At 49.2% G+C, this 58,752-nt stretch overlaps 2 protein-coding genes and 1 pseudogene across 2 annotated transcripts; 1 reads left to right on the top strand and 2 right to left on the bottom strand.

Annotated features, from left to right (window-relative positions):
* The first annotated feature begins 1,578 nt into the window (after positions 1-1,578).
* On the top strand, positions 1,579-56,588 carry LOC119959437 (annotated as a pseudogene).
* On the bottom strand, positions 17,965-41,784 carry LOC119959436 (gastrula zinc finger protein XlCGF26.1-like). The gene is made up of 6 exons (XM_038787709.1): positions 41,758-41,784; positions 41,029-41,100; positions 40,593-40,645; positions 38,670-39,568; positions 19,038-19,481; positions 17,965-18,869 (listed from the first exon to the last, which is right to left on the bottom strand). The coding sequence occupies exons 4-6, from the start codon at positions 39,422-39,424 to the stop codon at positions 18,548-18,550; spliced, it is 1,521 nt and encodes a 506-aa protein (XP_038643637.1). The 5' UTR covers positions 39,425-39,568; positions 40,593-40,645; positions 41,029-41,100; positions 41,758-41,784; the 3' UTR covers positions 17,965-18,547.
* LOC119959438 (zinc finger protein 135-like) lies at positions 48,061-50,072 on the bottom strand. Its single transcript, XM_038787711.1, has 2 exons — positions 50,056-50,072; positions 48,061-49,934 (listed from the first exon to the last, which is right to left on the bottom strand). The coding sequence occupies exon 2, from the start codon at positions 49,806-49,808 to the stop codon at positions 48,882-48,884; it is 927 nt and encodes a 308-aa protein (XP_038643639.1). The 5' UTR covers positions 49,809-49,934; positions 50,056-50,072; the 3' UTR covers positions 48,061-48,881.
* Positions 56,589-58,752: the final 2,164 nt, after the last annotated feature.

Below are 58,752 nucleotides of genomic sequence, written 5' to 3'. Positions count from 1 at the left end.
TTGAAACACCCAGGCTTCACATCCAGCTTGAGAAAACGTGGCTTCCGGTCCTCGAAGAACTAACGGGAGCCTTACCATCCACACCTTCTGACAGGCCGCCAACTCGGATGTTCTTTCTCTGACACTCGGTTCTCCAAATCCTCTAGGACCTCCGCCAGCCACTCGGCTGGTTCTCAAAGGATTGAATTCTTGCCTCCGTTGAGGAGGCATCTTGCTGAATGTTCAGGATTCTCTCCTCCGGATCATCGAGCCTCTTCCTGGTGTTTTGCAGCTGGGCCTCATGAGCTCACAGATATTGAGTCAGCACACTCCGCCTCTGGTCAGTAACACGGATAATGTCGGCAGTCAACATTTTCGCCACCTCTTGAGAGAGCCCCAGAGAGCGCGGGATTGTGAGACCTCCTGAGGGTCAGGCCGCATTGTTGAAAAGGCGGCTTCATTCCCGCTGAATCCACCTGCCCTGTTTTATCAGCGCATTTCTTCACTTTTTACAGCATAATCCTTCCAGACCGAACCCTGAAGTCTTCCAGGGACATGATAACAAATATTAATTCAAGGATTAGGTAGATGAGTGCCAGGCAATCAGGATAAGTGACAGATCATAGGTCAGTGGCACCAGAACCTGCGGAAAACAAGCTAATCCCATTCCGGTGGGAGGGATTTCTTCACTCGAGGATGTGGTGAAGCTTTGGAATTCTCTACCTCCGAGGATTCTGCAGCTTCAGTCGTCAAGTATGTTCAAGACACAGATTGACAGTTTCTGGACATTGAAGATGTCGAGGGATATGGGGATAGTGTGGGAAAATGGTGCTGAGGTAGATCAGCTAAGGATCCCATTGAATGGTTCAGCTTCAATGGGCTGAATGGCCGACTGCAACTCATTTTTGTTATGATCTCCTGGACAGGAAGCTGTGAGCTTCGATCTGTCAATCAACATGAATCAGCACCTTCAGGAGAATTGGGAGGGTGAATATTAGATACAGCAGAGTGAGAATGGAGGGAGATTGTGTGGGATGGAGATTTACAGCTCTCAGGGAATAAGAGAGAGGAAACAATGTGACATAGAAACTAGCATTGTCTGTTCTAAGTTTCAATCCTGTACTGACAGTGATGAATTTTGTAAATTGTTTCTTCCAGGATATCAGACAAGGAGGAATTACAGCTAGAAATCTCAAATGTTACGTCCCGATCTGACAGCCACTCCCTTCCTTGAAACCTGAATACCATCGGGCTTTCAATCTAGAAGGAGAAATGTTTACCCGAACTGTTAGCTAAACATTTCAACCATCAGTGTGACTGGAAAAGCACCGAGACCCACACAACACACACCCGAGTGAGAGAATTCCAGTGAACTCACTGTGGAAAGAGCTTTAACCAGTTACACAGCCTGAAAAACATAACATTCAGAGTGAGGAGAGACCGTACCCATGTTGTGGATGAGGCTTCAACTGATTGTCCAACCTGAAGAGACGTGAGGAGACCCAAAACATGGAGAAACCGTGGAAATGGGATTGTGGGAAGGGATTCAGAGTCCCATCTCAGCTGGAAATTCATCAACGCAGTCACACCGGGGAGAGGCCGTTCTCCTGCTCCCAGTGTGGGAAGGGATTTACTCAGTTCTCCAGTCTGCAGACACACCAGCGAGTTCACACTGGGGAGAGGCCATTCACCTGCTCTCAGTGTGGGAAGGGATTTATTCGGTTATCCACCCTGCAGACACATCAGCGAATTCACACTGGGGAGAAGCCATTCACCTGCTCCCAGTGTGGGAAGGGATTTACTCAATTATATCACCTGCAGAGACACCTGCGAGTTCACACTGGGGAGAGGCCATTCACCTGTCCCCAGTGTGGGAAAGGATTTACTCGAGTATTCAACCTGCAGTCACACCAGCGAGTTCACACTGGGGAGAGGCCGTTCACCTGCTCTCAATGTGGGAAAGGATTTGCTGAAGTATCCAACCTGCGGAGACACCAGCGAGTTCACACTGGGGAGAGGCCATTCACCTGCTCTCAGTGTGGGCAAGGATTTACTCAATTATCTCACCTGCGGACACACCAGCGAGTTCAGACTGGGGAGAGGCCATTCACCTGCTCTCGGTGTGGGAAGGGATTCACTCGGTTATCTCACCTGCAGTCACACCAGCGAGTTCACACTGGGGAGAGGCCATTGATCTGCTCTCAGTGTGGGAAAGGATTTACTCGTTTATTCACCCTGCGGAGACACCAGCGAGTTCATACTGGGGAGACGCCATCCACCTCTCCATGTGAGACAGGATTACATGTTTCATCGTACCTCCTGTGACACCAACAATTTCACAATCGATTACAGGGGTTGGATTCTGCTGTTATTGTTTCTGCTCTACACCCAGGACTGCATTTTGTTCATTCTGACAGGTGGTCAGTGGGGATGGTTGGAAGGTCTCTTTCTGCTGTACTGGCTGGTCTCACCACTTTGCCTCCAGTGGGCTGATGCTCTTTGAGCCTTGTTGCTAATACCTGGCTTCAAATTGCACAAGGATCACAGAGTGAAAGGGTGTTTGGAAGTTTGAAGATAGTTTGTTTCCATTTCTGTTTGGAACCCCCCAAAGCATGCCATGTTGCCATGGAGATGGGCCCTGGTGGTTACATGGTTCTTTTGTATAATTTATCTGGGTGTTCCTCACAGAAGAAAACTATCAGGGTATGAGGGGCAAGTTGTCTGAGGTGGACTGGGAAACTGATTGGTACGGGGAATACCTAATATTTAAGGAATTATTACATATTTATCAGGGGGTCGGTTAGCTCAGTTGGCCGGACGGCTGGTTCGTGATGCAGAGCAAAGCCAACAGTGAGTATTCAACTCCCGTACTGGCTGACTTTATTCATGAATAAACTTCTCAACCAGGCCCCTCGCCTGTGATGTGCTGACCATCGGGTTAAATCACCTCCAGTCAGCTCTCTCTCTGTCAATGGCGAGAGCAGCCTATGGTCCTCTGGGAATTTTGTGACTTTTATTTCACATATATACAACAAATATAGATTCCTTTAAAGAATAAAAATCCAACAGGAAAAGTGATGTAACCGTGGCTAACAAGAAAAGTTAAAGATTCCATGAGATCCATTAGAATTCAGCAAAGGAGGACCAAGAAACTTGAGAGCAAACTGGTGAGAAACATAAAAACCGACTGGAAAAGCTTCGACAGGAATGTGAAAAGGAAAAGATTAGCAAAGACCAATGTGGGTCCATTCCAGGCAGAGACAGGAGAGTTTATAATGGGGAGTAAGGAAATGGCAGAGAAACTGAACAATGTGTGTCTGTCTTTACGGAGGAAGATGCAAAAATTTCCCCCAAACCCTAGAGACCCAAGGGGCTCATGAGCACAAGGAACAGTAAGAGATGAGAATTAGTGAAAAAGTAGTACTGGAGAAATTAATGGGGTTGGAAGTGAATAAATACCCAAAAGCTGATGAATAACATCCCAGAGTGTTGAACAAGGTGGCTGTAGAGATCTCTATTCCTCATTCTAAATTCTCCTGACTCTATCTGTAACGGACAAACGTTTCCTTTTTACGTACCTATAGAAACCTTTACCACCATCCATTTTTATGTAGTTTGCTGGTTCACATTCATATTCTATTCTCCCTCGCTTTCTCGGTGTCTTGGTCCTTTGCTCTGTTATAAAATCGTCCCAATCCTCAGGTTTATTCCTATTTCTGATAATATTATCGGCCTTTTCTTTCAATCTTTTACAAAACCTCACTCCTAGGGCCTGGTTTAGCTCACTGAGCTAATTCGCTGGCTTTTAAAGGAGGCCAGCAGCACGGTTCGATTCCCGTACCAGCCTCCCCGGACAGGCGCCGGAATGTGGCGACTAGGGGCTTTTCACAGTAACTTCATTGCAGCCTACTCGTGACAATAAGCGATTTTCATTTCATTTCCCTCTGGTAGTCACGGTTCTCTGACCTTTTGGGGTTCTTGTGCCTTGAAGGAATGTAAACTGTGTAATAATTATTGAAAGTCTATCCATTGCCTGTGGACTGTCACACATTTTAATTTACTTACCCCAATCCACCTCAGCTAATTTATCCCTTCTACGTTCATAATTTCCTTCAAACTTAATACCCTGGCTTCGGATTGGAATACCTCAGATTCAATATTCTGGTCACTCATCCCTAAAGATTGTTTTCAGCGCAATTATCAATTAGCCCTTGATCATTGCATAATATTAGATCTGCAAAGCCTGTTCTCTAGTCGGTTCCTCAACTTACTGCTGTAGAAATAGAACATAGAACAGTACAGCACAGAACAGGCCCTTCGGCCCTCAATGTTGTGCCGAGCCATGATCACCCCACTCAAGCCCACGTATCCACCCTATACCCGTAACCCAACAACCTCCCCCCCCTTAACCTTACTTTTATTAGGACACTACGGGCAATTTAGCATGGCCAATCCACCTAACCCGCACATCTTTGGACTGTCCCTAATCTGTCCCTAACACACTCCAGAAACTTGTCCTTCACAGCATCAGTGGCCATTAGGTTAACCCAGTCTATATGCAGATTGAAGTCACCCATTACTGTTTTACCCATGCTACATGCTTCTCTAATTTCCGATTAATACCATGTCCCACACTACCCCTACTGTTTGGTGGCCTATAACAGCTCTTACCAATGTTTCCTGCCCCATGCTGTTTCTTGGCTCCATCCAAACATATTCCACGTTTGTATTCCTGATCTGAGATCCACCCTTACTAATGTTCTGATGCCGTCCCTTATTATCCGAGCAACACCACCTCCTTTTCCTTTTTGCCTGCATCATCAGCAAACTAAGTGACCACACCTTTGGTCCCATCATCAAAGTCATTGATATAAATTGTAAAATGTTGAGGCTCCAGCACTGATCCCTGTGACACACCACTCATTACACCTTGCCAACCAGAAAATTGCCTATTTATGCCTACTCTCGGTTTTCTGGCAGCTGGCTAATCTTTCACCGTGAAAGACAGTTCTGGGATTAAAGGCTGCCTGACTGTGAAAAGAACGGAAGTAAATCCTCGGGAATGACTCATTAATTAGGACTGGTTCTGAGATAATTCAGTTTCGACTTGCAGGGCAGAGTAACCATAACTGTACAGTTCGAATTTAGATTGCGTAACTTTAGTACAGTAACACAGTGGTAAGCACTGTTGCTTCACAACGCCAGGGTCCCAGGTTAGATTCCCACTTGGGTCACTGTTGTACAGAGTCTGCATGTTCTCCCCGTGTCTGGGTAGGTTTCCTCCGGATGCTCCGGTTTCCTCCCAAAACATGTGCTTGTTAGATGAATTTGGCGTCCTGAATTCTCCCTCTGAGTACCCGAACAGGCGCTGGACTGTGGCGACTTAGGGATTTTCACAGTAACATTGCAGTGTTAATGTCAGCCTACTTGTGAAAATAATTAAGATTATTATTATTAAAAATGAGCAAAGTTCTGTGTGTAGGTTAAAATATCTTCTAGTTTGTTTGAAACATAGACTTTACAGTGCAGAAGGAGGCCATTCGGCCCATCGAGTCTGCCCCGGTACTGGCTCTTTGAAAGAGCACGCTACCCAATCCCACCTTCCACCCATAACCCAGTAACCCAACCAAACACTAAGGGCAATTTTGGACACTAAGGCACATGACCAGTCCACCTAACCGACAGATCTTTGGACTGTGGGAGGAAACAGGAGCACCCAGAGGAAACCCATGCACACACGGGAGAACGTGCAGACTCCGCACAGACAGTGACCCAGCCGGGAACCGAACCTGGGACCCTGGAGCTGTGAAGCAATTGTGCTAACCACTGTGCTACCGTCCTGCCCATAAAAGTTTGAACACTGAGCCAGCCAGGAATCGAACCTCGAATCTCCTGATTCGTAGTCAGACGCATTATCCATTGCGCCACTGGCCCACATGTAACAGTTTGATGCATTAAAAGTCATAAAACATAAAGGCCCGTTGTGTGATTCTTTCATTTGTTGACTGGGAATTCAATTTCTTTTAAAGAAGGTGCTGACATTTATGGAAGTCCTAATCCACAAAATCTTACTTGGGATTTGAGCATCGGGTACCGTTCTGTTTCTATTGCTCGTGTCAAAGGCAGCCAGGTGATGGAGCTGAGGGCTGAATTTAGCTGAGAATAAAGGGGCCTGTTCACTAATAGACAGGAAGGTATTGGAGGCCTGACTTGTGAAATTGACCTCCAACTAATCAGGGGTGGGGTAAGCCTACTTTTTTTTTAGAATTAGAACAGTACAGCACAGAACAGGCCCTTCGGCCCTCGATGTTGTGCCGAGCAATGATCACCCTACTCAAGCCCACGTATCCACCCTATACCAGTAACCCAACAACCCCCATTAACCTTATTTTTTTTAGGACACTAAGGGCAATTTAGCCTGGCCAATCCACCTAACCCGCACATCTTTGGACTGTGGGAGGAAACCGAAGCACCCGGAGAAAACCCACGCACAAACGGGGAGGACGGGCAGACTCCACACAGACAGCGACCCAGCCGGGAATCGAACCTGGGACCCTGGAGCTGTGAAGCATTGATGCTAACCACCATGCTACCGTGCTGCCCCGTGCTACTTGTGGCAATAAAGATTATTATTATAAGTGCTTTGCTACAAAATCTTTGGCAATGGATTCTAGACTTTCCCCCACTGCCGATGTCAGGCTTACTGGTCGATAATTCCCTGTTTTCTCTCTATCCCTTTTTTCAATAGTGGAATTACATAAGGCACACTCCAATCTGCAGGAATTGTTCCAGGGTCTGTAGAATCCTGGAAGGTGACCACCATCTATTTCTACAGCCACTTCTTTTAAGTACTTTGGGATGCAGATTATCAGACCCTGGGGATTTATCAGCCTTCAATCCCATCAATTTCCCAACACCATTTCTCTCCTAATATTGATCTCCTTCAGTTCCCCCCCTCACTAAATCCTGCTTTCCCCAACATTTCTGGTATCTGATTTGAGCCCTTATTTGTGAAGACAGAACCAAAGTATGTATTTATTTGCTCAGCCATTTCTTTGTCCCCAATTATACATTCCCCTGTTTCTGACTGTAAGGAACCTACATTTGTCTTCCCCAATCTTTTTCTCTTCACATACCTATAGAAACTTTTCCAATCAGCCTAATTTCCTGTTTTATGCCATTCCCAACATCACCACTGCAGTTTGGGGGTCTATATACGATGCTCACTAATGTTTTTGCCCCTTGGTGTTTCTCAGCTCCACCCATACAGATTCCACATTGTTGGAGCTAATATCCTTCCTCACTATTGCATTAATTTCCTCTTTAACCAGCACTGCCACTCCACTGCCTTTCCCTTTTTGTCTGTCCTCCCTAAATACTGAATATATTCAGTTCCCATCCCTGGTCATTCTGCAGCCACGTATCCATAATCCCGATTATAGTACTGAGTATAGGAGGAACTTCTTCACCCAAAGGGTTGTGAATCTATGGAATTCCTTGCCCAGTGAAGCAGTTGAGGCTCCTTCATTAAATGTTTTTAAGATAACGATAGATCGTTTTTTGAAGAATAAAGCGATTAAGGGTTATGGTGCTCGGGCCGGAAAGTGGAACTGAGTCCACAAAAGATCAGCCATGATCTCATTGAATGGCGGAGCAGGCTCGAGAGGCCAGATGACCTACTCCTGCTCCTAGTTCTTATGTTCTTATATCACACCTGTTCATGTATATTTGTGCAATTCACTTGGTTATGCCGTCTGCAGTCACACCAGGGAGTTCACACTGGGGAGAGGCCATTCACCTGCCCTCAATGTGTGAAGGGATTTAGTCATTCATCGCACTTCCTAAGACACCAACAAGTTCACAACTGATTACAGGGATTGGATTCTGCTGTTCTTGTTTCTGTTCTCAGTTACATCCAGGACTGCATTTTGTTCATTCTGTTGGTCAATGGGGATGGTCAGAGGGTTTCTTTCTACTGGACTGGCCGGTCTCACGGCTTCGTCTCCAGTGGGCTGATTCTCTCTGAGCCTTCTTGCGAATACCTCGTTTCACATTTCACAAGGATCAAAGATTGAAAGGGGGTTTGGAGGTTAGAAGATGTTTCATTACCATTTATGTTTGGAAACCCCCAAAATCATGCCACATTGCCATGAAGATGGGCTATGGTGGTTACATGGTTCTTTTAAATTTATCTTGATGCTTCTCACAGAATAAAACTATCGGAGTATGAGGGGCAAGTTGCCTGAGGTGCACTGGGAAACTACATTGAATAGTATGGTGGGAGACAGGCAATAACTGATATTTGAGGAATCATTACAGATTTACACGGGGATCGGTTAGGTCAATTTTTTTTTAATGTTATAATTGTAGAGTACCCAATTCATTTTTTCCAATTTACCTACCCTGCACATCTTTGGGTTGTGGGGACAAAACTCACGCAAACACGGGGAGAATGTGCCAACTCCACACGGACAGTGACGCAGAGCTGGGATCTCGGGACCTCGGCGCCGTGAGGCAGCAGTGCTACCCACTGTGCCACCGTGCTGCCCTTCAGTTAGCTCAGTTGACTGGATGTCTGGTTTGTGTTGAGTGACACCAACAGCACAGGTTAAATTCCCATACTGGCTGAGGTTAGCCATGGTCTGTGTCAGTATGTATGCTCCACATGATCCTCCACCCACCCCTCTACTTCTCCCCCCCCCCCCCCCCCCCCCCCCCCAATCAGCGTCTCCTTCTATTCCTTTCTCCCTCACGTATGTATCTAGCTTTACGTTCAATGGATTCATGCTGTTCACCTCAACCATTCACTGTGGTAACGAGTTCCACATTCCCACCACTCTCTGGGTAAAGAGGTTCTACTGACCTTCCTATTGGATTATTGAATTCCTTCATAATCTGAAAGACGTCCATCAGGTCACCCATCAGTCTTCTCTTTTCCAAAAAAAAGCAGCCCCAGCCTTTCCCGAGTGTTAAATGCTCTCAGTTCTGCATATCATGAATGTTTGTTGCACCTTCTCCAGTGCCTCAATTTCCTTTTTCTGAATGGAGATCATCAATGTTGAAAGTGCTCCCAGTGTAGTCTAACCCTGAGCTTATCAATTCTATCCTTTAGAGTGGAAACCTATATATGGGCCCCACACTTTGGGAAAGATGTGAAGTTCTTTGAGAGGCAGCAGGGTAGCATGGTGGTTAGCATAGATGCTTCACAGCTCCAGGGTCCCAGGTTCGATTCCCGGCTGGGTCACTGTCTGTGTGGAGTCTGCACGTCCTCCCCCTGTGTGCGTGGGTTTCCTCCGGGTGCTCCGGTTTCCTCCCACAGTCCAAAGATGTGCGGGTTAGGTGGATTGGCCATGCTAAATTGCCCGTAGTGTCCTAATAAAAGTAAGGTTAAGGGGGGGGGGGGGTTGTTGGGTTACGGGTATAGGGTGGATACGTGGGTTTGAGTAGGGTGATCATGGCTCGGCACAACATTGAGGGCCGAAGGGCCCGTTCTATGTTCTAGAGGGGTAGAGGACATTTACGAGAAAGGCACCAGAGATGAGGGACTCAGTTGAAGTGACTGGAGCAGCTGAATTTCTCTCCTGAGATCACAGCATGTGGAGGGTGGGGAATGGGGCCATTCAGCCCTTTGGGACCATGTCAGCTCTCTGTTTAGGAAGCCAGTCTGTCCATTGCCTCATTCTGTCCCCTAATCCCTGTGGGTTTATTTCTCTGCGTGCCTGTCCAACCCCTGTGGGTTTATTTCTCTGCGTGCCTGTCCAATCGCTGTGGGTTTATTTCTCTGCGTGCCTGTCCAACCCCTGTGGGTTTATTTCTCTGCGTGCCTGTCCAATCGCTGTGGGTTTATTTCTCTGCGTGCCTGTCCAATCGCTGTGGGTTTATTTCTCTGCGTGCCTGTCCAATCGCTGTGGGTTTATTTCTCTGTGTGCCTGTCCAATCGCTGTGGGTTTATTTCTCTGTGTGCCCGTCCAATCCCCGTGGGTTTATTTCTCTGCGTGCCTGTCCAATCCCTGTGGGTTTATTTCTCTGCGTGCCTGTCCAATCCCTGTGGGTTTATTTCTCTGCGTGCCTGTCCAATCCCTGTGGGTTTATTTCTCTGTATGCCTGTCCAATCCCTGTGGGTTTATTTCTCTGCGTGCCTGTCCAATCGCTGTGGGTTTATTTCTCTGTATGCCCGTCCAATCCCTGTGGGTTTATTTCTCTCCGTGCCCGTCCAATTTCGTATTGAATTCCTTCCGTCATTTCTGCATCACCTACGCTCATAGGCAGTAGGTTCCAGGTCGTTACCACTCGCTTTACATGTACACAAGGCTCCTCGAGCACAGAGGAGTCTAATTGGCCTATTTTCCCCGTGCCAGCTCTTTGTACAGCGACCCATTTAATCCCAGAGTTCGACTATTTTGGTTTTTTTTTCAGAATGCACAACTTCCCTTTTGGAAGTTACAGTGCAATGAGATTCCAGCACCATTTATAGACAGTGCATTCTAAATCACAACAACTCGCTGTGTTTTACAACAAATAATTGTGCATATGGTGTGTCTGGAGTATCTCACAGTATTCAAAATGGTGTCAACGCCTTGGTTATTACACAATTTTTAAAAAAATTATTTTTATTCTCCTTTTTCACACTCTCTCCTGAATTTACACCCACCAACAATAAACAATAATCAGCAACAGATGTGTCAATCCCATAACAATAACAACGATCCCATCCTCCCACCAACCCCCAAACATCAGCCCGCATGTTAACATAAACTAAGGACAAAAAGAATTGGGGATTATACATAGTCATCCTTAATATCCACAGCCCCCCTCCCTCCCCACCCATCCCCCCCAACTAATGTTCGATGTTATCCAGTTCTTGAAAGTGCATAATAAATAGTGCCCATGACTTGTCGAACCCCTCCGAGCTTCCCCTCAGTTCAAACTTAACCTTCTCAAGGGTCAAGTATTCCAACAGGTCTCCCCGCCACACCAGGGCACAGGATGGAGAGGCTGCTCTGCATCCCAGCAGGATCCGCCTTTGGACGATCAACGAGGCGAAGGCTATGATATCTGCCTCCGCACCCGTTTCCAACCCTGGCTGGTCCGACACCCCGAACATGGCATCCCGAGGACCCGGGTCCAGCTTCACATGCACCACCTTGGAAATTACCCTAAAAACCTCCTTCCAGTACTCCTCCAGCTTTGGACAGAACGAAAACATCTGAATGTGATTAGCCCCCCCCCCCACCTCCCCCCTAACACTCACACACATATTTTACTTCAAAGAATCGGCTCATCTTCGCCCTCGTGAGGTGCGCTCTGTATACCACCTTCAGCTGTATCAGCCCCAACTTCGCACACGAGGTGGAGGCATTCACTCTCCGGAGCACCTCACACCAGACCCCCTCCTCTATAACCTCTCCCAACTCTTCCTCCCATTTTGCTTTGATCCCTTCCAGTGGTGCCTTATCGTCTTCCAAAATAGCTCCGTACACCACTGACACTACCCCCTTCTCCAGTCCCCTTGTCGTCAGCACCTCCTCCAGCAATGTGGAGGCCGATTCCTCCGGGAAGCTCTGTATCTCCTTCCTGGCAAAATCTCGAACCTGCATGTATCTGAACGTTTCTCCCTGCTCCAGCCCATACTTCGCTTCCAGCTCCCTTCTGCAAACCGACCCCTAAGAAACAAACCTTTTAGCATCTTAATCCCCTTCTCCTCCCATTTCCGAAAACTTGCATCCCACTTCCCTGGCTCAAATCTGTGGTTCTCCCGAATCGGCATTTCCCTTGACCCTGCCCCCAACCCGAAGTGTTGGCGAAACTGCCTCCAGATTTTCAATTAAGCTATTATTACCGGACTCCCTGAGTATTTCCCCGGAGCAATCGGGAGCGGCGCTGTTGCTAGTGCTTTTAGTCCCGACCCTTGCACAAACTCTCCTCCACTCTGACCCAGCTCCGCACTTTCTTCACATTCGCCACCCAGTAGTAGTACATCAGATTCGGGAAACCCAAACCCCCTGCCTGCCTTCCCCTCTGCAGCGGCACCTTTCTAACTCTGGCCACCTTCCCTCCCCATATGAACGAGGTAATCCTTCCCTCAATCTCCCTGAAAAAAGCCTTTGGGAGGCAAATCGGTAAGCATTGAAAAATAAACAGAAATCGCAGCAACACATTCATTTTAACCACCTGTACCCGACCCGCCAGTGACAGAGGGAGACCATCCCACCTCGCCAGATCAGCTTTCACTCTCCCCACCAAACTAGTGATGTTGTACCTGCAAAGTCTCCCCCACTCCCGGGCAACCTGCATCCCCAAATACCTAAAGTGAGTCCCTTCCCTACGGAATTGCAGCCCCCCCCCCCCCCCACCCCCGGCCGAGACACCACAAAATACTCACTCTTGTCCAGGTTCAGCTTGTACCCCGAGAAAGACCCAAATACCCGCCAGTACCTTCGCCAATACTTTTGCGTCCACATTCAGAAGTGATATGGGCCTATACGACCCACACTCCGTCCGATCCTTATTTTCTTTAGCAACAGTGAAGTCAATACCTGCCCTATCGCCTCTCTGTGCCATACAACCTGAAGGCTTCTCTATTCACCGGGCGGACCGCACGGCATCTTCAGGCAAAGCGAAGGGTGGAGGGGTTTGCCTCCTCATCAACTCCTCCTGGTGCTTGGATGTGGTGACCCTGGCAACCTACTGCTCCCCAGACCTGGAATACCTGACCGTAAAGTGCCGCCCATACTATCTTCCACGTGAGTTCACTTCAGCCGTTATCACAGCGGTCTACATCCCACCCCAGGCAGAAGTGAGGAAGGCGCTGGATGAACTGTACACAGTCATAAACAACCATGAAACAGAACACCCGGAGGCCCTGTTCATTGTGGCCGGAGACTTCAACAAAGCCAACCTCAAGAGTGTACTGCCAAAATTCCACCAGCACATCTCCTGTACCACCCGGGGCGACAACACTCTTGACCACTGCTACTCAAAAATCAAGGGCGCCTACCGTTCCATCCCCCGACCGCACTTTGGGAAATCAGACCATAAGACGGTGCTCCTTCTCCCGGCTTACAAGCAGAAACTCAAGCGGGAGAATCCAGCTAAGAAGGTTGTGCAGTGCTGGTCTGAGGAGACAGAAGAGCTCTTACGTGACTGCTTGGAGACAGTGGACTGGTCCATATTTAAGAACTCAGCGACTAACTTAAATGAGTATGTCACCACCGTCACAGACTTCATCAGCAAATGTGTGGACGACTGCGTGCCAAAGAAAGCAGTACGTACGTTCCCCAACCGGAAACCATGGCTCAACCGCGAGATTAACTCCCTACTGAAGGACAGAGCTGAAGCGTTCAAGGCAGACGACCCTGTCCTATACAAGAAATCCAGGTACGACCTCCGCAAAGCCATCCGAGATGCCAAGAGAGAATATCAAACTAAGCTAGAGTCACAGACAGACTCTCGGCGGTTGTGGCAAGGACTAAGCAACATAACGGGCTACAAAGCGAAGCCGAGCAGTATCTCTGGCAGCAGTGCACCCCTCCCCGATGAACTTAACGCATTCTATGCTCGGTTTGAGCAGGTAACCAACAACCCGCTATCGAGTGCCCCAGCAACCCATAATTCACCCATACCCACCATCACAGTTTCCGAAGTCAGATCGGCCTTCCTGAAAGTGAACCCACGGAAGGCGATGGGCCCGGACGGGATCCCTGGTCGTGCACTCAGAACCTGCGCGGACCAGCTGGCAGAGGTTTTCACAGACATCTTTAACCTATCCCTACTCCACTCCGAGGTCCCCACCTGCTTCAAGAAGACCACCATCATACCGGTACCAAAGAAGAACCAGGCAACGTGCCTCAATGACTACCGCCCGGTGGCCCTGACGTCAGTTGTAATGAAGTGCTTTGAGAGGCTGATCATGAAGCGCATCACCTCCATACTCCCGGAATGCCTTGACCCACTTCAATTCGCATACCGTCGCAACCGGTCCACATCAGATGCCATTTCCCTGGCCTTACACTCATCCCTAGAGCATCTCGAAAACAAGGACTCCTACATCAGACTGCTATTTATTGACTACAGCTCCGCCTTCAACACCATAATCCCAGCCAAGCTCATATCAAAGCTCCAAAACTTAGGACTTGGCTCTCCACTCTGCAACTGGATCCTTGACTTTCTGACCAACAGACCACAGTCAGTAAGAATGAACACCAACACCTCCTCCACAATAGTCCTCAACACCGGTGCCCCGCAAGGCTGTGTACTTAGCCCCCTACTCTACTCCCTGTACACACACGACTGCATGGCAAAACTTGGTTCCAACTCCATCTACAAGTTTGCTGACGATACGACCATAGTGGGCCGGATCTCGAACAACGACGAGTCTGAATACAGGAGGGAGATAGAGAACCTAGTGGAGTGGTGCAATGACAACAATCTCTCCCTTAATGCCAGCAAAACTAAAGAGCTGGTCATCGACTTCAGGAAGCATAGTACTGTACACACCCCTGTCAGCATCAACGGAGCTGAGGTAGAGATGGTGAGCAGCTTCAAATTCCTAGGGGTACACATCACCAAAAATCTATCCTGGTCCACTCATGTCGACGCTATCACCAAGAAAGCACAACAGCGCCTTTACTTCCTCAGGAAACTAAGGAAATTTGGCATGTCCACATTAACCCTTACCAACTTTTACAGATGCACTATAGAGAGCATCCTCTCGGGCTGCATCACAGCCTGGTATGGCAACTGCTCGGCCCAGGACCGCAAGGAACTTCAGAGAGTCGTGAATACCGCCCAGTCCATCACACGAACCTGCCTCCCATCCATCGATTCCATCTACACCTCCCGCTGCCGGGGGAAAGCAGGCAGCATAATCAAGGATCCCTCCCACCCGGCTTACTCACTTTTCCAACTTCTTCCATCGGGCAGGAGATTCAGAAGTCTGAGAACACGGACGAACAGACTCAAAAACAGCTTCTTCCCCACTGTCACCAGACTCCTAAACGACCCTTTTATGGACTGTCCTCATTAATACTACACCCTGTCTGCTTCATCCGATGCCAATGCTTATGTAGTTACATTGTATATATTGTGTAGCCCTATTATGTATTCTCATGTACTTTCTTGAATTCTGTTCAATTCCCTTTCTTCCAATGTACTGAATGATCTGTTGAGCTGCTTGCAGAAAAATACTTTTCACTGTACCTCGGTACACGTGACAATAAACAAATCCAATCCAATCCAATCCAATCCAATCTTCAAACATCCATACCATCAGGGGTGCCAACTTATCCTTGAATTTTTTATAATATTCCACCGGAAACCCATCCGGCCCTGCCACCTTCCTGCATCTCACGGTCTCCCTCGGGTGGCTTTGACCTGTACAACCTCTCATAAAACTCAGAAACCTTGTTAATCAGCTCCGGGGCCACTACCAACTTCCCTGCCCTACCCCTCACCTGAAGAATTTCCCTTGCTGCTGCTTCCCTCCAGAGCTGACCTGCTAACAGCCTTATCTCCATGTTCATAAGCTGCACCCCTTGCTCATCTAAATTTGCACACCGCCTTCCTGGTGGACAGTCGGTCGAAGTTCGCCTGTAATTTCTTCCTCTTTTCCAGCTTTGCTGGGTCCCCATCTTCTGCATAACTCCTATCTGCCTCCAACATCTCATCTATTACCCTCTGCTGCTCCAACCTCTCCTCTTTGTCCACCCTAGCCTTAAACAAAATTACCTCACCCCTCCCCACCGCCTTTAGAGCCTCCCAGACAACTGCCTTCGGCACCTCACCCGTACAGTTGAAACCAATATATTCCTTAATTACCTTTTCAATTTTCTCACAGAACACTTGGTTCCCCAAAAGCCCCACATCCAGTTTCCACCCCGGCCTCTGCGCTACCCCCTTTCTCTAGTATCATATCCACCCAATACTGAGCATGATCTGACACTGCAATTGCCGAGTGTTCCGACCCCTTAACCCCAGCCAACAAAGCCTTCCCCACCACGAAAAACTCGATCCGCGAATGTACCTTATGGACTGCTGAGAAAAACGAGTTTTCCCGTTCCCTCGGGTGCAGAAACGTCCAAGGGTCCACCCCTCCCATTTCCTCCATTAGCCCAGCCAACGCCTTCGCCCCCCCTCCTGATGGGACCAGCGAGTGCGGCCGTGATCTGTCCAACCTTGGCTCCTGCACCAAGTTCCAGTCCCCCCCACCGACCCACCCCCCCCCCCCCCCCCCCCCCCGACAATCAGCTCCGTGTGTGTCCAAGTCGGGAATGGCCCCAAACACCTTAATCGCAAATCCCGCATTGTCCCAGTTGGGACCGTATACACTGACCAGCGCCACTAACCCCCCCTCCAGCGCCCCGGCCACAATCACATATCTACCCCCTGATCTGCCACCACCTTCTTCATCTGGAAGAATACCCTTTTGCTGACCAACACCGCTACCCCTCGAGCCCTTCCATCAAATCCAGAGTGAAACACCTGACTAATCCAGCCCTTTTTAAGTCTCACCTGAGCCTTCAGACTCAAGTGAGTCTCCTGCAGCATTGCCACATCGGCTTGCAAACTTTTAAGATGCACAAGCACCCTTAACCGGATCTCCTAATCCCCTCATGTTCCACGTGTCTATCCTTACTGGGGGTCTCTCAACGCGCCCCCCCCCCCCCCCCCCCCCCCCACTTCTTAACCACCATCATCATACCACCGGGCCCTGCCCCATGAGCATGACCCGCCCCTATCCATTATTAACATCGAATGCCTTCCCCCCCCCCCCCCCCAAACCGCCCCCCCCCCCTACATTTCCTCTCAAAAAAACATCTCCCAGCATCAATCCCTCCCCCGCTCGCCTCGTCGGCCCATCGAAACCTGCCAACCAGGCTCCAATGTCCGCAGCCCTCCTCTCACCTCCGATCACCAGCCGACTTTCGTTAGCTAGCGCGGGGATAGATCGTCCCCTCCCACCCAGTCCCAGAGCAAGAAAAAACAAACCCAACAATCCAACCCATACAATTCACTAAAATAAGATACAGTATAACCGTCGCAACACAGAATGCCAAACAACTCAACCAATAACTTGAACTCTGCAACAATGTGAAGAGAAGTAAATTACAATATACTTCAGTGAAATGAAAGTTATAGCATTTATACATTTTCCAGCTCACCAATCACAGTCCACAGTCTCTCTTCCAGCTCTCCTCTTCACGTCTGTCCCAAGCCTTCTGCCCTCACAAACGCCTCAGCCGCCTCTGCTGTCTCAAAATAAAAGTCTTTGGCATCATACGTCACCCTCAGCTTCGCCGGGTACACCATACCAAATCGCAGCCCCTTGTACAGCGCTGCCTTCACTCGCCTGAACGCCGCTCGTCTTTTTGTTGGCCTTGGACCCTCTGTTCCTTCGGGCAGGCCCACAATTCTCAGACTGTGCTGTTTCCAGCGGTTCTCCAAGTCCTCGAGCTTTGCTTGGAGTCCTCTGTTGACCTCCACCGCCCTCCGCAGCTCGTCCCCCATCGGCGTGAACTGGTCGCTGTGCTGCGACAGGGCCTCCTCCACTTTCTTCATCTTCTTGCCCTGCTCTCTCACCTCAGCCGATGTCTTTGCCACAGCCACCCTCACCGGGGCGATTGCCTCCTCCACCAATGACTTCAACGCCATGTCCTTCCTCAAAGCCTCCATGTGCCTCACAAACAGCTTTTCCAGCTCCACCGCCATCACCTCGGTCACCTTCTCCACCATAAGTAGTGCGGCCCCACCATGTGGTCCGGCCTCCGCCATCTTGTCAGCACTTTTGCTCGTCTTCACATTCAACGGTGAGCCACCCTTCCTCAACGCTGCTTTTCGCATCCTTTAACAGATTATTATTTTTCCTTTTTTTTTCCACCCTTCTTTCCTTCTTCAATCCTCTTCTTTTTTTTTAAATAGAAAAAACATGAAATTTTTCTTCTTTCAAAAAAAAAAACAGGGGGAAAAAAACTTTAACCACATTTCTTTAAAACTTTTTTCTCTTCTTTTTTGTTTTCCTCCAGAATTTCCCTGGGACCGGGCTTCAGTCTTCTTTCCATATTCGAGGCGGGAGCGATCCGATGTGGGAAATCTCACCTACATCACACCCTGGCTTCGGGCCTGCTGCCTCGGCCCCCCTTTGGCTCCGCCCCGCTGCTCCTTTCAAATTTTCAGGTCTGGCTTTCAGGTTGTCCCACTCCTCCTCCACGTGCAGCCGCTCTGCCGAACCCACCGGGACCAGTCTCTTCCCCCCTCACCCTTCCAACCCTCCGGCTTCGTCAAACGGAGCTTTGACGCTTGGGCGAGGGAGGCACGGCCGCCCTGGAGAAGTTTAATTTTTTTTTAAACAGCGGGAAGCCCCCCGAAAAAGACCACGACATCGTGGACCGGCAGGAGCTTCTCCTCAACGCAGCCGCTCCACTGACAAACGCCACCGGAAGACAATTTATTTGACTTTTAGCCAGAATATTAGCCCCTGTAATTGGGCTGGAGTTTGTTATCAGCAGAAAGAGACCCAAATGAACATGGTTCAGTCCTGAATGTGAGGAACAGCAAAATCCAATCACGGTGATTACTTGTGGCCTCGTTGGTGTCTCAGCAGGTTGGGTGAAGTGGTGAATCGCTTCCCACACTGTGAGCAGGTGAATGGTCTCTCCCCGGTGTGAACTCGCTGGTGTGTGAACAGAGCGAATGACTGCGTGAATCCCTTCCCACACTTGGAGCAGGTGAACGGTCTCTCCCCAGTGTGAACTCGCTGGTGTGTGGACAGGGCGGATGATTGAGTGAATCCCTTCCCACACTCGGCACAGGTGAATGGCGTCTCCCCAGTGTGAATTCTCTGGTGTGTGGACAGATTGGATGACTGAGTGAATCCCTTCCCACACTCGGCACAGGTGAATGGCCTCTCCTCAGTGTGAATTCGCTGATGTACAGTGAGGTCACATGATCGTCTGAACCCAGTCCCGCAGTGAGAGCACCTAAACGGTCTCTCGTCGGTGTGAACACCTTGATGGTTCATCAGATTCCCAGAACTTTTATAGCGCTTCCCACAGTCTGGACATTGAAACGGTCTCTCATCAGTGTGAACTCGCTGGTGACTCAGCAGGTGGGCTGAAATAGTAAATCCCTTCCCACACTCTGAGCAGGTGAATGGCCTTTCATCAGTGTGAATTCGCTGGTGGTTCCGTAGGGCCGATGAATCACTGAATCCTTTCCCACACTCTGAGCAGGTGAATGGTCTCTCCCCAGTGTGAACACGCTGGTGTCTGGATACAGCGGATGACTCAGTGAATCCCTTCCCACACTTGGGGCAGGTGAATGGTCTCTCCCCAGTGTGAACTCGCTGGTGACTAAGCAGGGCAGATGACTTAATGAATCCCTTCCCACACTTGGAGCAGGTGAATGGCCTCTCCCCAGTGTGAACTCGCTGGTGTATCGACAGAGTGGATGACTGAGTAAATCCCTTCCCACACTTGGAGCAGGTGAATGGTCTCTCCCCAGTGTGACTGCGTCGATGAGTTTCCAGCTGGGATGGGGAAGTGAATCCTTTCCCACAGTCCACACATTTCCACGGTTTCCCCTCCGTGTGACTGCATCTGTGGCTTGTGAGGCCTGATGATTGACTGAATCCTTGTCCACACACACAACACGTGTACGGTTTCTCCCCACTGTGAACAATGCTTTTTCCTTCCATGTTCAAAGTACAATGATATTCAGGATATGATAAATTGAGGGCTCTGTCAGATCCTGATGTGATGCTTGGTTTGAGTTTCCGGACTTTGAATCCTCCCCTTCGAACACCCTGTGAAATGGATTCAAAACAGAAAATAGGGAGTGAGAAAGAACCCACAAAAGCCCAAAGGCAGGTTGTGAAATTGAGCTGAATGAATCTGGTCATTTGTGGGGCCGGCACTGGGAAAAAGTGACCATGAAAACTGCTGGATTGTCAAAAAAACCCAACTGGCCTCTTTGGGAGGAGAGAGAAAGAGGCGAAGAGGGATTTTGTATATCTACAAGTCACAGTAATGAGAATGGATGGCAAAGCAAACTCGACCTTGTGCTTCATAAACAGTAATATTGATACCAAAACTATGCTTCTGGCGGCAATGATTAGCACTGCTACCTCACAGCGCCAGGGACCTGGGTTCAATTCCGGCTTGGGTCACTGTCTGTGTGGAGTCTGCACATCCTCCCCATGTGTGCATGGGTTTCCTCCGGGTGCTCCGGTTTCCTCCCACAGTCCAAAGATGTGTTGGTTAGGTGGATTGGCCATGGTAAATTGCCCTTACTGTCCAAAATTGCCCTTACTTTTTGGGTGGGGTTACTGGGTTATGGGGATAGGGTGGAGTTGTTGACCCTGGGTAGGGTGCTCTTTCCAAGAGCCGGTGCAGACTCGAAGGGCTGAATGGCCTCCTTCTGCACTGTAAATTCTATGATTCTATAATTGCGGCCTTGGTGACTGTGTGGAGTTTGCACTTTCTCCCCGTGTCTGCGTGGGTTTCCACCCGGTGCTCAGGTTTCCTCCAACAGTCCAAAGAAGGGAAAGTTAGGTGGATTGACCTTGATAAATTGCCCCTTAGTGTCCAGGGATGTGCAGGTTAGGTGGAGCTATGGGGTGGCAGGAACAGGGTAGGGGTGTGGGCCGAGGCAGGGTGCCCTTTCAGAGAATCAGTGCAGACTCGATGGGCTGAATGGCCTCCTTCTGCACTGTAGGAATTCTATGGTTCTAATTCTATTCTATGAATCTTTATAAAGCTCTGGTCACCACTCTTCAGGAAGAATGTGAAGGTTCTTGGAGAAGATGCAGAGGAGATTTACCAGAATGGTTCCAGCAAAGGAGGTTGAGGGGAGATTTGATTCAGGGACACAAGATTATGCCAGATTTCCATCAGGTGGACAAAGAAACTCTGTTTCCATTCACTGATCGTACAAGCAGTCAGGACACAGATTTAAAGTTTTGGGTAAAGCCTGGATTGAACGATACACGATCCTGAGGGGTTTTGACAGGGTGGATGTGGAGAGGATGTTTCCTCTTGTGGGAGAATCTACAATAAGGGCATCACTGTTGGAAAATAAAGAGTCACCCATTTCAGATGGAGATGAGGATTTTTTATTCTCTTGAGGGTTGTAAGACTTTGGAACTCACGTCCTTAAAAGGCAGCGGAAGCAGAGCCCTTGAATATTTTTAACGCAGAGCTGGATAGATTCTTGATGAGCAAGGGGGTGAAAGGTTATCGGGGTAGGCAGGAATGTGGCATTGAAGTTGGAATGCGATCAGCCACAATCCAACTGAATGCTGAGCAGGCTCGAGGGACTGAGTGGCCTGCTCCTAGTTTGTATGTAAAAGGTACAGGAGATATGAGGTGATATGAGATATGTTTTTACACAGCGAGCGGCAATGGCCTGAAACTTGCTGCCTATGAGGGAGTTTGAAAATAGACACAATGAATGATTTGATTTCAAAAGGAAATTGGATTTGAGGGAAATAAACCTGTGAGGATACAGGGAGCAGGTGAATGGGACCGACTGGATTGCTCCAGAGAGCTAGCATGGACTCAATGGACCGAATGCCCTTCTTTGTGCCATCATGTCTCTGACTCGTTTGTGTAATCTATTTTTGTAATTTAACCCCGGAGGGGTCAGATATCACTCAGGATAATCTGTGCTACATTCCCTCCGAGGCCATTCTATCCTTCCTCAGGTTTGTTGCCCAGAACTGAACACAGTTCTCCAGGTTTGGTCTAACCAGGGTTTGTGAATCTCGGGGCTTTTCCAGTCACACTGAGACCTGAAATCTTCCCTCACAGACAGAACAGACAAACCTTTTACCTTCCACCCAGATGCTGCTGAAATTCAGATTCTGACGAATCGAGACTCTGTCAGATTGCGATGTGACGTTTGGTTTGAGTTTCCCGTCTGTTAAACCTCCTCTTCCAGTATCCTGTAAATTTACAGAAACCTCACTGTCAGTTTAGGATAGAAATTCACAACATTCTCTCCTCGCCAACTTTGATTAAATGTATTCCTGGAGGTTTGATCACATAACCTGCCCCCATCCTCCAGCCATTAATCGGTCAACACATCCATCCTTGTGACACGCTGCCTTCCTCGGCCAATTGGGAAAAGGACTCATTACCTTACAGGACAGTTACTGTCCTGATGATTTTCCAGACACCCAGGTATGAATGTCACCAACACAGGGAGCGGAGTTGGTGTGAACTCGGGCAGGAGGAGCTTCGGAACGGTAAATATAAATAATGTACCTCGGGGATTCAGGGCCGAGGCAGCAGGGAGAGGAGTTGGCACAAATCCAGGGAGAAGGAGCTTCGGAACAGTAAGTATAAATAACTTACCTCAGAGTAAATCTGATTGGCTGGTTGGGAATCTGTTCTAAATTTGAGAAACTGGAGTAATTAACTAAGTAGGGAGTAACTCGGAGATCAGTAACCAGGAAATTGCTGTTAGTATCTGTAATCAACGATTTGGATGAGAATGTACAAGGCATAGAACATTACAGCGCAGTACAGGCCCTTCGGCCCTCGATGTCCTTGATCAGTAAGTCCTCTGTCCTTCATCAGTAAGTTTGCAGATAACACTAAAATAGGTGGTATTGTAGACAGTGAGGAAGGTTATCAAAAATTGCAGCAGGATCTTGATCAGCTGGGTAAGTGGGCCGAGAAATGGCAAATGGTGTTCAATACAGATCAGTGTGAGGTGTTGCATTTTAGAAAGTCAAATCAAGGTCGGACTTTCACAGTGAATGGTAGGGCCTTAGGGTGTATCATGGAACAGAGGGATCTTGGAGTTCATGTGCACGGTTCTTTAAAGGTGGAGTCACAGGTAGATAGGGCAGCACGGTAGTATAGTGGTTAGCACAGTTGCTTCACAGCTTCAGGGTCCCAGGTTCGATGCCCCGCTGGATCACTGTCTGTTCGGAGTCTGCACGTTCTCCCCGTGACTGCGTGTGTTCTCTGGTTTCCTCCCACAGTCTAAAGATGTGCGGGATAGGTGGACTGGCCATACTAAATTGCCCTTAATGTCCAAAGAAAAGGTTAAGTGGGGGTTACTGGGTTACAGGGATAGGGTAGATAAGTGAGCTTGAGTAGGGTGCTCTTTCTAAGGGTTATCCAGCTCTGGAAGACTCGATGGGCTGAATAGTCTCCTTCTGCACTGCAAATTCTCTGAAGAACGTTTTTGGCATGCTGGCCTTCATCAGTCAGGGCATTGAGTATACAAGTTGGGAAGTTATGTTGCAGTTGTACAGAACGTTGGTGAGGTCGCACCTGGAGTATGGTGTTCAGTTTTGGCTGTGTTGCTATCGGAAATATGTTATTAAACTGGAGAGAGCGCAGAAGAGATTTACAAGGATGTTGCCAGGACTCAAGAAACCGAGTGAAAGGGAGAGATTGGACAGACCAGGACCTTTATCTTTGGAGCGTAGGGGACTGAGGGGTGATCTTATAGAGGTGTATAAGATCATGAGAGGCATGGACAGGATGAATGCACTCAGTCTTTTTCTCAGGGTTAGGGAGTCGGGAACTAAAGGGCACAGGTTTAGGTTAAGACGGAAAAGAATTAATGGGAATCTGAGGAGCAATGGTTTTACACAGAGGATAGTACGGAATGAGCTGCCGGAGGAAGGAGTTGCGGCAGGGACATTGACAACACTGAAAAGGCATTTGGACAGATACATGGATAGGAAAGGTTCAGAGGGATATGGGCCAAATACAGGCCAATGGGATTGGCTTAGATGAGCTTTTTGGTTGGCATGGACCAGTTTGGGCTGAAGGGCCTGTCTCCATACCATAGATTCTATGAACCCCAAGTCTCTTTGGACACCCACTGTACTGAACCTCTTTCCATTTAGAAAGTACCCAGTTCGATCCTTTTTCGGTTCAAAACAGATAACCTCTCACTTGGTAATAATGCCACAATCTTGCCCATTCACCTTGTCTGTCAGTCAATATCTTCTTGCAATTTAATGCAATCATCTATGCTGTCTATGATGCCACCAAACTTTGTATCATCAGCAACTCAGAGGGGCTGGTTTAGCACACTGGGCTAAATGACTGGCTTTTAAAGCAGACCGAGGCAGGCCAGCAGCACGGTTCAATTCCCGTACCAGCCTCCCTAAACAGGTGGATTGGATTTGTTTATTGTCACGTGTACCGAGGTACAGTGAAAAGTATTTTTCTGCAAGCAGCTCAACAGATCATTCAGTACATGGAAGAAAAGGGAATTAAACACAATTCAAGAAAATACATGAGAATACATAATAGGGCAACACAAGATATACAATGTAACTACATAAGCATTGGCATCGGATGAAGCAGACATGGGTGTAGTGTTAATGAGGACAGTCCATAAAAGGGTCATTTAGGAGTCTGGTGACAGTGGGGAAGAAGCTGTTTTTGAGTCTGTTCGTGCGTGTTCTCAGACTTCTGAATCTCCTGCCCGATGGAAGAAGTTGGAAAAGTGAGTAAGCCGGGTGGGAGGGATCCTTGATTATGCTGCCTGCTTTCCCCCGGCAGCGGGAGATGTAGATGGAATCAATGGATGGGAGGCAGGTTCGTGTGATGGACTGGGCGGTATTCACGACTCTCTGAAGTTCCTTGCGGTCCTGGGCCGAGCAGTTGCCATACCAGGCTGTGATGCAGCCCGATAGGATGCTCTCTATAGTGCATCTGTAAAAGTTGGTAAGGGTTAATGTGGACATGCCGAATTTCCTTAGTTTCCTGAGGAAGTAAAGGCACTGTTGTGCTTTCTTGGTGATAGCGTCGACATGAGTGGACCAGGATAGATTTTTGGTGATGTGCACCCCTAGGAATTTGAAACTGCTCACCATCTCTACCTCGGCTCCGTTGATGCTGACAGGGGTGTGTACAGTACTATGCTTCCTGAAGTCGATGACCAGCTCTTTAGTTTTGCTGGCATTAAGGGAGAGATTGTTGTCGTTACACCACTCCACTAGATTCTCTATCTCCCTCCTGTATTCGGACTCGTCGTTATTCGAGATCCGGCCCACTATGGTCGTATCGTCAGCAAACTTGTAGATGGAGTTGGAACCAAGTTTTGCCATGCAGTCGTGTGTGTACAGGGAGTAGAGTAGGGGGCTAAGTACGCAGCCTTGCGGGGCACCGGTGTTGAGGACTATTGTGGAGGAGGTGTTGGTGTTCATTCTTACTGACTGTGGTCTGTTGGTCAGAAAGTCAAGGATCCAGTTGCAGAGTGGAGAGCCAAGTCCTAGGTTTTGGAGCTTTGATATGAGCTTGGCTGGGATTATGGTGTTGAAGGCGGAGCTGTAGTCAATAAATAAGAGTCTGATGTAGGAGTCCTTGTTTTCGAGATGCTCTAGGGATGAGTGTAGGGCCAGGGAAATGGCGTCTGATGTGGACCGGTTGCGACGGTATGCGAATTGAAGTGGGTCAAGGTGTTCCGGGAGTATGGAGGTGATGCGCTTCATGATCAGCCTCTCAAAGCACTTCATTACAACTGACGTCAGGGCCACCAGGCGGCAGTCATTGAGGCACGTTGCCTGGTTCTTCTTTGGTACCGGTATAATGGTGGTCTTCTTGAAGCAGGTGGGGACCTCGGAGTGGAGTAGGGATAGGTTAAAGATGTCTGTGAAAACCTCTGCCAGCTGGTCCGCGCAGGTTCTGAGTGCACGACCAGGGATCCCGTCCGGGCCCATCGCCTTCCGTGGGTTCACTTTCAGGAAGGCCGATCTGACTTCGGAAACTGTGATGGTGGGTATGGGTGAATTATGGGTTGCTGGGGCACTCGATAGCGGGTTGTTGGTTACCTGCTCAAACCGAGCATAGAATGCGTTAAGTTCATCGGGGAGGGGTGCACTGCTGCCAGAGATACTGCTCGGTTTCGCTTTGTAGCCCGTTATGTTGCTTAGTCCTTGCCACAACCGCCGAGAGTCTGTCTGTGACTCTAGCTTAGTTTGATATTCTCTCTTGGCATCTCGGATGGCTTTGCGGAGGTCGTACCTGGATTTCTTGTATCGGACAGGGTCGTCTGCCTTGAACGCCTCAGATCTGTCCTTCAGTAGGGAGTCAATCTCGCTACAGTCTAATTCATACTTAGATTTGATTCTCCAAATAGCATCACCTCACTTTTGACCAGATTAAACTTCATCTGCCATTTCGGTGCCCAAGTCTCCAATCTATCTCCATCCTGTTGTACCCTCTGATAATAATCGGCACTATCAGCACCTCCACCAATCTCTGTGCCATCCGCAAATTTACTAATCAGACCATCCACATTTTCCTCCACATCATTAATATATACGACAAACAACAGAGGTCCCAGCACTGATCCCTGCAGAACACCACTAGCTACAGATCTCCATTCTGAAAAATACCCTTCCACATCTACTCTGTCTACTATAACCGAGCCAGTTCTATATCCATCCAGCCGGCCCACCCCCAATCCCATCCAGCCGGCCCATCCCCAATCCCACCCAGCCGGCCCACCCCCAATCCCACCCAGCCAGCCCACCCCCAATCCCATCCAGCCGGCCCACCCCCAATCCCATCTACCCGGCCCACCCCCAATCCCATCCAGCCGGCCCACCCCTAATCCCATCCAGCCGGCCCACCCCCAATCCCATCCAGCCGGCCCACCCCCAATCCTACCCAGCCGGCCCGCCCCCAATCCCATCCAGCCGGCCCACCCCCAATCCCATCCAGCCGGCCCACCCCCAATCCCATCCAGCCGGCCCACCCCCGATCCCATCCAGCCGGCCCACCCCCAATCCCATCCAGCCGGCCCACCCCCAATCCCACCCAGCCGGCCCACCCCCAATCCCATCCAGCCGGCCCACCCCCAATCCCACCCAGCCGGCCCACCCCCATCCCCAATCCCATCCAGCCGGCCCACCCCCAATCCCATCCAGCCGGCCCACCCCCACCCCCACCCCCACCCCCACCCCCAATCCCATCCAGCCCACCCCCCAATCCCATCCAGCCGGCCCACACCCACACCCACACCCAATCCTATCCAGCCAGCCCACCCCCAATCCCACCAAGCCGGCCCACCCCCAATCCCATCCAGCCGGCCCACCCCCACACCCAATCCCATCCAGCCGGCCCGCCCCTAATCCCATCCAGCCAGCCCACCCCCAATCTCACCAAGCCGGCCCACCCCCCAATCCCATTCAGCCGGCCCACCCCCAATCCCATCCAGCCGGCCCACCCCCAATCCCATCCAGCCGTCCCGCCCCCAATCCCATCCAGCCGGCCCACCCCCCAATCCCATCCAGCCGGCCCACCCCCCAATCCCATCCAGCCGGCCCACCCCCAATCCCATCCAGCCGGCCCACCCCCAATCCCACCCAGCCGGCCCACCCCCAATCCCATCTACCCGGCCCACCCCCAATCCCATCCAGCCGGCCCACCCTAATCCCATCCAGCCGGCCCACCCCCAATCCCATCCAGCCGGCCCACCCCCAATCCCACCCAGCCGGCCCGCCCCCAATCCCATCCAGCCGGCCCACCCCCAATCCCATCCAGCCAGCCCACCCCCAATCCCATCCAGCCGGCCCACCCCCAATCCCATCCAGCCGGCCCACCCCCAATCCCACCCAGCCGGCCCACCCCCTATCCCATCCAGCCGGCCCACCCCCAATCCCACCCAGCCGGCCCACCCCCACCCCCACCCCCACCCCCAATCCCATCCAGCCCACCCCCCAATCCCATCCAGCCGGCCCACACCCACACCCACACCCAATCCTATCCAGCCAGCCCACCCCCAATCCCACCAAGCCGGCCCACCCCCAATCCCATCCAGCCGGCCCACCCCCACACCCAATCCTATCCAGCCAGCCCACCCCCAATCTCACCAAGCCGGCCCACCCCCAATCCCATCCAGCCGGCCCACCCCCAATCCCATTCAGCCGGCCCACCCCCAATCCCATCCAGCCGGCCCACCCCCCAATCCCATTCAGCCGGCCCCTCCCCAATCCCATCCAGCCGGCCCACCCCCCAATCCCATCCAGCCGGCCCACCCCCCAATCCCATCCAGCCGGCCCACCCCCAATCCCATCCAGCCGGCCCACCCCCAATCCCATCCAGCCGGCCCACCCCCAATCCCATCCAGCCGGCCCACCCCCAATCCCATCCAGCCGGCCCACCCCCAATCCCATCCAGCCGGCCCACCCCCACACCCAATCCTATCCAGCCGGCCCACCCCCAATCCCATCCAGCCGGCCCACCCCCAATCCCATCCAGCCGGCCCACCCCCAATCCCATCCAGCCCACCCCCGATCCCATCCAGCCGGCCCACCCCCACACCCACACCCAATCCTATCCAGCCAGCCCACCCCCAATCCCAAGTGATTTTAGTTTTTGTACCAATCTGCCATGTGGCCTTGTCAGCACCCTGACTAAAGTCCATATAAACTAAATCCACAGCCATTCCATCAATTTTCTTTGTCACCGCTTCAAAAAACTCAATCAAATTGGTGACGTAATGTTCCCCATACATTGAGGGCAGTATGGTAGCACAGTGGCTAGCACTGTGGCTTTACAGCACCAGGGTCCCAGGTTCGATTCCCCGTTGGGTTACTCTCCATACAGAGTCTGCACATTCTCCCCGTGTCCGCGTGGGTTTCCTCTGGGTGCTCCAGTTTCCTCCCACAGTCCAAAGACTTGCAGGTTAGGTGGATTGGCCATGATCAATTGCCCTTAGTGTCCAAAAAGGTTAGAATAGGTTATTGGGTTACGGGGATAGGGTGTAAGTGAGGACTTAAGTGGGTCGGTGCAGACTTGATGGACAAATGGCCTCCTTCTGCACTGTATGTTCTATGTTCTAAAACCATGCTGTCTGTCACTAAATAATCCATTTTCCTCCAAATGTGCATTTATTTTCTCCCCCAGTATAGAATAGAATAGAACAGTACAGCACAGAACAGGCCCTTCGGCCCACGATGTTGTGCCGAGCAATGATCATCCTACTCAAACCCACGTAGCCACCCTATACCCGTAACCCAACAACTTAACCTTACTTTTTAGCACACTACGGGCAATTTAGCATGGCCAATCCACCTAACCCTCACATCTTTGGACTGTGGGAGGAAACCGGAGCACCCGGAGGAAACCCACGCACACACGGGGAGGACGTGCAGACTCCGCACAGACAGTGACCCAGCCGGGAATCGAACCTGGGACCCTGGAGCTGTGAAGCATTTATGCTAACCACCATGCTACCGTGCTGCCCCATTTTTTCCAAAAATCGTCTCCATCACTGATGTCAGGCTCTCCAGTCTATACTTTGCTGGACCATCCCTGCTTCCTTTCTTGAACAAGGGAACAACAGTGGCTATTCCCAGTCCTCTGGAACCACACCTGTGATCAAAGAGGATATGAAGATATCTGTTAAGATCCCAGCTATTTCTCCCCTTGCCTCCCGCAGTGACCTGGGATAGATCCCATTCGGCCCCGGATGTCTACCTTAATGCAATTTAGGAAACTCAACACTTCCTCCTTTGATAAATTGACGTTCTCAAGAGAGTTCACACACCCATCCCTGACCTCACCATCTGTCATGTCCTTCTCCCTGGTGAACAATGATACAAAGTACTTCGTTTTTGAAAAATATATTTACCGAATTTCCAAAGATGAATAATAACAACAATATCAACAGACAAGTATACAGAATATATAAGTAAAGATTCAGAAAAGTCTTATACATTTGTCTTTATTTTTTTAAAAAATAAATTTAGATTACCCAATTATTTTTTCCATTAAGGGGCAATTTAGAGTGGCCAATCCACCTACTCTGCACATTTTTGGGTTGTGGGGGCGAAACCCACGCAGACACGGGGAGAATGTGCAAACTCCACACGGACAGTCACCCAGAGCCGGGATCGAACCTGGGACCTCAGCGCCGTGAGGCGGTTGTGCTAACCACTAGGCCACCGTGCTGCCCTTACATATGTCTTTATAACAACAATCAAACTATCCCCATTTTACCCTAACCCCCTTAATCCTCCACCGTGTCCAGTTATTTAAAGATTGAGATGAATGGCGGCCACCTCTGGTAGAACCTCTGAGCCCCGAATGGTATATTTGGTCTTCAGATGTAGGAACAATATCATATTCTCCAACCATGTGGGTGCTTTAGGTGGAGTGGGAGATCTCTAACTGAACAATATTCGCCTCCTGACTATCAAAGAAGCAAAGATGAGAACGTCCACCCCAACCCCCAAATGGAGCCGGTAAGTCCGAGAATCCAAATATTGCTGCCAGTGGGCAAGGTTCTGGGGCCACCCGTAAAATCTATTATATCCTATCAAAAAGGAAACACAGTAGATAACAAGGTACCGAATGTTGTGAGTATCCTCATTATGTTATCTACAGAGGGTCTGGAATATACAGAAGTAGACCATCGGCGTAGAGTGATACTCGGTGCTCCACTCGACCCCGGCAGATACCCTTCCACTCATCGGATGACCTCAACACTATCAACAGAGATTCAATAGCAAATGCAAAGAGCAGCAGGGAAAGGCAACAGCGCATACTGGAAAATATTATAAAGATACTGTATTCGTACAGATGTTGGCTTTAGGGGCAAGAGGTAAATTTAGGACCAAAACTAAATCACCCCGAGGTAGTTCCATTCCACACTATCCAATACTTTCTCTGCATCTAAAGATACTTTGACTTCAGGTTCCAGAGCAGCGGTGGGGAAAAGGACAATGTTTAAGAGGTGTCGGACATTGGCTGGCAATTATTGGCCTTTAATAAAGCCTTTCCGATCCTCAGACACTATAATTGGGAGACAGGGCTCCATTTGGGAAGCCAGGACCTGAGCCAGCAGTTTAACATCTGTGTTAAGAAGTGAAATGGGTTGGTTTGACTGGTGGGTCCTTTCTGCCGTCCCTCCCTCCAGCACCTCGCCGTCCCTCCCATCAGCACCTCGCCGTCCCTCCCATCAGCTAACCTCATCCTGAGCTGGGAGGATCTCCACTCAACCATAGATTCAAAGAAAAACTCTTACACTGATATCATTCACAATACAACCAGAGTGCGAAGAGAAAAAGTACAACACGTCTGATACCCAACATTAACTTCATACCCTAAATTTTACACAATGTAAAAACTCCTGAACCTCAAAACACAGAGTAACTCTGATATATCCAGACAAACACAGTAACTCGATATATCCAGACAACACAGTAACTCTGATATATCCAGACAAACACAGTAACTCTGATATATCCAGACAAACACAGTAACTCTGATATATCCAGACAACACAGTAACTCTGATATATCCAGACAACACAGTAACTCTGATATATCCATGATGTGGAGATGCCGGCGTTGGACTGGGGTGAGCACAGTAAGAAGTCTTACAACACCAGGTTAAAGTCCAACAGGTTTGTTTCAAACACGAGCTTTCGGAGCACGGCTCCTTCTTCAGGTGAATGGAAAGGCTTGTTCCAGAAATGTTTATATAGACACAGTCAGAGATGCCCCGGAATGCGAGCACCTGCAGGCAATCAAATCATCAAAGATGCAGAGAGAGAGGTAACTCCAGGTTAAAGAGGTGTGAATTGTCCCAAGCCAGTTCAGTCGGTAGGCCTCTGCAAGTCCAGGCTTGTTGGTGGGGGCCGAATGTTGGACTTTAACCTGGTGTTGTAAGACTTCTTACTGTGCTCACCCCAGTCCAACGCCGGCATCTCCACATCATGGCTACCATTGACACCGCAAACTGCCGGCTCAAAGTGGAGAGGATCTCCAGGAAGATCGCGCATGTAGACACTGACATTCAGTTTCTACAAAGATGCAAAAAAGCAGACAAGATCCCGAAAGGACTACAGATCAAAAACCCACTCAAGTCGACTTACAACACAGACTACGCTGAAAGACTCTGCCACCGCACCTCTGTCACACTCCTCAAACACCTCGTACACCAACTCTACAGCAGTCGACGCAACCTGGAAACCAAGAGAGAGGCCATATTCTCAACTTGCGCTCAGGACACAGCAGACCAGCTGCGGAACACCGCCAAACAGATGAGACAGCAATACTATGCCACCTACATGCACACCAAGAACAGGAAGCTTGAGAAACTTGGCATCACCACCAGCAGCAATCAAGCTTCTCCCGGTACAACAGTCGAAAACAATACAGGGAAATCCATTGTCAACTTGTCAGACTACACCCTTCAACCAGACGAAATCGAAGTCCTCAGCAGAGGGCTCAATTTCTGCACCACCACCAAAATGGACCCCATCAGTCTCGCGGCAGATACGGAGGAATTCATCAGGCGAATGAGGCTCCGGGAATTCTTCCACAGACCCCAAGAGGCCGACAGCGAACCCAGGGACACGACCAATGAACCGGAACAGCAGACCGCGAGATCTGCAGTGCAGCAACCGAAAAGGAAAGAGTCAAATTGGACCCCTCCGGAAGGCCGCTGCCCTAGACTCGACATGTATGCTCAAGCCGTCAGAAGTCGTGTCAATGCCAGATTCATCACTCGCAATCACAAGGCAGCCTCAAACGTCACCCAAGCACAACGCAACGCCATCCGCACTCTCAAGACCAACCGCAACATCGTCATCAAACCAGCAGACAAAGGAGGGGCCACCGTCATACTGAACAGAACAGACTACTGCAAAGAAGTATACCGACAACTCGACAACCAGGAACACTACAGGCAGTTACCCGCAGATCCAACCAAGGAACACATCCGCCAACTCAGCAGACTGATCAAGACCTTAGATCCAGACCTTCAGAACACCCTACGTGCTCTCATCCCACGTAATCCCCGCATTGGAGATCTCTACTGCCTCCCGAAAATACACAAGGCCAACACACCAGGCCGTCCTATCGTTTCAGGCAATGGGACCCTGTGTGAGAACCTCTCTGGCCACATCGAGGGCATCTTGAAACCCATCGTACAAGGTACACCCAGCTTCTGTCGCGACACGACGGACTTCCTACAGAAACTCAGCACCCATGGACCAGTTGAACCAGGAACATTCCTCGTCACAATGGATGTCTCGGCACTCTACACCAGCATCCCCCATGACGACGGCATTGCTGCAACAGCCTCAGTCCTCAACACCGACAACTGCCAATCTCCAGACGCAATTCTGCAACTCATCCGTTTCATTCTAGACCACAACGTCTTCACCTTCGACAACAAATTCTTCATCCAGACGCACGGAACAGCCATGGGGACCAAATTTGCACCTCAATATGCCAACATCTTCATGCACAAGTTTGAACAGGACTTCCTCACCACACAGGACTTTCAACCGATGCTATACACCAGATACATCGATGACATTTTTTTCCTTTGGACCCACGGCGAGACATCACTGAAACGACTACACGATGACATCAATAAGTTCCATCCCACCATCAAACTCACCATGGACTATTCTCCAAATTCAGTTCCATTCTTGGACACACTCGTCTCCATCAAGGACGGTCACCTCAGCACCTCGCTTTACCGCAAGCCCACAGATAATCTCACGATGCTCCACTTCTCCAGCTTTCACCCGAAACACATTAAAGAAGCCATCCCCTATGGACAAGCCCTCCGTATACACAGGATCTGCTCAGACAAGGAGGAGCGCAACAGACACCTACAGATGCTGAAAGATGCCCTCGTACGAACGGGATATGGCGCTCGACTCATTGATCGACAGTTCCACCGCGCCACAGCAAAAAACCGCACCGACCTCCTCAGAAGACAAACACGGGACACCACTGACAGAGTACCCTTCGTCGTCCAGTACTTTCCTGGGGCGGAGAAACTACGACATCTTCTTCGCAGCCTCCAACACATCATCAGCGAGGATGGACATCTTGCCAAGGTCATCCCCACACCCCCACTACTGGCCTTCAAACAACCGCGCAACCTCAAACAAACCATTGTTTGCAGCAAATTACCCAGCCTTCAGAACAGCAACCACAACACCACAAAACCCTGCCAGGGTAATCTCTGCAAGACATGCCAGATCATCGACATGGACACCACCATTACACGTGGAAACACCACCCACCAGGTACGCGGCGCATACTCGCGCGACTCGACCAATGTAGTCTACCTCATACGCTGCAGGAAAGGATGTCCCGAAGCGTGGTACATTGGCGAGACCATGCAGACACTGCGACAACGAATAAACGGGCATCGTGCGACTATCAACAGGCAGGACTGTTCCCTTCCAGTTGGGGAACACTTCAGCAGTCAAGGACATTCAGCCTCTGATCTCCGGGTCAGCATTCTACAAGGAGGCCTTCAGGAGACGCGACAACGCAAAATTGCTGAGCAAAAACTTATAGCTAAGTTCCGCACGCATGAATGCGGACTCAACCGGGATCTGGGATTCATGTCGCATTACATTCGGCCCCCACCAACAAGCCTGGACTTGCAGAGGCCTACCGACTGAACTGGCTTGGGACAATTCACACCTCTTTAACCTGGAGTTACCTCTCTCTCTGCATCTTTGATGATTTGATTGCCTGCAGGTGCTCGCATTCCGGGGCATCTCTGACTGTGTCTATATAAACATTTCTGGAACAAGCCTTTCCATTCACCTGAAGAAGGAGCCGTGCTCCGAAAGCTCGTGTTTGAAACAAACCTGTTGGACTTTAACCTGGTGTTGTAAGACTTCTTACTGATATATCCAGACAAACACAGTAACTCTGATATATCCAGACAACACAGTAACTCTGATATATCCAGACAACACAGTAACTCTGATATATCCAGACAACACAGTAAGACTCCTGAACGTCACAACACAGAATAACTCCAATAAGGAGAATCAAACAGAGTTCTAATTGAGATTCTGAACAAAGTAATTTGCCTCTTCAGGAGAGTTGAAGGTCCTTTTCCCTGACACACAGAGCCAAATCAGAGAAATGTTTATGTAAAATGGATTTCACCCCGTTACAGGCTGCCCCCTTTTCTTCACCAGGTTCGCACTCAGGTCCTGCTGTAACCGAACGGAGAGGCCTTCCCAGTGCTCCCTAGTCCAGCAAAGGACCTGTTCCTCCTTCTTAAAATTATGGAACTGAACAATAACCGCATGCGGGGGTCCCCAGCACGAGGTGTCGATCGCAATGAACGAGGTGCATGATCCGGGGGGAGGGAGAGCAGACTTTCACCCATCATTTTCAAAATCATGTTGGTAAAATATTCCATGGGGGTTTGCCCTCCACCTCCTCAGCCAGACTCATGATCTGGGTGTTCTGCCTCCGCGAACAATTTTCTAAGTCATTCAACTTAGCCCTTAGACTGTTATTAATTCCCACCACTGATGATAGACTGGTTTCTTTTTTTTAAAAATAATTTTTATTGAGAAATTTTGATTTTTTACAACATTGACGCACCTTAGTAAAATACCGAAAATAACAATAATATTAACAATCATATACATTCGCCCCATCCCCATGAACAACCCAGCATTTTAACAACAACGCAAATTAACACACTATAAAGTTACAGAATAAACACTACAATAATGCACCCCCCCCCCCCCCCCCCCCCCCCCCCCGGGTTGCTGCTGCTATTGACCCAGTTACCTATCTCTGAGCCAGGATGTCCAGAAAAGGCTGCCATCGTTTATAGAACCCTTGTATTGATCCTCTCAGGGCAAATTTGACCTTTTCCAATTTTATAAATCCCGCCATGTCACTGATCCAGGTCTCCACGCTTGGGGGCCTTGCATCCTTCCATTGTAACAGAATCCTTCGACGGGCTACTAGGGAGGCAAAGGCCAGGACACCGGCCTCTTTCGCCTCCTGCACTCCCGGCTCTACCACAACTCCAAAAATCGCGAGTCCCCACCATGGTTTGACCCTGGATCCAACCACCCTCGACACCGTCCCCACCACCCCCTTCCAGAATTCTTCCAGTGCTGGGCATGCCCAGAACATATGGGCGTGGTTCGCAGGACTCCCCGAACATCTGGTGCACCTGTCCTCACCCCCGAAGAACCTACTCATCCTAGTCCCGGACATGTGGGCCCGGTGCAGCACCTTAAATTGGATGAGACTAAGCCTCGCACATGAGGAGGAAGAGTTGACTCTCTCCAAGGCCTCCGCCCAAGTCCCGTCCTCTATCTGCTCCCCGAGTTCCTCCTCTCATTTAGCCTTCAGCTCCTCCACTGACGACTCCTCCACCTCCTGCATTACCTTATAGATGTCCGACACCTTCCCCTCTCCTACCCACACCCCAGAAAGCGCTCTGTCCATCGTCCCCTGCGAGGGCAGCAAAGGGAATCCCTCTACCTGTCGCCTAGCAAACGCCTTTACCTGCAGGTATCTGAACATGTTCCCCTGGGGAAGGCCAAATTTATCTTCCAGTTCCCCCAGGCCCGCAAACCTCCCGCCAATAAACAGGTCCCTCAATTTGCTGATGCCCGCCCTTTGCCACCCCCTAAATCCCCCAACAGTGTTCCCCGGGATGAACCGATGGTTGCCACCCAGTGGAGCCTCCATCGCGCCCCCTGATAGACTGGTTTCTAATGAAGAAATCCAATTGCTGTGATCAGATAAGGCAATTTCCATTGTGGAAACCTGACAGGGCCTAGTTTTGATCCCGATTAAATTGGATATCTTAAAGAATTGAACACTCTAAATTAAACTGCAGTCCAAACCTCAGGTAGGCTGATGGGAATTCGGACTTGGCCAAAGTCAAAACACAACCCATAGACAAACTGCCAGAACATGTCTGGAGCTGCCATGTCAATCACACATCAAGATATCATTGCTCCTTTCATACACACCGATTTGTTTTGGGTAGCCCAGACCGAGCCAGATTCTCGGGCACCCACAGTTCCTGCCGTTGGCTTATGCAACAGGTTCTGTGCAGCAGCACCACCGGAGGTGGACACCTGGGGGGCGGGCCCCGGTGTCCTGTCACATGGACATCAAGAAACCCAGTGGTTGTTGGGACCCCCTCCAGAGACCTCATTGGCCGGAAGCCAGAGATGTTTCTGGAAAGGTGGGGAGGGAGGGGGATAAAGGTAGATGCCCCAAAACACACCAGCGGCGAAAACTCCACGCAGAGGCAATCGAGACGTCTGACCAGAGGTTGAAACAAGCAGCGTGTGAGACCCACCTTCACAACAACGGACCTGAAAGATTCAGAGAATCAAACCCACGTCTCAAACGGAGCCATCTTTACGGGTAGTAAAACCAATCTTGGGCAGCTTTGGTAAATGTTATTGGGTTAACTCAAGGGTAAATATTGTTGTTTAATAAAGTTAGTTTGATTTTATATTGTGTAGTCTTTGTTTGCCTCGACAATAAAGACATTTGGGTAAAACCTTTGACTCATACACTGGTTGAAAGTGTCAGAGAAGATTTTACAGATACAACATCGTATTTGTAACTGGGATCCAGGTGCTTCTAGAATTTTGCCCATATTTTCGATTTTCACGGACATATAAGCAAGAGATTCATCCACTGACATCTTCAGCTCCTCTGCCAAAGCCTGACGGTGTTTTCCTAATTCAGCCGTTCCAATGCGGCTGCTGTCGGCAGCGTGTTCAGCATTGGAGAAGGAAGACTCGCCCCGCCATCTTGCAGCCCACCGAGTCCTGAGAAGCCTCAGAGTCCCAGGAGTAAGTGCGGCCCGCTTCTTTTCCATTCTTCTTTCTCGGCATTATCTTGAAGTTTGTGTATTTATCTGTCGAGTATCATAGAATTTACAGTGCAGAAGGAGGCCATTCAGCCCATTGAGTCAGCACTGGCTCTTGGAAAGAGCATGCTACCTTTTGTAAATCCATGCTGACTTTGTCCGATTACACCACTGCTTTCCAAATGCTGTGCTATGAAGTCCTTGATAATGGACTCCAGCAACTTCCCTCCTACTGATGTCAGGCTCACTGGTCTATAGTTCCCTGTTTTCTCTCTACCTCCCTTTTGAATAGCGGGATTACATTCGCTATCCTCCAATCTGTAGGAACAATTCCAGAGTCGACAAGAATTTTGGAAAATTACCACCATTGGATCTCCTATTTCCAGAGCCACTTCCTCAACTAGTTTGGGATGAAGATTATCAGGTCCTGGAGATTTTATAGATGGATATAGATAGTCTCGGAGATTGGGCCAAAATTTGGCCGATGGAGTTTAATGTAGATAAGTGTCAGGTTATCCATTTAGACTGAAAAATAGAAAGGACAATTATCTGAATGGAAGCAGATTCAAGATGTGTTGGACAGAGGGATCTGGGTCAATTTGTGGAACTCGCTGCCCCATAGTGCAGTGGAATTTGAGTCATTAAATGGTTTGAAGAAGAAGATAGATAGATAGATTTCTGATTATAAAAATGGATTAAAGGGATATGGGGAACAGATGGGGAGGTGGATTTGAGACGAGGAACAGATTGGCCGTGATCTGATTGAATAGCGGAGCGATCTGATTGAATAGCGGAGCAGGCTTGAAGGGCCGAATTGTGTACTTCTACTAATTCTTATGTTCCTATGTACTGTCCAGGATAAAATTAATGTATTACATCTGCTCCGGTGGATCATTTCAATGGAAATGTGCTCTCGCTCAAAGACTATCAGCCGACTGGAGTGAACATTGGAAGACTGGCCAGCCCACAGAGAAACCTTCTGATCTCCCACTTCACCAACTGTCATAATGACCATGGTTCAATCCTGGATGTGATAAAGAGCAGCAGAAATCAGCAGAATACAACCCCTGTAATTACTTGTGAACTCGCTGGTGTTTCTGCAGGTAGGATGTACTACTGAATCCTTTCCCACACACGGAGCAGGAAAACGGCTTCTCCTTAGTGTGAACTCGCTGGTGTCTGAGCAGGTTGGATGAATTAACAAATCCCTTCTGACACACAGAGCAGGTGAATGGTCGCTCCCCAGTGTGAAGTCGCTGGTGTGTTACCAAGTTGGATGAATTAACAAATCCCTTCCGACACACAGAGCAGGTGAATGGTCTCTCCCCAGTGTGAAGTCGCTGGTGTGTTACCAAGTTGGATGAATTAACAAATCGCTTCCGACACACAGAGCAGGTAAACGGCTTCTCCCCAGTGTGAATTCGCTGGTGTGTTACCAAGTTGGATGAATTAATAAATCTCTTCCTGCACACTTTGCAGGTGAATGGCCTCATTGCGGCGTGAACTCGCTGGTGTGTCAGCAAGTTGGATGAATTAGTAAATCCCTTCTCAAACACTGAGCAGGTGAATGGCTTCTCCTCAGTGTGAACCCCCTGGTGTATCAGCCGGCTGGATGAATCTATGAATCCTGGCCTACACACTGAGCAGGTGAATGGCGTCTCCCCGGTGCAAACTCGCCGCTGTGTCAGCAGGTTGGATGAAACAGTAAATCCCTTCCCACACTGAGAGCAAATGAACAGTCTCTCCCTGGTGTGAGTACGTCGATGAGTTTCCAGCACAGACGGGAAAATGAATTCCATCCCACAATCCCCACATTTCCACGGTTTCCCCATGGTGTGTCTCGGTGCTTTTCCAGTCACACGGATGGTAAAACGGCCGATGGTTTCCCCCGTGTTAACGAATCGAGTGTCTCTGTTAGATCTCAATGTGAAGTTTGGTTTGAGATTTCTTGCTGCAAATCGTCCCCTTTGAATATCCTGTTAAAGGAGTTTACAAATGTCATCACGGTCAGTACAACTCAGAAATTCAGAACAGACAATTCTAGTTGCAGTGGAACATGCTTTCCTCGCTCGTTCCCCAAAAGCTGTAAATTTCCACGCACGCATCTGTACAAACTCACACTCTCTCTCTCTTGGTCCGTCCATTCTCACTCCATATTCACCCTCCCTATTCTCCTGAAGCTGCTAATTCATGTTGATCAACAGATCGACACTCAGCATTTCCTGATCTTGACCAAGATATTGTGACATCCCAAGAAATAGGAGCAGGAGACGGTCATTCAGCCCATCAAGTCTGCTCCACCATTTAATAAGTTCATGGCTGGTCTGATACTAATCTCAAATCTTCAATTCCAGGGAATAAATATGGTGCAGAATTTGATGGTTAATATCAGCTGATGGACAGAAGAGAAATGATCTCGAGTGCAGGAAAAACAATTCCTGACCATGGGAAGATAAAGATGGTAAATCAGCAGCACATAGCCAAGGGATGGGCTGCAGTGACAACTTCATTCAGACACATTGGAAGAAATAACAGTAAAATACTAAACATGGTTAAAATAAATACCCTATTAGAGGCAGAAGTTGAACAATGGCAGAGAGGTGATGAGGGAGGGCAGAGCTGAAACAGAGCAATGTGTGAACTTGAATTCAGATCCACAGTAAAGGAGACAAACCTGGGCAGCACGGTGGCGCAGTGGTTAGCATTGATGCCTACGGCGCTGAGGACCCGGGATCGAATCCCAGCCCTGGGTCACTGTCCGTGTGGAGTTTGCACATTCTCCCCGTGTCTGCGTGGGTTTCGCCCCCACAACCCAAAGATGTGCAGGTTAGGTGGATTGGCTACGCTGAATTGCCCCTTAATTGGAAAAAAAAATTGGGTGCTCTAAATTTATAAAACAAAAGGAGACAAACCTGTCCCAGAGCCCAGAAACCAGAGCACAGACAACAAAGCACAATTCTAAAAACTCTAAATTATAGATGAATGCTCAATAATACTCACTTCTGGAACAATTTCACGGATTTCAAATGTAAAACCTCCAATGGAGTCTGCAGCTGCAAAGATATCAGAAGCACTGGAATCAGAGAAAAATCACAGTTTTCAAATCTTCTAACTCCCTGTAAAATGAGATTACAAAAGTCATGTGTCAATTGTGGTCAGAGAGTAACATTTTTTCTTTATCTCAGATTGCTGTGTGTAAATCCTCCCCATCTATCTCCCTGTAAACGGAGTTTCCAAAGTCCAAGATATAAATTCATAAAAAGTCTCTCCCCATTTCCTGGCCTAGGATTACTATGGGATACACTTACATTGGAAGCAGTTCAGACAAGGGTCACTAAGCTGATTCCTGGCATGAAGGGGTTTGTTTTATGATGGAAAGGTTGGCCAGGGTGTGCATATATTGATTGTATTTTAGATAAATGAAAGGTAATCTTACAGCAGCAGAGAGGATTCTGAGGGTGCTTGATAGGTGCTGAAAGGATGTTTCTCCTCAACAGGGAATCTTCCACTGCAAGGAAAGTTTAAAAATCAGCGTCTAAGACAGAAATGAGGAGAAATTGCTTCTCTCAGAGGGCCAGCAGCCGGTGGAATTCTCTGCCCAGTGAGCAGTGGAGGCGTGGCCATTGAATTTATTCAAGGCTGCATTATACACCATTTTTACTGGCAGGGGAGTAAAAGGTGAGGAAGGTTCATTGTCTGAAGGAAAATGGAGTTAAGACAATGATCAAATGAGCCACAATTGTCCGAATGGCCTCTTACTGCTAATAATTCTGATAATCTTATTCTTCTGTTATTGGGATGGGCACACATGCGCTTTGCAGCGATTCCCCTCCCCCCGCCCTCACCCTGAAAAGAGGGCGCCCGTTCTCCCGGACCATTCAACCAATGAGTCAAACATTTTCTCTCCTGGTCACCAGAACCCTGAAGCTCCTCCTACTTTCCGTGACGGCACCAAGATGGCCGCTCATGCGCTCTGCTCCCCGCAGAACGAAGATGGGGACAATGGAACTGGGCCCGATCTGGATAAAAGCCCATCAGCTGCAAACACGGGGCCTGCAGGGTCTCTTCCTGCCGAGGGCCTTTCCCGGGTGTTTATGAAGCTTCCGCTCCCTCCCTTCCCCCCGGTTCCCGGCTCCATTCCTCCCTCCGTCCCACCGCCGCTCACCCGCGGAAACAGCCCCTTCAGCGCTCGCAGAGCTTCGAGCAGGATGACAGTGCGCATGCTCCAGATACAATACTGCGCCTGCGCACTGGGCTCCTGTGGAATGAATAGGGCACATTCACCGCCGCAATGGATGTTGGGTAATATCAGCACCATTCAAACCTCAAACAACTAATACAAAATAACAATTTTGCCATTTGACCTCAACTAATTTTCAAAAATCATAAATGATTATGAATTGATGATCTATATTACATGTGTCAGAGTTCTGTGTGTGCCTATGTCGAGGTTTTAAAGCTTTTCTACTGTTTCTTCTCTCTCTACCCTGCCGGTGCTAACTCTTGCTGGGTTCAATTGCAGTTACTGATTTCTCTCCCTGTTCATAATACTGAATATTCATTGTTTTGTTGAATGATAATGCACAGAGGGAAACCATTTGGCTCATCATATTGGCTAGCAGTGTCAGAACCTGATAGAGTTTAACTGAATATGTCTCCAGACCCCACCTACTGCACTGACTTTAATAACAAAGGGCCAAGGGAGGATTCCGGTGTGTTCAGAGTGGGTGAATTGTGGAATTACAAAGAAAAGGTATTGATATCCTGAATCTTCAGAATTATCACTTGACTGGGATAGAACATAGAACAGTACAGAACAGGCCCTTTGGCCCTCGATGTTGTGCCGAGCAATGATCACCCTACTCAAACCCACGTATCCACCCTATACCCATAACCCAACAACCCCCCCCCCCCCTAATCTTACTTTTTAGGACACTACGGGCAATTTAGCATGGCCAATCCACCTAACCCGCACATCTTTGGACTGTGGGACGAAACCGGAGCACCCGGAGGAAACCCACGTACACACGGGGAGGACGTGCAGACTCCACACAGACAGTGACCCAGCCGGATGTTTCAGCAATCAAAAAACTCCCATGTACTTGTCAGAGGCCATGCCCAATGGACCTGTTAAAGCCAAACCATTGTTCTACTGCAGTAAGAAGTCTTACAACACCAGGTTAAAGTACAACAGGTTTGTTTCAAACACGAGCTTTCGGAGCGCAGCTCCTTCTTCAGGTGAGTCACCTGAGGAAGAAGCAATGCTCTGAAAGCTCGTGTTTGAAACAAACCTGTTGGACTTTAACCTGGTGTTGTAAGACTTGTTACTGAGTTCACCCCAGTCCAACGCCGGCATCTCCACATCATGGCTACCATCGACTGTTCGACTAGGCTGGGCTTTATGTGATCAGGTCTCGGTTTTATGAACAAGGTCTGTACCAGACTGGAGCTGTGTGTTTGATTCTCCATAACAGTTGTAGTATCCTTAGTAAATACACACCATGACAGTTGTCCTACAATAGGGCACAGTAAAAAGTCTTACCACACCACGTTAAAGTCCAACTGGTTTGTTTCAAACACAAGATTTTGGAGCACTGCTCCTTCCTCAAGGATTTCGTTTTTGAAAATGTTTCTATTCAAGAAATTTTCAAGAGTTTTACAACATAAAACAACCCCACAAACCCCGACCCCCCAACAGTCAAAATGCATGATGAACAAACCCCAACATTTGTGGAACCCACCAGTCGCCCCTTCAGAGAAAACGTTACCTTTTCCAGGGTCAGGAGCCCCAGGAGGTCCCCCCCCCCCCCCCCACCCCCCTGCCACACCAAGGCACAGGATGAAGAAGCTGACCTCCACCCCAACAAGACCAACCTGCGAGCAATCAGCGAGGTGAAGGCTAGAACATCTGCCCCTGCACCCGCCTACCGCTCTGGCTCTTCTGAAACCCGCAAATATGGCTTGTCAGGGACCGGGATCCACGTCCACACGTAAAACCCCCAACACGGTGCTGAACACCATCCTCCAAAATCTTTCCAGCTTTGGGAAGGACCAAATATATGTAGGTGATTCGCAGACTCCCTCCCACATTGTTCACAGGCATCCTCCAACCCTTCAAACAGCTGGCTCATCCTAAGTTTGTGAGGTGTGCCCTGTACACTACCTTTAGCTGTATCAGCCCAGGTCTCGCACATGTATTCGAGGCATTTACCCTCCACAGCACATCGCACCATAGACCCTCCTCCAGCACCACCCAATTCTTCTTCCCACTTCACCTTAACCTCCTCCATGGACACCCCAACCTCCTCCAAGACTCTCCCGTAAATTGCCGAGACAAATCCCCCTCTGACAGCACTGCCTCCAGCAACAAGGCAGGTGCAAGCGGGAAGGCCTTCTTCGCAAAGTCCTGCACCTGTAAATACCTAAAGCTTTTGCCAGCCCAAACGTCTCATCCAACTCCTCCAAACTCGCAAATCGCCCTCCAAGAAAATCCTTCATTTCCTTAATCCCCCTCCCTTGCCATCCCCGAAACCTTGCATCTATCCTCCCCGGCTCTAACGCATGATTCCCTCTGATTGGCATCTCTCCAAACTAGCTCTGCTGTCTAAACTGCCTCCAGATCTTCAACGTGGCAACCACCACTGGACTCACCGTCTTGTTCCCTGGGGCCATCGGGAATAGCACCGTTGACAGCACATGTAACCCCGACCCCTGCAAGAGCCCGCCTCCGTCCTCATCCGCAAAGCCCCCCCCCCCCCACCCTACTCCAATGCCGAACCTTCTCTGCATTTGCCGCTCAATAAGAATACAACAAATTTAGGATGCCTAACCCCCTCTGCAGTATTTCCTTCCTAATCCTCGCCACCTTCCCGCCCAAACAAACAAGGAGATCCGTCTGTCGAGCCTCCTAAAAAACGCTTTGAGCAAAAAGACCGGCAGGCACTGAAACAAAAGCAGAAATCGCTGCAAAACATTCATCTTTACTGCCTGCATCTGGCCTGCCAATGACAGGGAGATTGTCCCACCTCAGCAAATCAGCCTTCACCCTCCTCACAAAATAAGTGAAGTTAAACTTCCGAAGCCCTGCCCAATTTTGGTCCACCTGCACCCCAAATACCAATAATCAGACACTGCCAGGCACCCCAAATACCAATAATCAGACACTGCCCCCCCCCCTCCCCCCCACCACCACCACCTATCCCCCCTCCCACTTCCGGAGTGGAGACCACAAAATACTCACTTGTCCCTGAATTCAATTTTTATCCTGAAAACGTTCCAAATCTCTGGTGCTATTCCATTATATTCCCCACAAAAGAGCTTGGCTCTGAAATATACAGGAACAAATCTTCTGCACTGAAGGACATCCTCCACAACCCCGAGCTGCTCAGCTCAATAGACAAGAGCTCTATAGCCATTGCAAACAGAAGAGGGGACCTGGGGCAACCCTGCCTCGTTCCCCGGTGCAACACAAAATACCCAGAGTTCATTTTGTTGGTGCACATGCTCGCCATTGGCTCCTTGGCAGCTGCACCAACGCCACAACCTTCGGCCCAATCCCACCATCAAATAACTCCATGCCACTTGATCAAACACCTTCGCCGCCTCCACCACCACCTCATCTCCCTTCCCTCTGCCGGAGAGAGCACCACGCTTAAAAATCTTCTTACATTAGAGAACTTCCCTTTACGAACCCCGTCTGGCCTCCCCAATCACTTCTGTGAGGTACCCTTCCAAGTTTAACGTCAACACCGTTCCCAGTATTTTGGCGTCTGCATTCAGCAAAAATATGGGCCTGTACCACCCACACTCCACTGGCTCCTTGTCCTTCTCAGCAACAGCGAGATGGAGGCCTGCCCATTGATTGCAGTAAGACAGCCTTAACCATGGCGTCCTCAAACATTCCCACCATCAACGGCGCCAGCCACCCTTAAATCTTTGATAAAATTTGACCTGAAACCCATTGGACCCCGCCGCCTTCCCTGCCTGCGTTCTCCCAATCACCACCTTCACCTCCTCCAGCCCTGCGTTCTCCATCTCCCCCAACCTCAGACACTCTAGTCCACCCAAAAGCTCCCTCATCTCCCCCTCCTGCGGTGGCTCCGACTTACACAGGTCCCAAAGAACTCCTCGAACACCTTATTATTATGTTCCAGAGCCACCAACAACTCCCCCAACTTGTCCCGCACCCAACCTATCTCCCTCTCCACACCCTCCCTGCTGACCTGGCAACATACACCTGCCTTCTCCCCGTACTCATAGAAAGCCCACTTCGCGATTCTCAACTGATGCACCGCTTTCCCCGTGGACAATAGATCAAACCTCATCTGCAAGTCCTTCCTCTTTGCCAGGAGACCCGGGTCCAGGTTCCCCACATACCTCCCATCCACCTCCAAAGTCTCTTCTATCAATCATTGGTGTTCCTCCCTCTCCACCTTGGCCTCAAACGAGATTACCCTCCCCCCTCACCACCGCGTTCAGAGCCTCCCAGACCACCGACTGTGAGACCTGCCCATGCAATTAAACCCCACGTACTCAATCACCATCCCAATCTTGGCACAGAAGCTCTCGTCTGCCAGTAACCCCACATCCATTCTCTACCCTGGCCTCTGGGCTTCCCCCTTCTCCAAAATTACATCAATCCAATGCAAAAATAATCTTTATTGTCACAAGTAGGCTGACATTAACACTGCAATGAAGTTACTGTGAAAAGCCCTGGTCGGCACATTCCGGCGCCTGTTCGGGTACAGAGGGAGAATTCAGAATGTCCAAATTATCTCACAGCACGACTTTCGGGACTTTTGGGAGGAAACCGGAGCACCCGGAGGAAACCCACGCAGACCACAGGGAGAACATGCAGACTCCGCACAAATAGTGACCCAAGCCGGGAATCTAACCTGGGACCCTGGAGCTGTGAAACAACTGTGCTACCCTCTATGCTCCTGTGCTGCGGAGTGTTCTCCGACCTCTCATTTCCAGTGAACAATGCATTTCCGACAACAAAGTCAATTCTCAAAAACGCCTCGTTCACCGGGAAGAAAAATGAAAACTCCTGAACCTTCGGGTGTAAAAACCTCCACGGGTCAACTCCCCCCCCCCCCCCCCCCCCCACTTCTTTCATGAGCCCAACCAATGATTCCACCACCCACCCCCCCTCCGCCGATTGGGTCAGTGGCTGGGACCTGTCCACGTTTGGTTCCAGCACTATGTTCCAATCCCCCCTCTACTATCGGCTGATGGGTATCCAGATACGGGATGGCACCCAGCGCTCTCTACACAAACCCCGCATCGTCCCAATCGGGGCCATATTAACTTGCCAGCGCCACCAACCTCCCCTCCAACGTACCCGTCACTACCTGCCCCGCGATCAGCCACTAACTTTTCCACCTGAAACTTTACCCTCTTACCCACCAATATCGCCACCCCCCACCCACCCGAGCCCGGCTATCAAACCCCGAATGAAACTGACCCACCCAACCCTTCCAAAACCTCACCTGATCCTTCACCCCTTTGCTACCATCAAACCTCTCCCCACTCCCAGAATCCCCCAATCACTTTCTCTACCAAGCACCTCACCCAGTATTGATCCCCTCCTCCCACCATTCACACCTCCCAAATCCATCGAAATCTGCTCGACCAGGCTCCAACAACCACGGCCCCTGACACACCGCACTCCCGTTCACTTGCCAACCTTCGTTAGCTCTTGCGATGACCCCCACCAGTCACCCCTCCTCCCCACCCCCTTCCTCAGAAACCTCCCACCTGCCCAAAAACCCACCTTCCTCAAACCAAAGAACAATACTGAACCTCACCCAGAAAGAAACAAGAAAAAGCAAAACCCAAAACACATGGAAACAAATGACTTCCCCATTCAAAACCCCCAATCAAACAGAAAGCCCTCCCGAAGACAAACGCTATCCCCGTCCCCATCAACCAAATCCCAACGCTCATCTCAGTCCCAGTCCTTCAGCCTCACTCCATTGCCATATAATGCCGTCTCTCCCCTTCAAAGGCCACCCGCCTTCTCTGCAGCTCAGTCATCAGGTCTTGATATATTCATATGCCAATGTCTTTCCACGTCTCGCCTCTGCTTCATCCAGCTCAAAACCCTCTCCTTCACGTGGTCGCTGTGGAAGCAGAATTTACCCGCCCTTTGTGGCTCATTCGCTTTAGGCTTCGGCCTGAGCGACCGATGTGCCCTGTCAAACTCGTAGCAGGAGGCATCTTCCCCCTCCCCATCAACTCCTCAAACACCCTCACAAAGTCAGCCTCAGGCCCTCCACCCCCTTGGGCAGGCCCACAATTCTCAAGTTTTGCCTTCTCGACCTGTTCTCCAGGTCCTGCATCTTGGCTCTGAGCCCTTTGTTCACCTCGGCCACCCTCCGCAGCTCCTCACTGATAGGTCTATACTTTGGTAAGTGTTGCCGCACTAATATATTACTCTACAGAACTTGAAACTGAGCTTCATTCGTGAAGGAAATTGTCTTTTATTTAATTAGTTACAGATGTCTCTTGAACAGGTCAGTTTGCAAATACAGAGTATTTACAGTTTGTTTAGTCCAAGCAAATACAGAGAACTGAGTTGAATTCAATACAAGTTACAGCTCTTGATCACTTCTCCTAACTGAATACACGATACAGTGATGTTGAAAATAAACAAAATGGCGGTTCAAAGCGAAAGTGCAGAAAGTAGCTTCAGAAATTAAGTAAGGTGATTCTGGAATGAATTTTTCAAAATCAGCAGTACTTTTTAAGGTTATGGCTATCACCAATGTCTGTCCCCTTTCTGGCAGTGATTGGGTTAAAGTAATTATAGTATTATTTAAATCGATTGAGATTTCAGTCCATCAAATTTAGGTATGGAGTGATTGAAATACATCTTTTTTATGAGCCTTATCCGTTGAATGAAAACAGTTTCTGGGAATATTGCCCAGAAACTTTAAATTAACAAAATGTGTCATTGGTCTGTCTGGCTTCTTTATCTTGATGTTTCTCATGCAATTCAGCATTTTTACTGTCCTGTTTGCAACTTGGGTTTTTTAACAAATCATTTGAAGAAGCCATTTTAAATCTTGGGCCATTTATTCTTTTACACTTGTTATAGACTAAAAAGTTAATTTATACTAAAAGGTAGATTCTATCACTCATCGAGGTGAACACTGGACTTAATGCAATTGATGTCCATTCTATTAATCCCTGTAACTGGGCTGGGGTTTAACATCAATGGAAATAAATCAGAACTGTCAGAATGAACATGATTCAAATCCTGGGTTGAATATCCAATCCCTGTAATCACATGTGAACTCTCTGGTGTTTCAGACGATTGGATGGATCAGTGAATCCTCTATCACACACGGGGCAGATGAACGGCTTCTCCCCAGAATGGATTCGCTGGTGTTTCATCAAATCCCTTCTGCTTTTAAAGCTCTTCTCACAGTCAGAACATTGAAATGGTCTCTCATTAGTGTGAACAAGTTTATGTGACCGAAGCTGCGATTTCAAAGCGAATCCCTTCCCACACTCAGCGCAGGTAAAGGGTTTCTCCCCAGTGTGAACCCGTTGGTGATTCTGAAGACTACATGCATGAGTGAAACTCTTCCCACACTCAGTGCAGATGAATGCTTTCTCTTCAATGTGAACTTGCTGGTGATCCCGAAGACTAGATGGACGAGTGAAACTCTTCCCACACTCAGTGCAAGCGAATGCCTTCTCTTCAGCGTGAACACGCTGGTGTCTAAGAAGGAATGTTGATCTAATGAATCCCTTTCCACACACAGAGCAGACGAATGGCCTCTCACCAGTGTGGACAAATTTGTGCTGAGTGAGATGGGAAGAGCAAGTGAATCTCTGCCCGCACTCAGAACAGTGGAATGGTCTCTCCCCAGTGTGAACCCGTAGATGTTCAGTGAGGTGGGATGAACACCGGAAGCTCTTCCCACACTGAGAGCAATCGTACGGTTTCTCTCCAGTGTGAAATCGCTGGTGTGTCGTTAGGCTGGATTCCCAGGTGAATTCCTTTCCACAGGTGGAGCAGGTGAATAGCTTCTCTCTCGTGTGAACACGTTGATGATTAATTAGACCCCCAGCATTCTTATAGTTCTTCCCACAGTCAGAGCAGTTGAAAGTCCTCTCCCTGGTGTGACTACATCGATGAATTTCCAGCCCTGATGGGGATCTGAATTCCTTCCCACAGTCCCCACATTTCCACGGTTTCCCCATGCTGCCGGCGTCCTTGTGGTACCAAGGCAGTGACGTTGGCGTATTGTCACTGGACTAATAATCTAGAGACCCAGGGTAATGCTCTGGGGACCCAGGTTCGAATCCCACCACGGCAGATGGTGAAATCTAAATTCAATAAAGATCTGGAATTAAAAGTCCAACAATGACCATGAAACCATTATCATTTGTTGTAAAAACCCATCTGGTTCACTGATGTCCTTCAGGGAAAGAAATCTGCCATCCTTACCTGGTCTGGCCTACATGTGACTCCAGATCCATAGCAATGTGGTTGACTCTCAAATGCCTTCAGGGATGGGCAATAAATGCCTCCACAAGCAGTGATGCCCACATCCCATGAACAAACTTTTTTAAAAAACAGGGTGGATATCAGTTGAAGCCTCGTCCACATGCAGACACAAATGCGGTTTCTCCCCACTGTGAATGGTGTGATTTTTTTTCAGGCTGTGTAACTGGAACACTCTCACTCGGGTGTGTGCTGTGTGGGCCTCGGTGCTTTTCCAGTCACACTGATGTTTCTACAGTCAGTTCACTGGAACAGTCGAACTGGAGTGTGTGTTGTCTGGGTCTTGGTGCTTGTCCAGTCACACTGATGTTTCAGATCCTTGCCCAGAAAGAGAACAGACAAACATTTCTCCTTCCACATTCAGTGGCTGATGATATTCAGATCCTGATGAACATGTCAAATCCTCTCCGTCCAATCCCCTGTAAAAGGAGTTGACAGTGTCAGTACCACTTTCATTCAAGGATGGAAATTCAGAACAAATAATTCTAATTTCTAGAGCGTATTCTTTCCTCTCTTGTTTCCCCAAATATCATCATAGAATTTACAGTGTAGAAGGAGAAGTTTGCAGTGGCCCCTGGAAAGTGCACCCCACACTATCCCCGTAACTCGACCTAACCGTTTTTGGACACCAAGGGCAATTTTTCATGGCCAATCCGCCTAACCTGCACATCCCTGGACTGACAAAGGGAGAAAGTGCAGACTCCACACAGACAATGACCAAGCCTGGAATCGAACCTGGGACCTTGGAGTTGTGAAGTAACTGTGCTAACCACTGTGCTACCCAATCAAAGTAAATGAAAGCAAAATCCCAACAAATACAAAAGAAAGCTAGGGTACAGTGGTTTACAATGCTGCCTCGTGGCGCTGAGGACCCAGGATCGATCCCGGCCCCAGGTCACTGTCCATGTGGAGTTTGTACATATTCTCCGTGTCTGCGTGGGTCTCACCCCCACAACCCAAAAAAGATGTTGAGGGTAGGTGGATTGGCCCACTAAATTTCCCCTTTATTGGAAAAAAAGAATTGGGTACTTTGGGGGAAAAAAGGATTTTTTTTTTTTTAACTAAACCAGAATGTTGCTTTCAATGTTTCAGAAACACTGAAATGAAAATCGCTTATTGTCACAAGTAGGCTTCAAATGAAGTTACTGTGAAAAGCCCCTAGTTGCCACATTCCGGCACCTGTAATCTCCTCCACACACACCCCTTTGAGATCTCTGCACTCATTTAATTCCAGCCACTTCAGAATTCCCGATTTTAATCTTTCCACCATTACTGAGTTGCCAAGACCTCAATTTCTGGAATTTTCTCCTTAAAACTCCGACTCTCCGATTCACTTTCCTCCTCATGTGGCTCAGTGTCAATTGTTATTTTGTAACGTTTCTCTGAAAGTCTTAAAAGTTATATTGTGTTCAAGCCACAATATAAATTCGAATTATTGTCACTGCTCTGGACATGTATTCTGCCCCATAAATAGGAATTTGTAACTCAGAGTGAAGCAGTCTGCTGGACATTCTGTGAAGAAACGTTTCAAAAATGTTGCCCCCAACAATGATGGCGACTGAGCATGCGCTCTGCTGCTCGTGCCCCAATAAAGATGGCGGATGCGCGTGTGCAGAGCCGCCAGTACCAAACAAAGATGGCGGCCGCAGAGTGTCGTCTGTAACAAAGCTGCCGCATCCACTCAGATCCCCAGGCATTGGTTGGTTATTTTTCCCGCTTTTCGGTGTAAATAATATGTTCACAAAGGGTGTCTAGCGACCCGCCTGATTCATCTCTCCCTCCGTCCCGCCATTGCCACCTTCACAAATTGTGGATCCGAGAACGAACGTTTTTCTGCATCGCCATTAATCACACTGCGCATGCTTCGCTCAGCCCAGTCCCGCCCCTTTATTCACGCTGATTGGTTGGACGGCCAGTCACTCCCGACCGGTCCTCCGGACCCGTCCACTCTCCTCCGATTGGTCCGGAGCTGTCGTCAATCATTGCCCGGGCATTGTGAGGTGTCAGGTGAGAGGTCAGTGGCGGGGTTTAGAATCCCCAGAGCCGAATGTGAAACATTGAACGTTCTCCCCTCTCACTGTCCCGGGGGTGAGTTATTGATACTGACCGTCCCAGAGCTGCAACTCTCCGGATTGGCACTAACCCCGCTCCGTGCTGACTAGGCCGTGAATCCCCGGGGTGAGTTATTGATACTGACCGTCCCGAGCTGCTCCTCCCCGGGTTGGCATTAACGCCCCTCCCTGCCGACTAGGCCGTGAATCCCCGGGGTGAGTTATTGATAGATAGAACAGTACAGCACAGAACAGGCCTTTCGGCCCTCGATGTTGTGCCGAGCCATGATCACCCTACTCAAACCCACGTATCCCCCCTATACCCGTAACCCAACAACCCCCCCCCCTTAACCTTACTTTTTTATTAGGACACTACGGGCAATTTAGCATGGCCAATCCACCTAACCCGCACATCTTTGGACTGTGGGAGGAAACCGGAGCACCCGGTGGAAACCCACGCACACAGGGGGAGGACGTGCAGACTCCACACAGACAGTGACCCAGCCGGGAATCGAACCTGGGACCCTGGAGCTGTGAAGCATTTATGCTAACCACCATGCTACCCTGCTACCCCCTCCCTGCCTACTAGGCCGTGAATCCCCGTGGTGAGTTATTCATACTGACCATCCCGGAGCTGCTCCTCCCCGGGTTGGCACCAACCCCCCCTCCCTGCCTACTAGGCCGTGAATCCCCGTGGTGAGTTATTCATACTGACTGTCCCGGAGCTGCTACTCCCCGGATTGGCACCAACCCCCCTCCCTGCCGACTAGGCCGTGAATCCCCGGGGTGAGTTATTCATACTGACCGTCCTGGAGCTGCTGCTCCCCGGATTGGCATTAACCCCCCTCCCTGCCGACTAGACTTTCAGTGAATTACAATTTTACCTTTTGCGTTGATGAGATTCATACCTGGGTCTCTGGAAAATTGTTAAGACTTAATCATTAAGAGAGGATGTTTAGCACAGGGCTAAATTGCTGACTTTGATAGCAGACCAAGACAGGCCAGCAGCACGATTCAATTCCTGTACCAGTCTCCCTGAACAGGTGCCGGAATGTGGTGACTAGGGGCTTTTCACAGTAACTTCATTTGAAGCCTACTCGTGACAATAAGCGATTTTCATTTCAAGACCGTAAACAAGATTGTTTTGAACATTTATCTTCAGCAGATAGAAAAATATTGAAAATGGGTTGTTTGGCTGACAGTCAATCACTGTCCTGTGAGGTAATGAGTCATTTTGCTTCCCAATTGGCCGAGGAAGGCAGTGTGTCACAAGGATGGATGTGTTGACCGATTAATGGCTGGAGGATGGGGGCAGGTCATGTGATCAAACCTCCAGGAATACATTTAATCAAAGTTGGCGAGGAGAGAATGTTGTGAATTTCTATCCTAAACTGACAGTGAGGTTTCTGTAAATTTATAGGATACTGGAAGAGGAGGTTTAACAGACGGGAAACGCAAACCAAACTTCACATCGCGATCTGACCTTGCAGGGCAGTCAGACAAAAGAGTCAGACACGATGGCACAGAGAATGGCATTCGGCCCATTGAATCTCACTCCCTATTCTCTGGAACAATCCAGTCAGTGCCATTCTCCTGCTCTATCCCTGTATCCTCGCAGGTTTATTTCCATCAAATGTCTATCCAATTTCCATGGGCTGCATGGTGGCACAGTGGTTAGCACTGCTGCCTCACGGCGCTGAGGTCCCAGTTTTGATCCCAGCCCCGGGTCACCGTCCGTATGGAGTTTGCACATTTTCCCCGTGTTTGTGAGGGTCTCAACCCCACAAGCCAAGATGTGCAGGGTAGGTGGATTGGCCACTCTAAATTGCCCGTTAATTGGGGAAAAATAAGAATTGGCTACTTTAAAGTTATTTTTTTTAAAAGTCTATCCAATTTCCTTTTGAAATCAAATTATTCATTATGTCAATTTTCAAACTCCATCATAGGCAGCGAGTTTCAGGTCATTGCCGCTCGCTGTGTAAAAACATACTTCTCATATCTCCTGTACCTTTTGCATACAAACTAGGAACAGGCCACTCGGCCCCTCGAGTATTGTTCCCACTGCCTTTGAAAGACACGAGTTCCAAAGTCTTACAACCCTTGAGAATAAAAATCCTCATCTCCATCTTAAATGGATGTCCCCTTATTTTGCAACAGTGACACCCTTGTTCCAGATTCTCCCATAAGAGGAAACATCCTCTCCACATCCACCCTGCCAAGACCCCTCAGGATCTTATATAGTTCAATCCAGGTTTTACCCAAAACTTTAAATCTGTGTCCCGGCTGCTTGTACGATCAGTGAATGGAAACAGAGTTTCTTTGTCCACCCGATGGAAATCTGGCATAATCTTGTATCCCTGAATCAGATCTCCCCTCAACCTCCTTTGCTGGAAACATTCTGGTAAATCCCCTCTGCACCTTCTCCAAGAACCTTCACATCCTTCCTGAAGAGTGGTGACCAGAGCTTTATAAAGATTCATAGAATTCCTACAGTGCAGGATCATATAAGTCACAGTGCAGAGGGAGGCCATTCGGCCCATCGGGTCTGCACCGGTGCTTGGAAAGAGCACCCTACTTAAGCTTAAGCCCACACCTCCACCCTGTCCCTGTAACCCAGTAACCCCAACTAACATGTGGACATTTAAGGTCAAGGACTGTTTAGCACACGGCTAAATCATTGGCTTTGAAAGCAGACCAAGGCAGGCCAGCAGCACGGTTCAATTCCTGTACCAGCTTCCCCGAACAGGCGCCAGAATGTGGCAACTAGGGGCTTTTCACAGTAACTTTATTGAAGCCTACTCGTGACAATAAGCTATTTTTAATTTCAATTTAGCATGGCCAATCCACCTAACCTGCATATCTTTAGACTGTGCAGACTGTGGGAGGAAACCGGAGCACCCGGATTTGCTTTGCCAACTACTCTCTTAATATGTCTTGTAGACATACAAACTCCCTCTTCACCTCTTTCTCTCTCCTCCCTCAGGAAACTCAATCCAAGCATCACATCAGGATCTGACGTCCTCAATTGATCATATCCTGAATATCATTGGGTTTTGAACATGGAAGGAAAAAGCATCGTTCACAATGGGGAGAAACCCATACACACGTACACATGTTGTGTGTGTGGACGAGGATTCAGTCAGTCATCAGTCACACTGAGGAGAAACCATGGAAATGTGCGGACTGTGGGAAAGGATTCACTTCCCCATCCAAACTGGAAACCCATCGACGCAGTCACACTGGGGAGAGACCATTCACCTGCTCCAAGTGTGGGAAGGGATTCACTCGGTTATCCACTCTGTTCACACACCAGCGAATTCACACTGGGGAGAGGCCATTCACCTGCTCCAAGTGTGGGATGGGATTTATTCAGTTAGCGACCTTGCAGAAACACCAGCCAGTTCACACTGGGGAGAAGCCATTTACTTGCTCCAAGTGTGGGAAGAAATTCGCTGAATCATGGTCCCTGCAGACACACCAGCGAGTTCACACTGGGGAGAGACCGTTTCAATGTCCAGACTGCGGGAAGTGCTACAAAAGTTCTGGGCATCTGATTCGCCATCGACGTGTTCACACTGACGAGAGACCGTTCAGGTGCTCTCACTGTGGGACAGGGTTCAGACGATCATCTCACCTCACTATACATCAGCGAATTCACACTGGAGAGAGACCATTCACCTGCTCTGTGTGTGGGAAAGGATTTACAACCTCATCCTACCTGCTGACACACCAGCGAATTCACACTGGGGAGGAGCCATTCGTCTGCACCAAGTGTGGGAAGGGATTCACTCAGTCATCCAACCTGCTGACACACCAGCGCACTCACACTGAGGAGAGACCGTTCATCTGTGCCAAGTGTGGGAAAGGATTCACTACTTCATCCCGCTGCTGAGTCACCAGCGAATTCACACTGGGGAGAGGCCATTCACCTGCTCCAAGTGTGGGATGGGATTTATTCAGTTAGCGACCTTGCAGAAACACCAGCCAGTTCACACTGGGGAGAAGCCATTTACTTGCTCCAAGTGTGGGAAGAAATTCGCTGAATCATGGTCCCTGCAGACACACCAGCGAGTTCACACTGGGGAGAGACCGTTTCAATGTCCAGACTGCGGGAAGTGCTACAAAAGTTCTGGGCATCTGATTCGCCATCGACGTGTTCACACTGACGAGAGACCGTTCAGGTGCTCTCACTGTGGGACAGGGTTCAGACGATCATCTCACCTCACTATACATCAGCGAATTCACACTGGAGAGAGACCATTCACCTGCTCTGTGTGTGGGAAAGGATTTACAACCTCATCCTACCTGCTGACACACCAGCGAATTCACACTGGGGAGGAGCCATTCGTCTGCACCAAGTGTGGGAAGGGATTCACTCAGTCATCCAACCTGCTGACACACCAGCGCACTCACACTGAGGAGAGACCGTTCATCTGTGCCAAGTGTGGGAAAGGATTCACTACTTCATCCCGCTGCTGAGTCACCAGCAAGTTCACACTGGGGAGAGGCGATTCACCTGCTCAGAGTGTGGGAAGGGATTCACTCAGTCATCCGACCTGGAGAAACACCAACGAGTTCACACTGGGGAGAGACCGTTCATCTGTTGTCAGTGTGGGAAGGGTTTCACTTGTTCATCACATGTGCTGAGACACCAACGAGGCCACAAGTAACTACAGTGATTGGGTTTTGCTGTACCTCACTATCAGGACTGAACCATGTTCATTTGGGTTTCTTTCTGCTGATATCAAACTCCAGCCCATTTACAGGGGCCAGTAATCTGACTGAAAGTCAAATAAATTAGATTTGTTTTAAATACGCAGTGTGTTGAAACTTTTTAATATCTCTGACACAAGTTAATTCCTTTTGAAGTACTCTCACTCTCCTCTGTCTCTTCCATCCTCACCTCCAACCAGAAGTGTGAGGAGCTTGTGGAGCTTCATTGTGACTGAGATTGAGTCAATCCGATCTGCTGCTTCCCTCCCTTCCACGAGCCCACCGGACCAAACTGTCTCTACATTTCATCCTTTTGACTTCTGGTGGCGGCCATGGAGTAGGAGGTCGCGCATTTGGGAGCTCCCGCTCGTGACGGACATTTTGAACCTTTTCTCTTGATTTTTTGGGGAATTCTATTAGAAACATCGGTGGAGAGTGAGACAGTGAGGAGAAATCCCCCACCAGTATGTGGAGCCAGAAGTGGTTGTATAAGAAGAATTTTTTTTTTAAACAAACAATTTTATTGAGGTATTTTAGGCATATAGAAAAAGTGACATTGTACAGTACAAACAAAAAGTCAAGACACAAATTATAAAATAAACATAGTGCAAACCACGGCTCTGTTCACACACGGACCCGCCTCAATATCCCCCTACTGTACTATACCTTAGCCCCCCCCTAGCTGACGCTTAATCCTCTGCGAAGAAGTCAATAAATGGGGCTGCCACCTTCGGGCGAACCCTAGTAGCGAACCTCTCAAGGTAAACTTTACTTTCTCTAGGCCAAGAAAGCTCGCCATGTCTGATAGCCATACCTCAGCCCAGGGCTACCAGGGAAGCAAAGGCCAGAACGTTGGCCTCTCTCCCTGGACTCTCGGGTCCTCCGAAACCCCAAAGATTGCCAACTCTGGGCTCATTACCACCCAGTTTTCAAAACCCGCGACCTTACACTGGATCAGGCTGAGCCTGGCGCATAGAACATAGAACATAGAACAGTACAGCACAGAACAGGCCCTTCGGCCCTCAATGTTGTGCCGAGCCATGATCACCCTACTCAAACCCACGTATCCACCCTATACCCGTAACCCAACAACCCCCCCTTAACCTTACTTTTTTTATTAGGACACTACGGGCAATTTAGCATGGCCAATCCACCTAACCCGCACATCTTTGGACTGTGGGAGGAAACCGGAGCACCCGGAGGAAACCCACGCACACAGGGGGAGGACGTGCAGACTCCACACAGACAGTGACCCAGCCGGGAATCGAACCTGGGACCCTGGAGCTGTGAAGCATTTATGCTAACCACCATGCTACCCTGCTGCCCCCCCCGCATGTTGCGGTCGTGTTTACTCTGCTCAGGGCTTCTGCCCAAATACCGTACTCCAGCTTTTCTCTCCCCCGCCCGCCTGCCCCCGAGCTCCTCCTCCCACATAAACCTCAGGTCCTCGGTCTGCGTATCCTCAGCTCTCATTAGCTCCTTGTAGACGTCTGAAACTCTATCCTGTCCCCTAGAAACTACCCAGTTCTGCCTCCCCTTCGGCGGGAGACATGGGAAGGATGGCACCAGCCTGCGTACAAAATCCCTCACCTGCAAGTATCAAAAGTCGTTCCGTCAGGCGAGCTCAAACTTCTCCTCCAGCGCCCTCGTGCTCGGAAAGCTCCCTTTCAGGAACAGATCCCCTATACCATGAGAAGAATTAGTTGAGCAGAGAAGGTGACTGTAGAACTGCAGCACGGGAAAGCGTAGTGAAAGGGCAGGATTCCGGTTTGGTGACTCAGTGGTCAATGGTACAGCGGGTGGAGAGAGCTGCACCAAGCACACGAAGGAAGGGTTAGACCTAATTAAGGCAAGGATTGATTGGGTGGAACAGGGG

This window comes from Scyliorhinus canicula, unplaced genomic scaffold (assembly GCF_902713615.1).
Source record: "Scyliorhinus canicula unplaced genomic scaffold, sScyCan1.1, whole genome shotgun sequence".
Lineage (NCBI taxonomy): Eukaryota > Metazoa > Chordata > Chondrichthyes > Carcharhiniformes > Scyliorhinidae > Scyliorhinus > Scyliorhinus canicula.
The sequence above is the reverse complement of the archived record's forward strand: the minus strand, read 5'-3'. Positions and strand labels throughout refer to the sequence as shown.

Coding starts and splice junctions, on each gene's coding strand:
- LOC119959436 (XM_038787709.1), bottom strand. CDS start 39,424: ATGGGGAAACCGTGGAAATGTGGGGATTGTGGGATGGAATTCATTTTC. Junction 19,482..38,669: donor AAACACCAGCGAGTTCACAA/GTAATTACAGGG, acceptor TCATCGACGCAG/TCACACTGGGGAGAGACCAT. Junction 18,870..19,037: donor ACTGATGAGAGACCGTTTCA/ATGTCCAGACTG, acceptor GAGGCCATTCAC/CTGTGCCGAGTGTGGGAAGG.
- LOC119959438 (XM_038787711.1), bottom strand. CDS start 49,808: ATGGGGAAACCGTGGAAATGTGGGGACTGTGGGAAGGAATTCAGATCC.